The 72,089-nt window shown below is 42.3% G+C and overlaps 1 protein-coding gene and 1 pseudogene across 16 annotated transcripts; both read right to left on the reverse strand.

Annotated features, from left to right (window-relative positions):
* Positions 1 to 13,492: 13,492 nt before the first annotated feature.
* Positions 13,493 to 45,721, reverse strand: SRRM1 (serine and arginine repetitive matrix 1). 16 transcript variants are annotated; one of them, XM_027109687.1, is made up of 19 exons: positions 45,598 to 45,635; positions 42,902 to 42,991; positions 42,471 to 42,593; positions 42,052 to 42,181; positions 40,171 to 40,341; positions 39,406 to 39,521; positions 37,902 to 38,105; positions 37,245 to 37,439; positions 36,836 to 36,955; positions 34,138 to 34,412; positions 28,978 to 29,058; positions 28,385 to 28,471; positions 26,941 to 27,085; positions 26,531 to 26,572; positions 22,807 to 22,917; positions 20,089 to 20,553; positions 19,315 to 19,510; positions 17,509 to 17,718; positions 13,493 to 17,091 (listed from the first exon to the last, which is right to left on the reverse strand). In XM_027109687.1, exons 5-19 carry the CDS (start codon positions 40,324 to 40,326, stop codon positions 16,987 to 16,989), a joined length of 2,508 nt encoding a protein of 835 aa, XP_026965488.1. In that variant the 5' UTR covers positions 40,327 to 40,341; positions 42,052 to 42,181; positions 42,471 to 42,593; positions 42,902 to 42,991; positions 45,598 to 45,635; the 3' UTR covers positions 13,493 to 16,986. The 16 variants fall into 16 exon arrangements, with proteins under 16 accessions (XP_026965488.1, XP_026965485.1, XP_026965484.1 ...); XM_027109684.1 differs by lacking the exon at positions 42,052 to 42,181 and having other exon boundaries at positions 34,144 to 34,412; positions 37,902 to 38,015; positions 45,598 to 45,720; XM_027109683.1 differs by lacking the exon at positions 42,052 to 42,181 and having other exon boundaries at positions 28,385 to 28,468; positions 37,902 to 38,015; positions 45,598 to 45,720.
* Positions 45,722 to 66,639: 20,918 nt separating this feature from the next.
* On the reverse strand, positions 66,640 to 69,824 carry LOC113622032 (zinc transporter SLC39A7 pseudogene; annotated as a pseudogene).
* Positions 69,825 to 72,089: the final 2,265 nt, after the last annotated feature.

Here is a 72,089-nt window from a genome sequence, read left to right on the forward strand (position 1 = left end):
TCGTGTTGCAGGCTGGGCTGGGCTGGACCTGCCAGCGGGCCTGGCCCCAGCCCCATTCCTGGCTATTGGGCTCCCCAAGCAGCTGGCCTTCACCTGTCACTGCTTAGCAATCCCTATTTGGCCTGGGGGCTGCCCCACCCGCCCTCTGACTCACCCCCTGGGCCTTCCCCAAGCCTCTCCTTTGACCTTTGTGTGTGGTGGGATCCTGGAATACCAGGCGGGGTTCAAATACCAGGACCACCACTTTCTGTCTATGTGACCTCAGGCAAGCTTCTTATTCTCTGTGCCTCCGTGTCTCCCTCTGTAAAGTGGGTATAATAATAGCATCTTATGGGCTTCCCTGGTGGCGCAGTGGTTGAGAGTCCGCCTGCCGATGCAGGGGACACGGGTTCGTGCCCCGGTCCGGGAGGATCCCACATGCCGCGGAGCGGCTGGGCCCGTGAGCTATGGCCGCTGGGCCTGCGCGTCCGGAGCCTGTGCTCCGCAATGGGGAGGCCACAGCAGTGAGAGGCCCGCGTACCGCAAAAAACTTTGGCGGGGTGTCAATTAAATGTATTTATGGTTTAAGCCACTTTCAGTTGGCTTTTCTGTTACTTGAAGCCGACAGAATCCTGACTGATAGACTCTCCTGAGCCTCAGTTTTCTCATCTGTAAGATGGAGATGATCATTCCGAGCTCACAGAACTGTGAACGTTATAGGAGAGAACATGTGTGGGAAGTCCAGCAGCCTCTACAGAACAGGGGGCTCCCTCCTGTCTTCCTCTGCCCGGCCCAGGACCCGGTGCCCCTCACAAACGCGGCTGCCTCACTTCCTGCCGCTGTGCTGGCCGCAGGTCCCCTATGTGCCTCCCAGGCTTGACGGGGTGTCCCCTGCGGGCCCAGCACAATGGGAACCAACGTCAACCCCAGCCCCGCGATGAGTCAACTAAAGAGGGAACCAGGGCTGGTTCTCTTCCCAGGCGAGTGGCAGCTGGGAGAGGCAGCTAGACCTCGGGGCTGAGTCAGGCTCTGCCACAGCCTCGGTGTGTCGCCAGACAGTCCGCCACAGCCGTGCCTCTACGCCTCAGCTATTTTATCTGTAAACTGGGAATAACAATGGCGCCTGCTTCCCAGACGTGCTCTGATAAATTGAGCAGGTGTGGTCAGGTGCTTGGCGGCCACAGGAGCTCGAAAGTGGCAGCTCCCTTAGTCTTTGACTCCCCATGACAGCTTTCTGGTCCTTAAAAGCCTGCGACTCTGGGGATCACGTTATCTAGCTTTTTTTTCTTGCTTTTTTTCCCTTTTATTTATTTTTGGCTGCACTGGGTCTTCATTGCTGCTCGCGGGCTTCTCATTGTGGTGGCTTCTCTTGTTGTGGAGCACGGGCCAGCTTTTTTTTAAATAGTGCAACTTCTTCAGATAAAATCTTGTGCACAGGAACACTCATAGCAGGAACGTTCATTTGCGATAGCTAGAAACAACCCAAATGCCTGTGGACAGGTCCCTGGGTAAACAATGGTGGTGCATCCATCCATACAGCAGAACACCAGGCAGCGCTGGAAAGGGATGGACTATCGATACATGTAGCAACATAGATGGATCTCAAAGTAATTATGCTGAGTGAAAGAAGCCAGACAAAAAAGAGTACATACTGTATGAGTCCATTTACATAAAAAAATCTAGAAAATGCCAAATGGCGTGTGGTGACAGAAAGCAGGTCGGTGGCTCCTGGGTAACGGGGGAACTGAAAAGCGGCACGAGGAAACTTTTGAGGGTGGTGGATAAGTTCGCTCTCTTGATTGTAGATGGTTTCCCGAGTGTGCATATATGTGAAAACTTATCAAAGTGTACACTTTAAGTGCGCCAGTTTCTCGTGCATCAGCTCTGCCTCAGTAAAGCCTTAAAAGCAAAACAAAAGTCTCACGTGAAACCCCAATGCATAAAAGTTGAAAGTGAAGGACAGGGACTTCCCTGGTGGCACAGTGGTTAAGACTCCGTGCTCCCAATGCAGGGGGCCTGGGTTCGATCCCCGGCTAGGGAACTAGATCCCACATGCACGCCTCAACTAAGAGTTCATACATGTCACATCTAATGAGCCCACCTGCTGCAACTAAGGAGCCAGTGAGCTGCAACTAAGGATCCCATAAGGCACAACTAAAGAAGCCCGCCTCCTGCAACTAAGACCCGGTGCAATCAAATAAATAAATAATCTTTTTTTTTAAGTGAAGGACAGAGCAGCTCTGGGGGTGGGGTGAGGGCTGGAGTACCAGCTCATGCCCTTGGCCTCTCCCCACCACCCAGGAACACCTTCGGCTCGCTCAACCTGGAGCTGCAGGGTCCACTGGGTCTCCACTAAGCACATTTCAAAGAAACACGGACACTTCTGGGAGAGGGGAAGGGCCCTGTATGAAGTCATACAGTCTGAATGGAGTAGAACCAGGGGCAGAAGGCTGGATTCCCCCCTGGGTGGCCGAACTCTTTCCAACAGGCACTGGGAGTGGACTGAGTGTCCATCCATGGCCCCCAGGATGGCCCAGCAGCACAATCAGTAAACGGGTCCGAGATTCACCCTGTGTTCAACCGTATACTAGGCTCCGAGGGGAGCACAGAAGTAAGCAGACCCCAGCTTCTCATCCTTAAGGACCTCTCAGCCTAATTGGGAGCAAGAAAGACCTAGAATTCAGGGAGAATCAGAGACACAAAATTATAAAGATGGCTTGAGTGTGGAATCCCTGGGCTGGAGGACTGTGACCACCAACCAAGAGGGCAGCACGTGCGCGTTCCTCTGGCGGCCGGGGAAGAAGGGTGAGCGGTACTTTGTGACAGGCACAGCACAGGGCTCTTGCCTCGCCCCAGGGTGAGACTGCAGTATGCCGGTGCCCTTCGCTGATGTTCCTATTGCACAGGCGAGACACTGAGGCCCAGAGAGGGGATAGAACTAAACCAGAACCAGAGCCTGGGCGTCCCGACTCCAAATCCCAGTCTCCTTCCAAAGCTGCCCCTCGATAGGGTTGGGCGGGTGGCCATCACTGCTGGGGTCTGGAGTCTGCTGTTCCTCCTGGTAGGGTGGGCACTGGGGGCTGGGCCTTGGGTAGGACAGTGAGATCAGGGCAGGGTGAGGAGAGGATTACAGCCAGCCCATCGCAGCCTATCCCTGGCTGCGGCTGGGTCAGGCGATGACAGCTTTCCTCCCCACTGAGCCCTCTGGAATGCTTGGAACTCGGTGGTGACGGTCCGGAGTTTCTCTTGCCCTGGAGGGCCCTGGAGTGGAGGGAAGTTCTATATAAGAACTCAGAGCTTTGGCCTTTCCTCCTGCCCTGCCTCTTCCTTTCCAGGGGACTTTGTGTACACCAAGCATGGAAACAGCCACTCTGGGACACTTGGCCTACCCTGGTCAGCCTGCCTACTTCCTTTCCCAGCTCCTGATCCAGAATTAAGAAAAACAACGATCTGTAACATTTAGACAGTCCTGCAGTACGAAAGGCATGCTCTCATATACACGCCTTCACTGCAAATGTTTTTCCGCCCCTCCCGAGTTCTTACAATTCAGGTGAGAATCGTTATCCCCATTGTAAGGGTAAGGAAACTGAAGCTCAGGGCGCTGGGGGATTTGCCCTGGCCGCAGAACTGGTAAGTGTTCAGAGTTCATTCGAGATCCCAAGTCTCTGGGTCCCTAGCTTTGCCCCACCCTACTCCCACCCCTGTGCTCCTGTTAATACCAAGAGGGAATGTCGTGTGATGGAAAACACAGGCAGCCTCTGAGACATTCCAGTTTGAATCCCAGCTCCACTGCTTCCTTTTGCTTGCCTTTCCTTGGACAGTTACTTCACCCCTCTGGTTTTCATGGTCCTTTATCTGTAAAAGGGGGTAATAATAGTAACCACCCAGCAGGGTTGACGTGCGAATGAAACGAAATGCTCACACATGAAGTACTTGGCACACGGTGAGCAGAAAATACTCAATAAATGACAGGGGCTATTTTATCCCAGGCCCTGGAGGCGAGACCATGTCTGTCCTGAAGGTCTACCTGGCCCTGTCTCCTCGCTGGCTTCTGGGAGGATCAAATGAGATGGCAGATGGCAAAGGGCATAAAGTGTGTGCCTTTATCTCTGCTAAGATACGAATGACCACACAAGACCCAGATTGTCTGAATGAGGCTACTTTTCAAATTTCATGTCTCCTCTGGACAGAGGGAACTAAGAAAATCCTAAAGCATGTTCAGGCAAGTTAGTGTAAACTTCTTTCATAAGGGAGGGCACTGAGGCCCCCAGAGGAGCAGGGACCTGCTCACAGCCACACAGCAAGGCAGGGTGGAGGTGGACCCACAACCCTTCCCACTTGACCATGGGGTTGATTCCTCTGTCCTGCTCCTCCCAAAGGGGCCCGACCTGGAGAGACTTGGAGATTGTTGCCCAACGTTTAAGGGCAGGTCCAGGATGGAAAAGTCATGTCTTAGCAGGAGCCACCAGTGGAAAAATGAATGTGATGGGTCATGAATCAACAGAGCAGTGAGGTTTTCCCACATCTATCTTCACTTGTAGTCATGGAACCCTGGCATGTACCTTGTTTTAGGAAAAGGACTTCTCCTGAAGCCTGGGCCCAGCTCTCACCGCTGTACTTAAGAGGGTCACCGTCAGACAAGGCAGGTCTGGAGAATGAGATGAGGCACTTCCCGTGAGGCACCGGGGGTACTAACCCGGGCTCTTTGATTTGCATGAACCAGAAAACCCAGCTCAAACTGGCTTCAACAATAAGGGGAATAGGACTTCCTTGGTGGTGCAGTGGTTAAGAATCCGCCTGCCAATGCAGGGGACACGGGTTCGATCCCTGGGCCGGGAAGATCCCACATGCCACAGAGCAACTAAGCCCGTGAGCCACAACTACTGAGCCTGTGCTCTAGAGCCTGCGAGCCACAACTACTGAGCCCACGCACCCACAGCACGTACTCTGCAGCAAGAGAAACCACCACAGTGAGAAGCCCGCACACCGCAACAAAGAGTAGCCTCCGCTCGCCGCAACTAGAGAAAGCCCGCACGCAACAACGAGGACCCAATGCAGCTAAAAATAAATTAATTAATTAATAATAATTTTAAAAAAACAATAAGGGGAATGAACTAACTCATGCATCTAAATTTTCAGAGATGGATCCTCAGGTGTGAGCTTGGTCCAGCAGCTCAAGTGATATCACTATAGTGGTGGGTTAAAACCAGTCCATAATGAAAGGGAACCTTCCTACACTGTTGGCGGAATGTAAATTGGTGCAGCCACTAGGGAAAACAGTATTAAGTTTCCTTACAAACTAAAAATGGAGTTGCCATATGATCCAGCAATCCCACTCCTGGGCACATATCCAGACAAAACTCTAATTTGAAAAGATACATGCACCCCAATGTTCATAGCAGCCCTATTTACAATAGCCAAGACATGGAAGAAACTTAAATGTCCATCAACAGAGGAATGGATAAAGGAGATGTGGTGCATGTATACAGTGGAATACTACTCAGCCATAAAAAAGAATGAAATAAAGCCATTTGCAGCAGCGTGGATGGACCTAGAGATGATCATACTAAGTGAAGTAAGTCAGACAAAGACAAATACCATATGATATCACTTATACTTGGAATCTAAAATATGGCATATATGAACTTATTTATGAAACAGAAACAGACTCAGACATACAAAACAAACTTAGGGTTACCAAAGGGGAAAGGGGGTGGAGGAGGGATAAAGTAGGAGTTTGGGATTAGCAGATACAAACTACTGTATATAAAATAGGTAAACAAGGTCCTACTGTATAGCACAGAAAACTAGATTCAATGTCCTGTAATAAACCATAATGGAAAAGAATATGAAAAAGAATATGAAAAAGAATATGTATATATAAGTATAACTGAGTCACTTTACTGTATACCAGAAACAAATACAGCATTGTAAATCAACTATACTTCAATTTTTAAAAAAAGTATCCATTAAAAAATAAAAAAACAATCCACAAATACTTCAACACTCCCTTCAAACGAAGCCTAATTATTCTCCCTTCGAGTGTGGGCTGGACTCAGTGACTTGCTTCTGGAGGATAGAAAAAAGTGGAAATGAGAGCATGCAACTTCAGAGACTAGGTTCTAGAAGGCACTGTTTTTCCCGCCCCCAACTCTCCGGGGGAAGCCATCTGCCATGGAGAGGCCCACTTGGTGACAAACCGAGGCCTCCTCCCAACAATTATGTACATGAGCCATCTTGGAAGTGGGTCTTCCAGCCCCAGTCAAGCCTTCAGATGAATGCAGCCCCAGCCAACATCTTCCTATAAACTCAGGAGACCCTGAGCCAGAACCACCCATCTAGGCTCTCCAGATTCCCAACCACAAACCGTGTGGAATAAATGTTTCCTGGTGGTTTTTTTGTTTGTTTGTTTGTTTTTTGCAGTATGCAGGCCTCTCACTGTTGTGGCCTCTCCCGTTGCGGAGCACAGGCTCCGGACACGCCAGACCGGGGCACGAACCCGTGTCCCCTGCATCGGCAGGCGGACTCCCAACCACTGCGCCACCAGGGAAGCCCTTTTTTAAAAATATATTTATTTATTTTTGGCTGCGTTGGGTCTTCGTTGCTGCTCACAGGCTTTCTCTAGTTGTGGCAAGCAGGGGCTACTCTTCATTGCAGTGCACAGCCTTCTCATTGTGGTGGCTTCTTTTTGTTGTAGAGCACAGGCTCTAGGGGCATGGGCTTCAGTAGTTGCAGCACGTGGGCTCAGTAGTTGTGGCTTGAGGGCTCTAGAGTGCAGGCTCAGTAGTTGTGGCACACAGGCTTAGTTGCTCTGCTGCATGTGGGATCTTCCCAGACCAGGGATTGAACCCGTGTCCCCTATATTGGCAGGCAGATTCTAAACCGCTGTGCCACCAGGGAAGTCTCATGTTTGCTGTTTTAAGCTCTTAAATTTAGGGTGCTCTGTACACAACAACAGCAACATAAAAGCACAGACCAGGTTCTATCTCTCCATGAAGTCTCTTGGCCCTGCCTTCTGCTTTCCTCCATATATTGGCTTCATCCTCAAAAGGGATCCTCTTTTGGCATAAGAGCGGCTGCACCTCCAGCTCTCACATTCCCTCAACAGACTCTCCAGGGAACAGTATCCCTCCCAGTAGTTCTGCAGAAGCAAAAAGCAGCTCCTCCCCTCTAAAAGCCATGCCAACTTCTGACAAATCACCGGCTCTGGCTGAGGTAGTGTCCGTCTTTGTGACCGAGGATAAGGGAACGATGCATTCCTTGGTCTAAGCCATCAGAGCCCACCCTGGAGCTGGAGGTGCCACCACAACCCCCAGCCAATCACATGGGATTCCAATAGAGCCAAATATGGCTCTGATGGTGGAAGAGATGAGGAACAGTTGCTGGAAAGCCACATAATAGCCATGACATCATGGTAGTGGTGGTGGAATACTCAGGAACAGGAAATCTCCCACGGGCCTGAGCATCCTCCAGAGTGAAGTGATAACAGGGCTTAGAGGTTAAGGTGAGGCCTCTGCAATCAGGCAGCATCCGAATCCTGGATCTATACTCACCAGCTTATGTGACCTATCTGGGCCTTGGTTCCTTCATCCATAACATGGAGTTAGAATGCCCAGGAATGCAGGTGGAAGAATGAAATGAAGTGCAGTAAAGGCTCAATAAATAAGTCCTACTGTTCATTCAAATTCTTCACTGAGCACCCACTGTTGCTTGGCTGTCTCTTTCCCTGGCTAGACAAAGAGGCACCCAATGGAAGAGACCGTGGTCATGTCTTTGCCTTGGTAACCCCAGTGCTTGGCGCACAGTAGGCACACACATCTGCAGACCTGAATCATTTGGAAAAGGGAGCATATGTTCTTTTTGGCTCCAAGGGACAGGGCTAAGACCAAGGCCTGTGTGTGGAAGTCCTAGGGATCAGGATTCAATTTGCTCTAAAGGAGAACTTTCAGATAAAAGGAATAGAGATATCCATAGTTATAAAAGAAAATGAAAGGAATATTTATGGAAGACTTACTATGTGCCAGAAACGAGCCTAAGCCTGTTTCTGGTCCTGTTGTGTTTAATCCTCACAAGTCTATGAGGTAAATACTATCATTAACCCATTTCACAGGTGAAGAAACCGATGCAGAAGATGACTGAGTTTGTTCATTTACTCACTCATTTACCAAATGAGTGCCTTTCCTGTGTCAGGCCCTGAGGACTCACCCATCAACAAAGCAGACAAGTGTTTGAATCACCCGCTGAGCAAAGAGCAAAGCTGAGACATTAGAACCCAGCTGTGTTTGTCTTCAGAGCTCGAGTGCATGAGTATTACATGGATTCCTTCCAGAACAGGATCCTCATAAAGTGGTGAGTTTCCTGTCACTGAAGGTGTGCAAGTGAGAACTGGAGACAGCTAGGGGCCAGCTGTAAGGAATTCCAACTTGGGATGGACTGGATGAGCTGCAAGGGCCCCGTGGCCGTTCTTCAAGCTCTGGAGCCGTCCAGAGAGCCTCAGAGCACTGAATCGGGCCTCTCGCTGACGGGAAGAAAGATAAGGATGGAGGGAAAAAGAAAGAGGAAGAAAAAGGGGAAGCGGGAGGAGCGGACTAACTTCTAGGGCGTGAGCTCGCGCTGCGGGCACCCAGGGCCCGGGCGCCACCTAGTGGAAGAATGTGAGAAGCTGCTGGAACAGGAGAGAGACAAAATGAAGGAGCTGGCGGTAGGGACGTGGACAGAGAAATTGAGAGTGTGACAGATGAAGGTGTTCCTGCTTCAGCGTTCCAGACCCTCCTGTGCATAACATTGTATATAATGTAAGATATATGTACATTATAAAATATAATGTAAGCATTTTTTCCTCCACATTTTGACCTCTCTGGAATCACCATGCGTCTTCACAATGAACGGCGTGATATTTAATAGATGGTGGTGCATCCTCCTATTGCCAGCATCCAAGCTTTGATAAAACTTGGCCATAACTCTCACTGATGAAGCCTTCATGATGCTCCAGGCGTGAGCTAAGCCCTTGACAAACATTATCTTATTGAATCTATGCCCATTTTACACGAGAAGGAACTGAGGCTGGAGGTGAATCAAGATGGTAGAGTCAGAGGACGTGAAGCTCACCTCCCCACACAACCGCAGCAAACATACTGTACCTGTGGAACAATTCTCACAGAAAACCAACTGGAAACAGGCTGAGGGAGGCGAAGTCACTTGCTTAGCCTCACAGTGTGTCTGTGGCTGAGATGCTGCTGCAGAACATTGTTCCTGACCATTGTGGCGCTGCACTGCTCCCCTCTTTTATGTCCCTGAGCATATGGTTTTATCACTATTTGATTGTCCCTCTGCTCCTACCCCCCCATTCCCGGCCATGTGCCATGAACTCCACTGGATCAGGGTCTGCCTTCCATTCATCTCAATTTAATTCTCCTCAGAACCCTGTGAGGTGGGTGCCATTATTACCATTTTATCTGTAGGGTAAGAGTTTAAATAAATAGAAGCATCTAACATTTTTAAAATTATTTATTTATTTTTGGCTGAGTTGGGTCTTCGTTGCTGCACGCGGGCTTTCTCTAGTTGCAGCGAGCAGGGGCTACTCTTCATTGCAGTGTGCGGGCTTCTCCTTGCGGTGGCTTCTCTTGTTGCGGAGCATGGGCTCTAGGCACGCGGGCTTCAGTAGTTGTGGCATGCGGGCTCAGTAGTTGTGCCGCACGGGCTTAGTTGCTCCGCGGCATGTGGGATCTTCCCAGACCAGGGCTTGAACCCGTGTTCCCTGCTTTGGCAGGGAGATTCTTATCCACTGCACCAGCAGGGAAGCCCTAACATTAAAAAAAAAAAAAAGACTAAATAAGAAATATACAAAAGGGAGAACTGTAGCTGTTTTGATGTTGGCATGGGGTAATTCACTTTCTTTTATCTATTTTCCAAATTTCCTGGTTGTACAACAACGACATTTAAAATGTATTCTGCAATTTTAGTTCATGATCTGCCCAATGGAAACAAGAATATTAAACATTATGTATACATGGTTTGATCCTGATGTTTGTAGCTACATCAGTACTTCTAAATATATAGTGGGGGGAACCCAGTTTGTTCCATATATTAGAGGAGGGGAGCTCAGGGAAGGTTGAGCGTAGTCAGGTAGAGTACTTGACCTGAAGTAGGTGTCCTTGGTTATAGCTGGATGATGGGATTGCCAACAATTTTTCTCTTTTTTTTTTTTGGCCATGCCACATGGCTTGCAGGATGTTAGTTCCCAGACCAGGGATTGAACCTAGGCCCCCACAGTGAAAGCGCCGAGTTCTAACCACTGGACCGCCAGGGAATTCCCAATTTGTTTCTTTTTGTTTTCCAAATTCTTTAAAAGTGAATATGTATTTTTTTGAGTTAAAAACCATCATCGTAAATACGTCTCTAAGTCCAAAAAGGATTAGGACATTAGGAGACCAGAAAGGATATCCCAGGCAGAGAATAGCACGAGAAAAGCAAAGGAACAAACGTGGGAAATCACAGGGTACCTGGCGGCTGCTCTGCACATCCTGGCTGTCTGGATGGGTCCCGATGGTCGGTGGCGTGAGCGTCCTCCTCCAGGCAGGGCCCAGACCAGTCAGGCTTACCACTCCCCTCTGCTCATGTTGGCTATGTAAGCCAAAGCCTCCATGCTTAAATTGCTAGAAGGGTCTCTACCCGGTTATGCACTAGGGAAAGAACAGATGTGGGACTTTGGGGTTCACAAAGGCCACTTCTGCACATTGTTTCCTATTTTGGGGTTTTTCCTTCCACATCTCCAATATCCCGAGAGCTACTTCTACCCCTGCTTCAGAGGCACCTGGTTACTCTCAGTCTGTTTCCTTTCGCTACAGCAGAATTAAAGCTGGGTGCCCTCAATAGCCCCCTGGCTGAGGCAGTCTGAGGGGGTGGCATGGCACCTGGGGGAGCCGTGGCTTTACCTTGGGGCAGTCGGTTCCCATGACAAGGCCTAGGCTAGATGGGTGGTTTTCGCATGGTTTTTGGTTGCAGAACCTTTTATCAAAAAGAATCCAACAGGGAAGCTCAAAGTTTAAAAAAAGCAGAGCAAAGCCCTTGCAAAGCTTACCTGTATCATCTCTCAATCCCCCAACAAAGATCAGTACTACTAGTGGCCCCATCCTACAGAGAAAATCTGAATCATAATTCTCCCCACTTAGGACTCTGCAGGGCAGTTTACAAACTGGTAGACTAGGTGACCTGTAAGGTAACGGCTTTCCATTTTGTTGACTGTATCAATCACATTAGAATACATTTTACATGGTAACCCAGTTCACAAGCATACATATGCACACAAGCACACAGGCACACACACACCATGAAATAATACTTAACCTACTATGTGTGATTCACACTTAAATTTACGATTTCATTTTTTTATTTTAATGCTGGTTGCAACTCATTCAATTTTACAATTCACTGCCGAGTCTCAACCTGCAGTCTGCAAAACACTTCCTTAATGAAGTTTCAGATGAAGAGTTGATGACTGGCCTACCTGGTGAGAGGCATCCGTATACTCTGTGCACGTGGCACCACTCTTTAAGAATCAGCACATCAGCTTCTCCTCCCATGATACACCTGAAATAAAAGGCCATCTTGGCAAAAACCTCTTATGATGTGAAGGCCTGCCAACTTAACTATATATTGACAAATGTGGAAGATTTTTGCAAAGAAATACAGGAAAAACCTGTATTTCAGATCCTATCATCTTTCCTTTGAAAACGGATTTGCACGGAAGACCACTTAGGGGTACAGCAATAATTGAGTTCCTAAGAGCCAGAAGACAATGTTTGGTATGAGCTAAGATGGAACTTTCAAATGAAAAATACAGCAAATAAGCTTTCAAAAGGCAAAAACGTCTTACAGACTTTTGGAGCTGGTCTTTCAAAGGAAGGAGCAGAGTTGGGTCCTCAGGACATTAATGCCTTTCAAATTTCAACTTCCAAACTTCTTCAGAGTAATTTTTCAGAGTAACAAGCTCCATCCTTAATTTCAATGCCTTTTGAAGAACCACACATATTTGGGCAGATTTTCTACATTCGTCGTCTAACGTGATTCTGTTACAATACCAGACAGGTATATTGAGGAAAAACAGCGTTCTTTATCAGATGGTGGGAGAGACAATATCAACTAGACCCGCATGTACCTTAAGTAAGTCACACTCTCCCTTAGTCTCCTGATCCTCTTCACAAACGTGGGAACAAATTTTTGCTTGGCCATAGCCCCCCAGCCCCAGCCTCCAAAATGGGTATGAAAGTTCCACAGAGCACTTTACAAATGCATTATCAGCTCTACTCTGCAGAAACTCTGAGAGTCCTACAGCCACAATTTCAGAAATATTCTCATACACATACAAATGTGTTTAATGTGGCACTGAATACTATATATAAAATAGATAACTGATGGGGAACTACTGTGTAGTGCAGGGAACTCTACTCAGTGCTCTGCGGTGGCCTATATGGGAAGGAAATCTGGAAAAGAGTGGAGATATGTATTTGTGTGGCAGATTCGCTTTGCTGTGCACCTGGAACTGACACAACATTGTAAATCAATTATAGCCAATTAAAAAAAAATGGCATTGGGGCTTCCCTGGTGGCGCAGTGGGTGAGGGTCTGCCTGCCGATGCAGGGGACACGGGTTCGTGCCCCGGTGCGGGAAGATCCCACATGCCGCAGAGCGGTTAGGCCCGTGAGCCATGGCCGCTGAGCCTGCGCGTCCGGAGCCTGTGCTCTGCAACGGGAGAGGCCGCAACAGTGAGAGGCCCGCGTACCGCGCAAAAAAAAAAAAAAAAAAAGGCATTGAAGTCTGTCAGCACATGAAAAGATGCTCAACATCATTAGCCGTCAGGGAAATGCAAATCAAACCATAATGAGATACTAGTCCACACCCACTAGGATAGTTATTATCAACATGACAGATAACATGTGTTGGCAAGGGTGTGGAGAAATAATAACCCTCATACACTGCTAGTAAGAAGTTCGGATAGTGTAGCTGCTTTGGAAAATAGTCTAGCAGTTTCTTAAAAAGTTAAGTATGACCCAGCAATCCCACTCCCAGGTATATACACCCAAGAGAACATTTGTCCACATAAAAACTTGTATGCCGAATGTGCACAGCAGCTTTATTCATAAGAGCTGGAAAGTGGAAACAGCTCAAATGTGCAACTGATGTGGATAAACAAAATATGGCATATCCATATAAGGGAACACCACTCAGCAATTAAAAAAAAAAATGGAGTACCATGGATGAACCTTAAACACATATTAAATGATTGAAGCCAGACACAAAAGCCCACATACTGTATAATTCCAGTGAAATGTCCAGAATAAACAAATCTATAGACAGAAAGTAGTTGCCAGGAGCTGGGGCTGATGGGACTGTCAGTAGAATGGAAAGTGACTGCTAATGGGCAGTTTCTTTTTAGGGTGATCAAAATATTCTGGAATAGGTAGTCGTGATGGTTGCATAACCTTGTGAATATATTAAATACCACTGCACTGCACACTTTAAAATGGTGAATTTTATTAAAAAGAAAAAAAGAAAAAATTACATTAAATAGGGCTATGATTAATTAAAATCCTTTTTAGACATCCAAACTAAAATTTACCATAGTTACTAGAATGACCACATATTACGTTAGCTAAGAAAATGGGAACCTCTTTGTACTATCATTGCTTTATATGTATTAACTATCACACTTAACCCTTCAAAAACAACTCTGAAGTAGATTCCACCATTATTTAACTCGGAGAGAAGAAATGGCAGCACTTAGAGGCCAAATAACTTGACCAAGGTCACACTGTAGAAAGCTGTGCTAGAAACCCTGGTCTACCAAACTCTATGTTCTTGTCCACTCCAAATTCTTTGCATGTGTTTTACCCCCAGTGGGCAAATACTAGAGAGCAGCAATCACCATGTCTTCATTTTCTTTACCTCAAGCCCTAGTAGTGCCTTGCAAGTACAGAGGCAATGACGGTCAATTAAACTTATTTACTCATCGGTTCATCGAGCATTTGTCCTTCTACGATGTACCAGGCATTGGGGACACAGTCACATACAAGACCAAGTTCCTAAGGACCAAAAACATCATCTCAGGTGGTAATAATTGCTATAGATGAAAACAGAGGAGACGAAGTTGTTCTTCAGACAAGTGTCTGAAGAAAACAAAGTAAACATGTCAGATCCGGCAGTGAGGACAAAGGCCCCGAGAGAGGTTTAAAGGAAGGGCAAGGAGGTAGGTATGGCTTGAGCAGACTGAGGAGTAGAGATGAAGGTGCCAAACTAGGTGCTACTGGGTCTTGCAGGCCAGAGTAAGAAATTTGGATTTTACTCTGAAGCAGAAAAAAGGAGCTGAGGGTTTTGAGCGGTACTATCATGACAGGCTGCTGGGAACAGAATGGCCTTGTGTGCATGAGGATTGGAGGGTGGACAATGCTGCCACTGACAGTATCAACTCAATTTTGAGTAAATGAGAATGACAGGTACTGAATGGGACAGATAAATCAGAGGATATGTTCAATTCGGTATGCCTTTTAGACATCCAAATGAAGTTATTAACTAGGTAGCTCGATAGAGGTCTAGGTCAGGAAGTCTAGACGGGAAAGAACTTTGACACACAAAAAGACATTTAAGGGACTAGGGATTCAGTGTCCTTGGTGGCATTCCCTACAAACTCCATCACTTCACGTTTCAAAGGATCCACTAGAGATGAAAGAGCTACTGAGGTAGGAGGAAAACTAGCGCTGCATCTAGAAGGTAAACCAGTGTTGCCCCCTAGAACCCAAGAGAAGGAAGTGTGTCGACAAAGGAGTGAATGACTGAGTCAACTCCTGCCAAGAAGGCTAGTAAAGGATGGAGAATTGATCGCTCATTTTGGCAAAATGGAAGTTACTGCTAACCTTAACAAGCAGTTCAGTCAAGTGGAGGAATGAAAGCGTGTTGAATAAATGGGACAAGTGAATAAATGGATTGAATGAGTGAATGGCTAGATAGATTCCAAGTACCCCAGTGATGTTCATTGGTTTGTTCATACTGAAAGGGGTAAATCAGCTGCAACCATCTTAGAAACCGGATATCCTGGGGACTTCCCTGGCGGTCCAGTGGTTAAGACTCCACGTTTCCAATGCAGGGGGCACAGGTTCGATCCCTGGCTGGGGAACTAAGAACCCACATGCTCAGTGGCCAAAAAACAAACAAAAAACAAGCACAAACTGGAATATTCTGTGCATTTCCTACATCACAGAATTATAAAGTCAAAAGGAAGTCATGTGGAAGATCCCTGAAAGCTCTAAGTTGCCGCAGACACATGTAAGATTCTATCAAGGGTGGAGAGTCACTCTAGATACCTTAGTTCAGTCGCTACAAAAGCAGCTTCATTAATAAGCTTTTGCCTTGTTACAAATCACTCTAAAAACCCACCTGTAAAAATAACCCCTCTATGTCCATATCCTTTAGATAAAAAACTGCCCACTAAGTTTTCCTGAAATTAAGACATGTAGGCATTTTCCTTCTTTTTGCTTCAACTACCAGAAACTATAATCAAATTAACTGCCTATGTGACAACTTGCTAAGCTTAGATTCACTTGCCAAAAATTCCTTCTTTCTTATGAATGTTGTTGTTTTACCTTATACAATGTTATCAACTCCCAAGTTTCCTCAAATTATATTGCTCACACCACACCACACCACACACACACCCCCCCCAATAGAGGGAGGTTGCTCCAGTCATTTCTTAACCTTCGTTCGCTTCCTGGAATGTGCCAGGCTTCTTCTGTCTTGGGGTGTACAGATACTGTTTGCTCTGCCTGAAACTCTTCCCCTATGCCTGGCTGACTAGCCCATTATATGTGTTGCAATCTCACTGTGTGCTTTCCCTTCATGGCATTTATCACATTAATTACTAAAATAAAGATGGTAAAACAATTTCATCACCTCGTTTTTCCCTTGTCTAATCCTCACTCTGCCAAAGGTGCCAAGGGGGTAAAGGCACTGTAAGATTTCTAAGGTAGGTTTCCTGCCGTATTGAGATGGGTAAGTAAAAGTGAGTGGCCAACATTTTTAAATTTAGAAATTTATTGTTTAATCCACAAGCTTTATATAGCTTTAGTTTAAAAAAAACAAAAAAAAAAACCAACAAAAACAAAACAAAAACAGTGAAAACAAGACACTATTTCAAAGTCTGGGCCCTTCCAGCTTTCCAAATACAAGAGCTCTGAAAGTTGTATATACCAATCGATAGAACAAGACAAAATTATGAATGGAGCCATGACGTTTCATAAAACAAAATTTTATGTAACTGAAGGATCCTTCCTGGGACTAGTTAACTGCCTTTACAAAAAATAAAAATAAACAGAACAGAGTGAAATTCCAGTGTTCCAAATCAACTTGTTACACATCAATATAAACCCACAGTGTCCTGGCAAACAACATGCTTTCATTTTCTGTCTCATCCTAGAGCTCGAATCCTGATTCATTTCAGCAGAGACTCCACAGGCAACAGGAAAGATTGTGGCATTAAAATATTCATTTATACTTTTGTGGTAGTTCAACAGTGGTCTTATTTCTGGGAAAGCTTGCAAAAACCATACAAGGTTGGAAGCATCATAACTTAAATGGGTGCTAAGACTCAAATGAGAAAAAAGAAAGAAAAAGTAGAAAGAAAAACCTCTGGGAATAGACAGGGGCATTTAATGGAACCATAAGAATGCCAACAATATTTAAACCCCCTTTTTTAAAAAGGGGATTTTTTTTTTTTTTGGCTTAAAATATTTCACTCTAAATGAATTTATGTCAGCTGTCAATGAAAGAATGTCACTAATACACTGTGGACACCTTTTGCAATGTAAATCCATGCCCTTTTTTTTTTACATGGTGAACTTCAACCTAGCAATTATTACAACAAATGTTATAGTCTAAAGCTCAAACACATTTTTAGCAATTTTGAAACTGAATTGCGTACAAACCAAATAAAATTTACATCATAACAAACATTTCCACCTAGGACTGTGGGGACACTTGAGCCTTCCGCATTGATCTCAGGGCCTTTTCACGCAGGTGCTTTTCTAAGTCATCAAGGTTATCTTCAGCCTCACTTTCAGTCTCCTAAAAAAAAAAAATATATAAAAAAAAAAAAAACGCCAAAAAGGTCATATCGTTAAATCTTGAGACACCGGTGGGAGATGCTGAGTACAGAGAAAAAGAAAATTCTTGTGATGTGTGCACAACTCTATGAATACACAAAAAAACCATAAAATCACTATACTTTAAATGGGTTAAGCCTATGGTATATTTAATTATATTGAATTTCTTTTAAAAAATATACATTAAGCTTTTTGGATGCCATTCATATTCTTATCGTTAGCCTTAGCAAATTCCTGCTCTTGGTAGGTGGTCATAGAGAAACCGATCAGAAAAGAGTTAACAGCTGAGCATCCAATTATTAGAAAAAAATTACTTAGCTACTTCTCAATACCAAATGATTCAGCTATCTGTACACACTGTAAGAGTGTTCGTAAATACCTTCTTAGGCTCTGGCTCTGCCTCTGGTTCTTCCTGTGCTGACGCGGTTGTGGGAGCAGCAATGGCTGCAGGGGTCACAGGAGCTGCAGCAGCTGCAGCTACAGCCTTTTCCTTCTTGTGTTTTTTGTGCTTCTTGTGCTTCTTATCCTTTTTGTGTTTCTTGTCCTTCTTTTTCTTCTTTTTCTTTCCACCTCCTTCTGGGTCTGAATTCTAGAAATCCAGAAAACCCAAAACAATAAAATCAACCTGTCGAACTAAACATTTTATTTCTTCAAGGGAATAAGCAATTGGACTAATCTCAGGATTTCATACGGCTTCAGGGGGGAAAAAAGACCCAGGGCCAATCAACACTAAGAAAAGTACTCCTAAAAGATGGGAACCACCACTGAAAGCAAAGACTTCCAAGAGTTGAAACAGACCTTGAAGATAAATGATTTTTTAAAAATTTCCCCAACTAACTTCACATTAAACCAGGCCTCCCAACCACAAGCTATGAATCAGGTCTCCAAGACCGGCCTGAGTCAGGGTCTACCTCCATATGTAAGGAAAAGCACCATGTGCAACAGGAAGAAAAGTCTCTGAACTCAACTAGACCTGATTTGAATTCTGGTTCCTGAACCTATTAAACTAGTTGACCTCAAATTGCCTGACGTGTTCTGAGGCTTTTTTGTCAACCCAAAATGGGTATAACAATCCTTGATAAAGCTGTTACAAAAGTTAAATGGGAATATCTGTAAATCACCCACAATACCAGCCTAACATGTAGGCTTTTAATAGCTATTATCCTAAATACAAGCGTGTATGAATGCCACATCTCTAATCACTGTCTGATCTATCTCTAGAATGTGGGTACATTGTTCTCCACCACATATATTCCAAATTTAAGCAAAGAGTTGGCTCTGCTATAATTGCATCTAGTCTATAATTTTTAAATCTCACATTTCTAAGCAATTACTTAAAATTCCTCAATCCATTCAGTCTGCACAATAATTCAATCCTATTAAGATGGACATCCACCACTGATTTTATACAATACAGAAAGCTGCCATGATTAGATTAATGAATCACAAAGAAAACAGTTTAAGCTCTGATATTTTAATATCCCAATGATATTTAAGCTTGACAATGTAAAAACAAGAGTGTTATTCTTATCTATGTAGCTTGCCAAAGATCAGGCTATATGGGACAACAAAGTACTTTCCACTCCATCTAACATTTCACAAGTTGTGAGGTTCATTTTTTATTACAGAAATAATGTATTTACACTGTAGGAAAAAATAAGACCATTAACATGTAAAGAAGAAAAATTAAGATCACGCATCATTCTCCTTCTAACGTATAACCACCGTCGACATTTTGGTATGTTCTTGTGATAAAGTGTATTTTTTCTATATAAAAATGTAATCAGACTAATAGACATGATCTAAGATTGAAATTTTTATTGATTGTGACCATAACTATCCCAAAACCTGTCAAACACTAGAGAAAACAGCACAAACGCTAAACTATTTTTCTCCTAGATAACAGAATCAAGGGTAATTTTTTTCTTTCTGTTTTTCTAAATTGTCTACATAATCCAATCTTCACCATCAAGATAACAGTATTAGACATATCACAAATTAGTGGATGTCTAGAGTACTAAGCATGGACTGTGATGCAAACACCACCACTTAACTTGTGCCTCCTTTTGAAGTCCATCTGAACCACAGAAAGTAATGCTCCTCTGAACTACAAAAGACAAAAAATTATCTCCTTCCAAGTGACCACGTATAATTATAAAAGATGTCCAAAACAGGGCAGACATACCCTTGCCGGTGATGGGCTTGGTGTTGGGCTTTTAGCCTTTTTAACCGGTACCGCTGGTGACCAGTTGGTAGAGGGTGACTGAGACTGGACAGGGGATGGAGGTGCTGGGGGCTTTTTAGCTGCTGGCTCAGGAGATCCCGAGACAGATCGGGAAGATGAGACCCTCCTTACCGACTGAGGGCTTGGTGAGGCAGCTCTAGAAACAGAGGGAAAAAATAAAACATTTAATATCCAAAAGCACAGATCCTTCTTTCTTAAGAGAAAACAACCAACTACCATTATACAACCAGATAATGAACTTTAAGTATTTCACAGCACTTAGTCTGCTGGTTGATTATACTAACACTTATCAAATTTTTACCACCTAAGTCTCCTGGAGAGTAGTTCAAGCTCCACAATCCTCTATCCATTCTGTTAATGATTCTTCCTGTATGAAATTAGTAATGCCAGTTCCTATATTTAAGACTGCTTTTATCAGTCTTACATAGACATGCAAGAAATATCCTATGCATCACTTCAGAGCTAGGTTTGGAAACAGACTCAATAAGCCTGATATCCCTAAGAACCACGTAAAATCCTATGGCATGTAGCTTATACCATGAGGAACTATCCTGAAAACAGAAAGGATCTACGAATAGGACCTAGAATTTGCCTTAAAGTTTGTATTCACAACTATTCTTTTCTGTGATTTCTCAGTTGGGGGGTGGGGGGCTTCCAAGCATAAAGAGCTATGCAAGTTAGTGTTCCTAACGAAAAAGGATAAAATATTTTTACTTTTTTATCTTTTTGGGTTCCGGAGTCCTGGAGACTCTCCTAATGGGCCTAGAACTTGGAGATGGGGACAGCCTTCTTTGGGGTGATGACGATGCTCCTCTTCGAACAGCTGGAGGACTTGAGGAGGTCTGAGGAGCTCGAGGCCGTGGTGAGGGCGAATGCCGTTTGTTTGGTTGTGGTGACCGGGCCTCCCGGGTAGATCGGCTCGGGGAAGACCCTTTCCTATGCTTTGATGACAACGAAGGCGAACGTCTCTTGGTGACTGGGGAGCTTCTTTGTTTGGGAGGTGGCGAATGGGAGACCCGACGCTTTGGTGGTGGAGACGGTGATGGCCTTCGTTTAGGAGGGGGAGGGGGTGAAGCCGTTCTTCTCTTTGGAGGTGGAGAAGGAGAATATCTCCTCTGTATTGGAGGAGAGTATCTTCTTGGGGAAGGTGAGCGACGACGTGGGGGAGGAGAAGGAGTCCTAGGAAAAATAAACGGTCCAACAGAGTAGAAACAGAATGCAAAGAAAACTATGTACTTATACAGCACCACACAGAGAGAGAATATTCTAAGTGGAAATGTCATGTGTTTAAACTCATTTAAGGTAACAACAACAAAAAAATCACTTAGTAAATTCCTGTTTATCCTAGATGATTACAAATAGGTCATTGTGATTAATGGAGAAATTTAGTTTTCAGACTGAATTCAAATTTGTCAAAAGTCATTTAGCATGGGCTTCCCTGGTGGCGCAGTGGTTAGGAGTCCGCCTGCCGATGCAGGGGACATGGGTTCGTGCCCCGGTCTGGGAAGATCCCACATGCCGCAGAGCGGTTAGGCCCGTAAGCCATGGCCGCTGAGCCTGTGCGTCCGGAGCCTGTGCTCCGCAACAGGAGAGGCCACAACAGTGAGAGGCCTGCGTACCCCACACACACACACACACACGAAGTCATTTAGCACAATCCATATAAAATCAACTTAGTATTTTTTTAGAAGAGAACCTGGCATTGCTCTAAGGAAACTGAAAATCCATTATCACTATGCAGCAACTAGATAACTACATTAGCAAGACTCTGTTGACCGTGTTCAACTTGAACTCAGGAATTCTGTGCTTTAAAGAGCTCTCCTGTGTAGGGGGTACCCTCTCTAAACTGGTGTTTGGACTCTGAATTAATAATTAGCATTCACTTGCACAGCTTTAAAAGGCATCTCTACCCTGCCCCCACCAAGACAGACTTACATTTTTTGTGCGTCAAAATAGTATTCAATGGAAGTCTACTGCTAGGCAGAACGCATCCCTGTCAAAGTCTCAACTTGGCCTTCCTCTTAATGCTTAATCCCTACATAACCCTAACTTGCCTCTCAGGAATTAAACCTCAATAAAACATTTAGTTCCAATGGCCTGATTTTCTCCTGAAACATTCAGACCTTGAGCTCAAAATATTTTCCTGCCTAAAAATCAGCTTTGGGATAGGCCATACATTGGGCAACACCATAGAGTTTTCCATTTTGCCCTCATATTTAATAACTCTGAACCCCCATTTCCTCACCTGAAAAATGGGAATACCAAGCAAGATCATCTTGAGGAGACATGAAGTACATAAAACATCTACCACTTTACCTGCCACATAATGGCCATTCAGGAGTTGTAGCAGCAACTATACCGCTTGATAATGTGTTTGAGCAATGCTCTTAAAATTTTTTTCCCCCTAACTTTTATTTTGAAATCATTTTTGATTTACAGAAGAGTTGCAAAATTAGTGGAGACTTTCCACTTACCATCCCATATAACTACAGAAAAATTACCAAAACTATGAAATTAACCTTGGTATTAACTAAAATACTAATGTCACCCCAGTTTTCTCTACTAATGTCCTTTTTCTGTTCCAGGTTCCAAAAATCAGGATCCTACATTGCGTTTAGTCGTCACGTGTCCTTAGTTTCTGCCAATTTGTAACTGTTCCTCAGTCTCTCTCCCTCTCATGATTGACATTTTTTTGAAGAGTACTCATCAGTTACTTTGTAAAATGGCTTTCAATTTGGGTTTGTCTGACGGTCAACGCTCTGTGTCCAAAGATCCAGTATCCACAAATTCAACCAACCATGGATCGAAAATATTTGAAGAGAAAAAAAATTCAGAAAGTTCCAAAAAGCAAAACTTAACTCCCCACTATAAAGTTAATATTCTTTCCCTCTGTAATCACTAGTGATCCTGCCTTTTAATTTAACATCTTTATTGATATGTGGTTCACAAATCGTAAAATTCACCCATTTGAAGTGTGCATTTCAATTGTTTTAGTATACAGTTGACCCTTGAACATGGGTTTGAACTCCATGGGTCCATTTATATGTGGATTTTTTTTTTAATACTTATTGCAGTACTACACAATCTGCTGTTGGCTGAATCCGCAGATACGGAGGGCCAACTGTAAAGTTATACTCAGATTTTCAACTGCGTGGAGGGTCGGTGCCCCTAACTCCTCTCCTTGCTCAAGGGTCAACTATATTCACAGTGTTCAACCATCATGACTCCCCATTCCCATCCCACCCTAGGCACCATTTATCTAATAACTCTCTATCTCTACAGAGTCATGTGTTCTGGACTTTTCATGTAACTGGAATTGTATACTATGTGGTATTTTGTAAACAGCTGTGCATGCCACTCGAATAAAATATTTCAATCACAAAGATTCAAAGTTGCTCCCTTTAGCTCCCACTAGCCTACGTGATAAAGTACCTGCGTCGTGGTGGTGGTGTGGGAGACCTGCGTCGACGAGGCGGAGGAGCAGGAGAAGGAGAACGTCGCCTTCTGGCAGGCGGTGGGGAGGGGCTTCTCCTCCGTCTACCACTAAACCAAAGAAGAATTATAGTTGATTCAGAGTCAGTAACATTTATAACTAAGTGATCAAGATGATTTAGTTTCAATCATTGTCAACCCAAAGTGCAGCAGCTTTCACTCTATCCCTCAAAGCAGTGTTTTTCAAACTACAGTGTAGTTAGTCAAGACCCTGGGTGAGAACCAGGATTTAAAAAAAAAAAAAAAAAAGGCAAGAAAGAAAGGAAGAAAAGAAAAACAAAGTGCTTTAACTTGTGGTAAGAGTAAATTTTGTATTGTGAAATTTTTGTTTCTGTATATAAATATGCAGTCTGAGTCATGACATAAAACATTCTTAACATGACGCAAGGTGAAAAAAGTCTGAAAACACTGCCTTAGAGCATTGCTTTTTAACTAGAATGTACATCAGAAACAGCTTGGAAGCTTATTTGAAATTTGTGTTCACCAGGTTTGGGCTATGGTCTAGCCAGTATATGTTTAAAAAGGTTCTTCAAGTGATTTTTGATTCCTTGTTAGGAACAACTGTTCTAAAGCCTAGAAAAATACAATGTTCAAATACAGATATTTAAGGCCCGAAGTCTGGGTGTCACTGCTCCAAGTTCTTGATTTTTTAAAAAGTATGTTCCCACAGTTCAACAGTTGCAAACTATTAACTAAAAACACTACCCCAAAGACAAAGGACCAAGGCTGTCTGAGCACTAAAGCCACTGGGAGCAATGCGGTTAAAATATAGATAAGAATCACAGACCTTTATTCTGAGCAGTTAGGCATTTAACCAATTAACATAAAAAGCACACCTGAAAAATACAATTATAATCAACTGGACTAACTCATAGTAGTCTCCCAGCAGATATACTAAAATAAATACCAAGCCAGTTTGACATCTATTGGCCAAGTTTGTGTATACAAAGAAGTCAAATAATATACAATTAACCCTTAAACAATGTGGGGGGCTTGGGCTTCTGCGCTGGCAGATTCAATCAACCGAGGATCGTGCAGTACTATAATATGCATTTATTGTAAAAAAAAAAAAAAAAAAAAAACCATGTGCGTGTAAGTGGAGTCACACAATTCAAACACGTGTTGTTTAAGGGTCAACTGTAATTAGTTCTAAATTTCTTGCCCAGTACAGGATTGATGCTTCCTGTGAATCTGGAAGTATTTTCTAAAGTTTACTAGTCTTGATTCCCCATTAAAACTAAGGAGAGTTCATTAACAGAACAATGAAAATTCTGACATTCATTAGTAAATTTAATTTTTAATTTAAATTTACTTATGCCCTGTGGGGACTAAGACCTCACTCTGAACAGATTTAAAATATAAACTACAGGACAGATAAGCTTCAGATGAAACATAGACACCAAATTATTAATTACAAGAAAGAACAGTAAAGGAGAAGCCACTTTACTAGCAAGGCTAATCTGAGAATTACGGAACCTAGAGAAACAGGGTGGACTACTGTTTCAACAGGTAATGAAGATTTCAAACGGGAAAAGACATTTGGGTTTTGACTCAAAAAAGAAAAACAAAGGTTTACACTCATAAACTCTGAGGGTGAGATGATACAAAGCAGAACTCCCAATGTGTTATCAGTAGGTGTAATAGCAAGAGAGGCTATTACTGTTGATTATGTGATTTCTCTTTTAAAATATTCTCATAAAAAAAATTTAACTCAGATTAGAATCTATTATAATACACTAATGACCTAAGATATTTATTCTGTGCCTCAGTTTCATTTGTAAAATGAAAGGCTTGGAATAACTAAAAGGTCCCTTCCAGTGATGACCTTCAATGTCCTGTTTCCATGTGAGAAAAAGCCAAAAAGAGAATAAGAATAAAACCATAACCTAAAAAAAAAAAACAAAAAAAACCAAACAAACCAAACTAGCATACTTAAAGGAACTACAAGAAAAATTTGATAATCACTTATAACTGGAATCTTGACACCCGATGGCTCTATGACCTAAAGGCTACAGTTTCTTACCTGAGCTGATATGGCATACATATCAGGGGTTTAAAAGAAGAGGAAGAAGTAGAAGAAGAAGGCTAAACATTTTCTAGTTACTGTGAATACTAGTGCCAACTCAAGCCTTCAACTGTGTATAGAAATTGTTGAGTACAGAGGTCTCCCCCCACCCAAACTGCACGAGAACCAGTTTCAATAAGCCTTAAAACATGAAGTAGCCCTCAGCCCTCGAGTATGTAGGAATACAAAAGTCTTATAAGGACAAAGACAACTTGAGATCTCTGCAGTGACCTCTTCAGAATCACCTCACTTCACTAGTCAGGCTGGTAATGAAGACAAGAAATTATAGATGCAACAACTATCTTTTTATACTAAGTATGATCAATACACCATTCACTGTTAAGGAAAGAGTGTTCAATACCCAAAGACACATGTTTAGAAGCATGAAAAATGCTGCATTTTTCAATCTTTAAACTTTATATATGAAATATTCAAAGCCAGGCTGTATTTCCCTTCTTAAAAATAAATACTGAAGTGTGATCCCAAACAATTCTTTCTCCATCTCCAAATCCTAGAGACTTGATGGCAATCTCTAACATCATTATCCATAACCGGCGGGGGGGGGGGGGGGGGGGGGGGGCGGAATCTTACCACTAACCTGATTTTGTAAAGCAATTTTTTAGCTGCTGTACTAGCAATTTTACAGAAACCTGGAGTAATCACAGTTGGGAACAGAATACCTTTGTACCTAAATTTTTTTTAAGGTTTCTATTTTTTCTTGTCAAGTAAGTTACTTCCACAGCACAAACACACCGTTTTGCTCCATCATATACACTGCCAACTGGTTCCAAAGAACCTTTCCAAGAAAACACTCTTATTAATTAGTGAGACTACTTAAAACAACACAGCTTCAAAAACTGATCTATAAAAAGAACAATGTGAACATTTCAGGAAGGATAGTTAGAAATTTAGTGACAGCAAAGACCTCAGAAAGCAGAAGACTAGCAAAGACAGTACAATGTCATGGTGAAATGGTATAGTCAATGGCACAGGTCTAAGATCTGGTTTTGTCACTCTGTAACCCTAAGAAACTCACTTACTACTTCTGAGCCCCTGTTTTCTCACTTATGAGATATGCCTGAATTAGAGATTTCTATGTATCACCTGGCTCTAAAATATTATGGCCTTAGGGTCACAAAGACCCTGATGACCAAACAGGTTCCAAAAGGATATGCAACTTACCTTTCTACTGTAGGAAACACTGAACAGGGCCAAAGCCTCACAGTCATTTTTTAATCTTTTAAATGTTTCTCCCATGTTTTTCTTGCCTTCCCTATAGTCACCACAAAGCCTGTTCCCACTAAATCTAAGGAACTATTACTACTGTCCTATCTCTTGGAAAGACCTCAAAAAACAGAAGACTAACAAATACACTGTAAGTGCACAAAACTCTAAATCCAATGATGCTCTAAAATGAACACTGTGTATGTTTTTATCATTATTTTGATGTGTAAGAAAATATAATCAAACCAAAACAATTGAGGAACTTCTCCACAGTCATACCCTGTAAACGTCAGAATGGGATGTTACCTAAACAGTAAATTAAGTCACTCAAACTTTGACATGTAATCCTAATTTACAAAATAGCATCTAACCAACCTTTTAGTCACTGGCGATTGCCATCGCTTTCCCATCTGCATCCTGAGAGCAGTGGAAAAAAACAAATGTCAAGAATTCCATTCACCAAATTAATTACTTCAATGGAGTTAAGTATCACTAATGGAAATATATTTTTTTAGATATTCAAACATGGTCGGGAGTTAATGCTATGATTTAACTGGTCTATTCTAGTCATGCACACGTTTGACATACTGGTACAAAACTTACTAAGTTCTCATTAAATAGTAATGACCACGGAACAAAGAAAACCCAAATACCCCCCAAATCTGACCATCTCCTACTGTGAGTTCTTGAAAGCAAGGAGTTAAGCAAATTCTAAATAAGCCCACAGCCCATCCCTTAAGTTATGAAGTTTTATCACAACTACAGAACACCACTGAAGACATTACCGAGGGGAAGTCTCTTTCTGGCGCTTTCGAGGTGATGGAGAGGCACTCCGGGAAGGGGAATGTCTCCGCCGCCTGCCTACCTCACCATTCTTCACATGGGACCTTTTGGGTCGCTCATCTTCTGAGGAAGAGGAGGAGCCAGAATCTATAATTACACAATAAACAAAAATTTACATCAGGTCTATGCTTAAGAGTCTATCTACGTTTTTGGAATCTAAGCAGATGGAGTGTCCAAATTAGCAAATCAAGTCCACTAATATAAGCAAGCACATGTACAGCCATCAGTTCTGAAAAAAGGTAATATCGATATGTGCTTAATGACTTGAAAGTCAAGCATACATAAATATACGTTATTATATAATTACGTTATACAAATCATTTCCACAGAACAATCCAACAAGACAGTGTCCCTTATAAATCTAGTGATCTTCCAGATAACTAAGTAAAGCTTAAAAAGCATCTCAAGCATTATTTAATTCTTGTTACTCTATGTACTTTTAAGGCTACTGAAAGTCTTACTAGCATTTGAATAATTTACTTCATATCCCTATTATTGATCAAACAAACAAAATGTATGTGACATTTTCTACAGGCCTGGTAACAGTCAAGAACTGCAAAGAGAAACACTTCATTTGTACACGGTTTCCTTAACTTAAAATAACTAACAAGTCCCAAATACCAAAAAATATCCAAAACTTACATGCATTTTCAAACACTTCCATGATTAACCTCATCTTAAAGAGTTGCAAAAGCTGTATGGCTTTTAACTGACTTAATGTCACTGTGGGATGCTTTGGTTTCCATTTTTATAAATGAAAAGCAAAGGTAGTGCCTAGACTCAGTCACAAATACCAACTAAGCGAATAAAACCAGGATATCTGGTTTAAAAATCAGGTTTCTGCGTACGTACTTTTTAATTCAGAAGTTCCCCTCCTAATTACTATTTTACAGATATACTCACATAAGCACAAACACACAAAAAAACTAGAAATAACCTAAATGTCCAAATAGGCGAGTGTCTCAACAGATGACAGCATATTATCAAAATTTTAAAAATGCTGCAGCTGGTAAATAAATGAGGTAGATCCTTAAGAATTAACAGGGAAAGATGTCTAGCTATAGTAGGTTAAATAGGCAGGCAATATAATCTACAGTTTGAGCCTGTGGGATTTTTTTTTTTTAAACCACAGATACTTATACATGCACAGAAAATTTCTGAATAAAAGCTTTGGGGAGTAAGACAGGGTTGAGGAAAGAAATATACTTTTCCAATTTCTATTCCTGTTTTAACTATTGTACTAACACTTCCTCCTAACATATTTATACACAGGCACAAAAATATTTCTCCTAAGTATTGATACATTCACTACACTTTCGGATATTTTTATCTTAAGTATTTTTATTAGGATATGCAGAAAGAAAAAAATGTAACCAGTGTCCATACCAGAGGAAGACTGCTGGTTCTGTCGTCTGTATTGGCGTCTCTGCTGCACAGAATCTGCTGCAGCCATTTTGCCACCTTTATCTTCTTCTGAAAGATGGATGCATTTAGAAAGTGTTTCTTTAGTCATGCATACAGAAAATGTAACATATTTGAATTGGGAAATGGTCTCCTAAACCTTTATCTGGTTGGGTCAAGCAATACAGCTACTCTTTTTTAATAAAGGAGGAGCTTAAAATGCCAATTTAAATGCTAACTTAGACTATCTTCACTAAATGTAATAAAAATAAACTTATTTAGGCATTTGTGACAGTTCGGTCTGCATGCCAAGCACTTTATAAACATTATTTCAGTTAACAACCAAAGACCTAAAGGATGGTACTGTTATCTGCATTTCAGAGATGAAAAAAAAAAAAAAGTAGAGGCTCAGATAAATTATTAAAACAAACAAAAAGTAGTTAGTGGAGCTGGGGATTCAAACAGGCTGGTATGATTTCAAAGTCCTAGCTCTTAACCATTAAGCCATATCGTATAATTAATCTTTAACCAGAATCTAATTCAGCTTAAAAAAACCAAAACAAACAAAAAACACTTACCTGATTCAGATAACTCTACTTTTCTAGGCTTGGGTGCTGGTGAAGGGGACTCTCTTTTCTCAGTACCTTTATGTTTTGTCACTAAAAATAAGGGGAAGAAAAACCCCACTTACATACATACAAAAACAAAACAAAAAGCAACACATCTTCTTAACAGTACAAAAAGAAGTGTGACTATTCTCATAAATAATTTACTGACAATTAAAAAGTTCCTATAAGCCCCTGTTATCATTACCTGAAGCAGAAGCAAGAATTTGTAAATGTTTGGTGAAAAGCCTCAGAAAGTTCTACAATGATTTTCCAATTTTCAAACTTTCAGATTCTCCCAAGAGAAACTTTAAGAGAAATTGGGAGCTGCTGTTTCTGAGTAGAACAAGCTCTATGCTAATGCATAACATTCAGCTCAGTAAAGTAAACCTCTGTGTGCTACCCTGCAACCTAAAACACACACTCTTAACTACAAAGACCTCATTAACATAAGACCTTTTAAGCACCCCCTACAGGTTGGTCCAGAAAAGTAATGAAGATGATAAATGATAAATGATAAATGACATAAATTTTCAGAGAAAAGTATCTGGTCTGGAGAAGAGGAACAAATTAGTCATCTAAGAGGCTGAAGGCTTTTGATGTAGAGTATAACCTTCACAATAGCATGAGGGACTTAAACTACCTGTAAAACAGTAGACCTTCACAATGGTAAAAATATTAAATGCTAAGGCTAGAGGATCCTTTCCAAAGATTTAAAAAAATTAAAAAAATAAATAACCTCAACTGAAGTCATGCGGGTAATTGAAATGGACTAGGATCTGAACCCAAGACACTATTTCTATACCTATGGCACAGGCGTTAATTTCTAACAATTGCTATCTCTGTCCACATTATCCATCCCATTGCTTCAACTAATGTCAAAAGTATATACACATGGGCTTCCCTGGTGGTGCAGTGGTTGAGAGTCCGCCTGCCGATGCAGGGGACACGGGTTCGTGCCCCGGTCCAGGAGGATCCCACATGCCGCGGAGTGGCTGGGCCCGTGAGCCATGGCCGCTGAGCCTGCGCGTCCGGAGCCTGTGCTCCGCAACGGGAGAGGCCACAACAGTGAGAGGCCCGCGTACCACACACACACACAAAAAAGTATATACACAGATAATCATTAATCTTACCCTACATTAACCTGAAACATTATTTGAGACCATTCCTCTAAGAACTAGACTTGAAAACAATATGATCCCCTCAGTACCCTTACACCTGTTTCTGTTTAATTAACGCAATTAACATGGAATGTTTAACCTAGAATTTAGATACATTTCATTTAACAGATGCTCATTCAGAATACTGTAAAGACTTATCCTAAGGGGCAGTAATTTAGCAATCTAATCATTTTTGCTGAAGTAATCCAACTGAAGAATTTACCACTATACTTTTAAAATACCAGCATTTTATTAATTCTACCTAATAAGCCTTTTGGGCAAATCACTGGATTGGGTAAAAAATCCAGTGACTAGTTAATCTAGTGATTATCTAATTATCATGAAATATAGTAGCAAGACTGCATTTAAAACTTGTATTTTAGGGCTTCCCTGGTGGTGCAGTGCTTAAGAATCCACCTGCCAATGCAGGGGACACAGGTTCGAGCCCTGGTCCAGGAAGATCCCACATGCCACGGATCAACTAAGCCCGTGCGCCACAACTACTGAGCCTGTGCTCTAGAGCCTGTGAGCCAGAACTACTGAAGCCCGCACGCCTAGAGCCCATGGTCTGCAATGAGAAACCACCGCAATGAAGAGTAGCCCCTGCTCGCCGCCAACTAGAGAAAAGCCTGCGCACACCAACGAAGACCCAATGCAGCCAAAAAAAACCAACCAAACAAAAAAACTTGTATTTTAAGAAATTCAAAGACATGAAATAGAAATGCCTTTAAATTTTAAGGATTCAAAGCTATTTTGGGGGTCAGTACTTTTCATTTTTAAGTGTCAGTTAATCTTCAATTCTTGAAAAAATATTATAGGCATCTAGTCATAAACCCAAACGTCAAAGTACCACCTTAGAGAACTGGATGTTTGGATGCCGGAATGCATTTTCCTCTGAGAAACATTACAAATGTGGTTATGTTTGCTATATAGTGGTCAAATACCTATTTAGTAAATAATACAACTGAACTACAACATTACATTTTTTCCCCACAGAAACTTGTATTTGGAGTTTTATCCTGATCTAATCTCTCAATAATGGCTTGGGTACAAGTCTTAAGTCATTGTTGATATAATCAGCATTAAACAAGTATCCATTATATACCCCCTACTCTGGTTTAATAAGACTGACTGAATCATAGCATTATTAATATCATACATGTTTCATCAATGTTTGCTTATCTAGATAAAATTTTCACAACTTATTTTTATTAAAAATTTTATTTTTATGTTAATGTTGTTTATTTTTAGTATTTAAGGGGCAAAATCATTCTAAAATGACGTCTGAAATCTCCCAAGTCAATTGAAAAACCAGAATTTTAAATTTACTTCAATAGTCCTATTAATCATTAACCTTGCAGACTTGCTCAAAAGATCACTTGTAAAGATAAGTCACTCTGTGACCAGAATTAGTAAAATAATCCGTAAGTATCTACAGAGCACATTCATATGGTTATGCTGATCTAACTCAAAATTATTACCACCACCATATGTATAGATCCCCTGTAAACATACTTCATTAAATATTCCACTGATTTCAAAGCACTATTTTATGTACTAAGATAATGCCAATTTAACTATGACATGCCATCGATTACAAAATGCGTCCTGAGGACTCTTTCAGATGAGAATGTATATTATGCTCCAAATAATTTACCTCTAATTCTCCAAAATACTTTTCCTGCCTCCCTCCCACTCCATGCACCCACTATTAACAGCAGAACCTTAAAGCCCTGATTGATGCCTACCCCACGAAACACAAAAGAAAACTCTATCACACTTCAATGCTATCAATGCTTTTATTAGCAATGGAGACTGCAAGAAAGGAATTTCTGAAATCATACTACCCGGTACAGAAGCTGAAAAACTTTACCCTGCCTTCTATTTCCCTCCTTTAGCAATCAAAACAGGCATGTGGGGGTAGGAAAGTTGGGAAAGTGTACATTTCTGAACTGGGAATGAGAACCCAAATTCTAGTCCTGGATGGCTGACCTTGACCAATTCACTTAACCTGAGAACCTATGACAACCTCTGAAGTCTTTCCTAGCTCTGAAATTTCATCACAGAGGGTTGGGATTGTTTTACTATAAAAAGCTATTTATCTCCAAGTAGTTACAACCAATATTCAGCCTCAGTGGACAAAAGGCAGGCTCTCACTACACTACCCACAGTCAATCTCTTTGGCTGGGTTTTGTTTGGACATGGAAGACCTGTCCCATAAGCCACAGGAACGTTACTGGCCCTTTGTCTTCCACCTTGACTTCTCTCCTATGTACATATCCACTGTGACTTGTTTCCAGGAAAGCAGCAGCCCACTCTTCCCGACAACATATCAAGACACAAGAGGTTGGTATCTGTGCAGACCCTAACAAAGGTTAACAAGTAATTCTTAACAATCAACCTATTTAACAAGGATTCAGTCCTCTGCTCAGGTACTTTAATTACCCTTTGGCTGTGTGATGTAAACAGAAAAATCATAATCTGATGAGTTTTTGCAAAGTAACAGATGGGAACATTCAAACTATTATTTTACTAGAGAACTTTCTGGCTCCAGACAAAGGAAAGAAGTATTCAGAAGTGCAAAAACTTCACAGGAAAAGAAAAAATAGGTTAGGACAACAGGCATCAGATGTGGACACGGTGACTGGAAACTATTTTGAACAAAAAGTAATATGAGACATGATATTATGAAAATAAGTGATCGTAAGACAACCCTCCCATACTTGTGTCTGAACCTGTAAGACCTAAAGGTTTCTCTATTATTATCCAGTTGCCTAAGTCTAAAGAGCCAATTCAACAAAAATGACCACATAATATTTATGTTATCAGCAAATTAACCTGTTAAGGTTCAGAAAATAATTTGTACATTACTCTTTACAAATTACCATCATCTGTCAGTTCCCCCCTCACTCTGATAGCTTGTCTATACCTCACAGTAACAGATCAAAAAAGCAAAATTTGCCTTTCTAGAACTGCCACACTGCAAGGTTGTGGGGCCAGTGGGTGGTGGTAGGGTGGACACAAATGAAGCAGCAGGGTGCTGATTAGAAATCCTGCTCTCACCAACTTCATAAAAACATAGTCAAGATTTTGCCTGAAGTATCCCTGATTTCTTCATTTATAATCTGAAAATTTAAATGTGATCAGAGCAACCCCAGTATATATTAATCTACAGAATGCTCCTTAACATCCAATTACTATAACAGTTCTTTTAAGATCTCCCCTCCCCCACTACTCACTTATCACACTGTGTATATCATTCCAGTCCTAAGCACCAAAGGCCCAATTCAAATGGATACCATAGTTTTTCTCCGTGTATATTTAATGCTAAAGAAACAAACCCCAATGGACCACAACCTTCACTCAGACTAACATGGCATTCTACTTGCCTGGCAGGATCACAGATCATAAATTCCTCAGAAATCAATCTGCAGAATAAAGCAAGGACAATACTCAGAAGAACCCTGCCTAGGGCCTAAATTAAAAAAACAAATCAGCTTTTAGGAGGACACCACGTCCCTCCCTAGGAAGTACAATGTGGCCAAGAAAGAAATAAAACAGAATATGAAGTCCTCAAAAAAGATATCAAACAAAAAATCTGCAGAGTAAAAAAAAAAAAGTTAACCAGCGTCATAGTAATAAAAAGATCCCTTACCATGACAACACAAACTTCGGTAAGCTACCCCAACTCAAACAGCCCACGGCTGGTTAACAGTACACTTCACCTACTCAGTGCCAGAGGGTACTGCTAAAAACAAAACACTTTTACATGTAAACTCCATTTCAACAAACAACAAGAACTTAAAGCAGGAAAGAAAAGGTGAGCTTCTAAGCAAATTTATAAAAAACATGACATACAATTATTACCCAGCAACTTCATACTTTGAAGGGAGTAGGGGACAGCAACAACTGACTAGGTATTTTGTGGCCAAATGAAGAAAGAACATGTTGTTTTTATGTGCTTGATTTTTACCTTTACCTGAAGTTCTCCCTGGAGAGACAGAAACACGACTTTTCCTCGTACGGTTTGACTGCTGGGGTGTCGGGGAATGACGAGTTTTTGGTGGTGGAGTTGCTGGAGGTGATGGCCTGTGCCTTCGCCTCGGAGGACTTGCTGAAGGAGATAACCTACGAGTTTTTCGAGGGGGGCTGGATGTCCTCTTTGGAGGCTTCTTTGGCGGTGACCGGGAACGAGATGAAGAAGAGGACGAGCTACTCCCGGACAAGGATGCCGATGAACGCCTTCTTCTGTGGAATAAAGTACTCATGTTCATTAACTGCATACTTACAGAAAATGACCTTACAGGCATGTACAGTTTACACAACAATACAGCTATTTTTATCCAACTTTTGAGTTTATGTAGCTAAGCACACAAATGAGGTTTTTTTTTAATGTGAAACAAAACCATAACCTAGGACAGGAAACAGCTAGTTCTGAGACTAACTAAATAACTTATTCTGATAAATGCTTCTGAGTTGTCTTTCCAGTAGTTATAAAATATGTCAAGTGCTATAAGAGAATAACTAACCAGTCTCTTCCCTCCTTAGGAATAATATGAGTGTTTTGGAGTTTGCATACAAAATTTGGGTGGCAAAGTATTTTTTTCATTTAATAACACAATGTCATGCAACCTTTATGTTGCATTTTTTAAAAAAACGTGCAAGATTAGGAATTCATTTAGCTACATAAACTTAGAAGCAGGGGACTCTCGAATTCTGCGGCAAAATTTGTGGTAAGTTCTGTTGCAATTATGTGTACCTGCAGAATTCACCTTTGGCGGAAGAATTCCTGAGAACCTGAAAAAAAGAAACCCTACCTTAAGTGTGAGATAAAAACTGGCTGAAAGGGAATCTTACACAATCTGCAAATTATCTTGACTGTTAAATGGCTCAGTAAGCAATTAAAACAGGCTGCTTGCAAAACTCCAATATAAGAAGTAGCTGTTTCCACTGATCTTATGCTAGAAAGCACCAGTATTACTTTTTCTCCAAAGGAGAAACAATCAATTTTAGAAAAGTGTGATGCCTAAATTGACTGACCATTTACATCTTCAATCTCAGTTATCGGTAGTAACATCAATTCCGTAATTTTTAGTATTAGTTATAAAAAATGGTTCAATATACCTTGACAAGCCCTCCCCAAAGAAAAATATCTTGTTTGTTTTTGCTTTATTTTGGCCACACCACGTGGCTTGTGGGATCTCAGTTCCCCACCAGGGACAGAACCCGGGCCACAGCAATGAAAGCGCCAAATCCTAACCACTAGACCACCAAGGAATTCCCGAAAAGTATCTTTTTTAAAAATATGGGACCCTAGGGGCTTCCCTGGTGGCGCAGTGGTTGGGGGTCTGCCTGCCGATGCGGGGGACGCGGGTTCGTGCCCCGGTCCGGGAGGATCCCGCGTGTTGCGGAGCGGCTGGGCCCATGGGCCGTGGCAGCTCAGCCTGCGTGTCCGGAGCCTGTGCTCCACAGTGGGAAGGGCCGCGGCGGTGAGAGGCCCGCGTTCCGCAAAAAAAAAAAAAAGGGACTCTGAAAAACCTCAGACTGCAGAAACAAAATTACGGACCTTACTGCTTCCCCTCTTTTATTTCCAAGTTGATTTGGTTCCTTGAAAATACCTTATACACTCAAAACACAAAAAATTCTATCCTAAGTATAATCTGAAGCACAACCACTAGTTCCTTAAAAAAAACACGTGAAATGCATCATAAAGAACGCACAGGGGCTTCCCTGGTGGCGCAGTGGTTGAGAGTCCGCCTGCCAACGCAGGGGACACGGGTTCGTGCCCCGGTCCAGGAGGATCCCACATGCCGCGGAGCGGCTGGGCCCGTGAGCCACGGCCGCTAAGCCTGCGCGTCCGGAGCCTGTGCTCCGCAACGGGAGAGGCCACAACAGTGAGAGGCCCACGTACCGCAAAAAAAAAAAAAAGAACGCACAAAACTCTGCTACCAGTGCACCATGCCTCCACTTAGGGCAGGTGTAGCAACAGTCTTTTTGTTAAAAGTTATAGATCCTAACATTTTACCTTATGCTAATTTAAAAATGATTTTTAAAAAAGAACACTGGTATTGACAGTGACTTTTATGCCCAGTCTCTTCAAAAATAGATACCAAACTGCTAATAACGGTTAAATCTATGGAATGGGATTGTGGGTAGTTTTCAATTCATCTCATTTCTGTTTGAATTGTTTACAATAAGTACTCTTCTTTTATGTGAAAAAGACACATTAAGAAAGGTATAACGCAAATGGGTTATTTTAATACTGGTAAAGCACTTTACTGGCTCTGTAGCCATCTATATTCAGAAACTAGTGGTAATTAAAAGCCAAAGGGAGAAGGTGGCTAATTCCCTTACTTGACAGGATTTCTTGGTAGGGTCTGAAGTGGTAAACATTATTAACACAAATAACTGGTAAGATTAACACAAATTCACCAATAATTTGTTTTTTATTTTCCAACACTAGACTAGTGTTATCACTGCACAAATAACAGCATTACATCTCAAATGAGGTATCTCTTATTAAGACATTACCTATTATTACTCATGAGTTCTTTTTTTCCAGGGGAGCACTAATTCAAAGATTAGCCTAAAACAAACATGGTGTACTTTTGTACATCTGACAATTTCAAACTGAAGGAAACCAAAAAAACAAAAAATCCCAAAACTCTCACCGTCTCACTGGAGATCTACTCCTTCTGTGCCTTGGTGGAGGAGGCATTCGTCTCGGTGGAGTTCTTCTTCGAGGAGATGGCCGTCTTCTTGGGCTTGGCCGCCTTCTAGGTGAGTATGATCTGCCATAACAGAATTAGAATCTGAGTAAATCATGAGCAAGGAATGAATTCCTTAAAATAGTTTTCTCGACAGCTACATTTAAAAAATGGATTTCAAGGGACACAATTTTCTACTTGTGTAGAGATTTTTAATGGAACCTAGACAGTGTCCCTAAATTGTTGCTGGAAATCCAAAGCGTAACAGTTGTGCTAAATGTTTTCCACAGCTTTGATATAATTTACCTAATTCTACCTAGGAGAGTAGCACATAAAATCTAAGATCTATGCAGATCTTAAAGCCACTACTCACCTTGATCGGGATCTATGGCGCCTTCTCGGTCGAGTATGAGAAGGAGAGCGAGAACGTGTCCGGGATCTTGACTTGGAACGCGACCGAGATCTTGGTCGGGTCTTCTCCTTTTCCTTTTCCTTTTTGGAGTTTTTCTCCGGAGAAGGTTCTTTAGGCTCTGGTACTGGTTCAGGCTTGGGAACTTTCAGGATGTCACTGTGTGGGGGGAGAAAAAGCTTATTTTGTGCCTTTTCTATTCAGACTCCTAAGTCTTAATACAGTAATATAAAAAAGCTGTTTCTTTAAAAAGTTTTCAAAATCCATGAAGACATCTAGAAAGATATATACACATCAGTGAAATCCAGTGAACTAACAATTCTAATCACATACATTTTTTTAAAAGTGCAAAGCTGTCCATAATAGTGGGGGAAAAAAGGGCAAGTTACAGTATATAAAATATCTGAAGCAACACAACCAACAGATAGCAGTGGTCACCTTTGGGTCACCTTACTTATACTCCCCTATACAATCTGAATTTCTTTTCAACAAGCCAACTTTATAATTTAAAAAATCTACAAGTAAAACAAGTATTTTTTTTAACACACAGGTATCATATTTACGGTCACTTAGTAACAGCCTAAAATTGTGATATTTATAAATGAATTTTTATGTACTTGCCTAGTAGAAGTGGCCTCTTGTACTGAAGGTTCTTTTACTTTCACTGATGGCTCTGGGAGCTCTGGAGTTTTTTCCTTCTTCTCTGGAGCAGGGGAAGGACTCCGGCTCTTGGTTCTGTGACGGGGAGATCGAGAATGACTGCGCTTTCTCTCTCTCCTGACAGGGGAAGATCGTCTTCTAGGGGAAGGAGATCTGGATTTGCGTCTAGGATGAAAGCAATTTTTTTTCAGGTTTTTTGAATAACGTGGACTGGGGAAGATGGTCAAAAGGAGAAGTGAGATTAATCTTTTTAACTACACTATTATTGTTTATATCTGAGAAGTTCCTTATGGAAATAAGATATCCTATCACACTTACTTAATAGGGAAAGGGCCAAGACAAAACCAGAAAAACAAGCAAATGAAGGATAACAACATTCTCCAGTATACCAGTTATAACAGAGGAACACATTGACGTAGGACTCTAGATTTAGGTTCTCAATCATTCCCAGAGATGAGAAGACCAAAGAACAACTTTTCAGAGGAAGCAGATGCATAAAAGGAAGGAAATATATAATAATAAGTCAAACCTTAAAAAAAACAGAGTTTAGGTGCAGACAGATCCCACCAGAGTTCATCAGGTAGAGTCTAGGTATTCCAGAAAAAATGACTAGTGCAATTAAAGCAAAATGTTCTTCAGAAGAGGATAAATACATCAAACTTGCGTAAGATAGCTTTTTTGGAAGAGAAGCTCCCTTTCCATTTCAATAATAGTTTCCCTAACCTGAAGTAAAACAGTAGACCTGGTTCATCAACAAACAGTTATCATTATGATTTGTGCATAACTCTAGAAATACTGCTTCCCTCATAAGCAGCTTTTAATATCAAGTATATAAATAAAGGGGACAAAAATATTACCTCCTCTCTTTACTAATTCCAGCACATTTATGGAGAAATTAGCAGAACCCTAAAAATGAAAAGCCTAATGGAATTCTCACCACTCACCACAAATATAAAGCTGAACTGTGGAGCTGAAAATGGGAACCTAACCACAGTCTCAATGGAAGGAAGAAGAAAGCAAATATCTGTTTTGGGTTCAGCACAACCATCTAAGAAACGCAGAACAGGGAATTAGGTAAGTACAATAGGAAGGGCTAGTGGGTACAGATTTCTAATTAAAAAAATAAAGAAAAAAAAATCGGAGTAAATTAAAATAATAACTCAAAATAATTTAAACTAAAGCAATATGAAAGATAAGTCTAGATTTTGATTTAGGAATTAGGGGGTTGACTAATTCACCAAGATTTTAGAGATAATTATTATAGTCAAAAGATGATCTCTCTCAAAAAAAAGATGAAATATTTTAGTCCAGAGTCAAGCCATAGCTCACCATGAAAACTGTATGATGGAAGAAATTCTCTAAATAGTGCTGTTAGCTTCCTTTTTAACTGTGTAACTTTCTGGACACAAAATACTTTAATACCTAACGTACTCATAAAATATTAGGTATGCAGATTGTACTGTACCTTCTTGGGCTTCGAGACCGCTCCCTCTTTTCTCTGCTGCTTTCTTTTTCTTCCTTATCCCTCTTATCCTTGTCTTCATCTTGCTTTTTCATAGATGCCAACTTTTCTTGTTCAATCTGTAAAGATCAGGTTTTCAAAGTAAACAGTTGAACATTTGAGATCAACAAGCAAATTGAAGACTACACCTGATAAACACCAATGTTAAATATAACTGTCATTTCATCAGCCCCTGGTTTTCAGCAAGACTGTTCTTTCTTCATCCATACTACACACTTTAAGATTGGTACTGAATACTTGCTGAAAATTAATCCCTAACAGATGAACTAAAAAAAAAAGTGGCTGTTTTCAAGCTTACTTTAAAAAAAAAAATCACATTTATCTTTTGTGATTTAACATGTATTGCCTATATGAAGAGCTTGTGCTTACCTTTTACACTGTTATTAAAGTTCAATTTTCTTTTAAGCTAGATGTACTATACATACATACATATATATACATACATATATATATATATATTTTTGTTTGTTTGTTTGTTTTAATTAAATCTACCAAATCATTGGACTCTGGAACAATGACATTCTAAACTCTCTGTTTGGGTAGCGGGGTGAGAGTGGGAGAAGTAAAGAACCAAAACTGAACGTTCAAATATATCACAGCAAAGGAAAACATACTTATCCTAGCTGGGACATGTAAAATTTACAGCGTCTCAGCAGTCTGGATACTACTCTCTCAAATCAAACATTACGAAAAAGAAAAGGCCATTACCTGTCTCTGTTTTATTTCTTCTTTCTTCAGTTCTAGGAAAGCAGAAGGGATTCCAGCGATGTTTTCTTGTGCACTTAAGAGCAGGGGCCACAGTTCTCCCATAAATTCTCTAGCATTTTTTCCATTCAAAAACCCAGTCAGGTTGATTTGCATCATTTTGGAGTCTGGATTCTGCAAAAAGACATGACAGGAAGAGAAACAGGTTACTTCAAAACAAACCAACTGACCAACCTAAAACTCATTTAAATTAGTATTTTTTAAGTCTATCATAGGGGCTTAGATACATATATATTCTTTACTATTTTAAAAATAGCTTTCCCTAGTAGTTTTTCAGCAATATAATCTCTAGCACAGATTACCAAATTCTCTCTCACTCTACCAAAAGCCATCAGAGAGCCTGTTAATCCTTTGTGGATTTCGTAAGTATTTTTAGACTATGGCTGTTAGTGGGCCTTACATTTATTAACTTTAAAAACCATCACGGAACATCCACAAATTCTTGCATTTACTAATAAGGAAAGTGTTTGCTTGCCTGGAAATTTTCCCTCAATGAGAAATGGAAAAGTACATAAACTGTTCACTTCTCTCTAACACTGTAGATAGCTTTCTATAAAATATCTACTGTCCAGTTATGAAAACTAACAAGTTATGCATGCACTCTAACTTTTGAAGACTAAGCTGAAAGCCTGACTTCTACATAAGGAAAATCTATTATAACAATGCCTTGAATTCTCAACTGTCCACAAAGAGCTAAGAGGTCAAGATTTCTCAAAAATAACTGGATTTTTAAATGCTAAATCTGTTGGTCAAGCAACAAGGTCCATATAACAAGCACAGCTCAATAGCACAAAGCAAGTACAGATTCCAGGTGTCTTCAGTTTCTTCTTGGAACCTTGGGGGTTTGGAATCGCCAAGTCCCCTGTAGAGAAAGATGTTCCCTTGGCTTGCTTCCGACTCCCTACTGCAACTCAACCACCTTGAGTTTAATGTTATATCATTTATCTAAATTGCAAAAGACGAACAAGCAATAATGAGTACACAACCACAAAAAAAGAAAAGATTGTTTAAAAAAGTTCTAAACTTTAATCTCATGCTCACTACAAGGGGAATACTACCAGATACTTAGGTTTTTAAAATGCACTAAAATACAAATTAGTAAAGCATTTCTCTAATAAATTCTATCTTTAATCATCATTTAAAAAACGTTTTCCCATATTCCTGGTTTTCTAAATAAAATGTATACATTTAAAAGGAAGCACTTTCTTAAAATTAAATAGTATTTGAAAGTATTCAAAATAAAACGTAATTACCAAATTGTATCTTAAAAATAGAAATACCTTATCAGTTGAAATGCCAACTGTTCTGTCAAAACACAAGGGCGAACTCTTTGGGAAAAGGATTAATGTAAAAGTAAATTCACATTGGTATATTTGCCAAAAGGTTATACGGTGCATCTTACTGTCCTTTGGGTTGTCGTGGCAAAATAGCAAACTATTTTATAATAAAACTGTTTTTAAACATCAATTCTATCGTCATCTCATATTATCTCACGTATGAAGAAAGGAACAATTACATTTACTGGCTCTAATAACACTGTCAATTTATTTCAGTCTGAAGTTTAACTACAATGTAAACAAAAAATTCTGTGCCTAAGATGTAAGTGATGACTAGCTGACATGCAGCTACAACTAAAAACTTTAGTTCCTTGATTATTTTAAAAACAATATCCAATCAAATCAGAATTGCCCCTCATGCTTCACATAAAAGTCCATCTCATAATAGTATTTTTAAAGAGCAGTGTATAGATTTACCCATTGCTCTTTCCTGTTTGTATTTTTTTTTGTTGTTGTTGTTGATGTTCGGCCACTTTACACAACTCACCTCCAAACACACACTGCATCATCAAGGGAGTTGGGTCAGAGCGACATTGGGACACTCACTCTGCTGTGACCTAATAAGGTGATGGTGCTATACTTCAGACGCAAGGAATAACTTCCATTTTGGTTCAGGCCTTTTAAATCATAAATCACATTATCATTAGAAAATTGCTGTCAAAGTAACTTAACATGTAACAGCAAAATTACAAACAATAAGTTTGATTTTTCACCTGTGTAGCTTTCAAAACTATGTACCTTCACTAAACTTCCAGCCTTAATAGTTGTTTACAAAGTGAATTCTTTTCACAACAAACATTGTAAAATAACCCTCCTATATTTGTACTCCATAGAAAAATTCAGTTTCCATAGATTCACAAAATTATGTCACATATTCAGAAATAAGAGCCATTTGTATATTATTACCTTCACTTCCAGCTGGTTGAATATAAACTCAATCACAACATCATCTTCAAACCCAAGGATTTCCGTTACTCGTTTTGTTATCCAAGGCTTTATAACCTCCAAATTTACTTTGCTCATGTCCACCTGATAAAACATGCAGGCAGTTATTATTGAGTACAACTTCACAACCCTAAAAGAAAGCTCACATAAGAATTTTGTCTAATGAAGTTCCTTTTAGCTTATGAAATTCTTTTGTTTAGCATGGTACAATTTAGCTCATCCTTATTTGTTTGCCCTAGTCTCTGTGTGTGTGTTGTTGTGGCTAAAAGATGGAAAATGTTTAATTATAAATGTTTTCCTTAGTATTCATGTTACAGTCCATCTCCAAAACAACCAAAATGTTTGAATCAACTGTGCTATAAAGGTGTAGAACAGTTTATCCAAAAGAATACCTTTTTTTCTAGGCATTCTGCGAATTTCAGCTGCTTCAGTAGCTTCTTCTGTTTGTTGCTGAACCGATTATCCTGTTCTGCACTTGTTCCCTGCAGGAAGAGAAACACATTTCAATTAAGAGCTCAAAGTTAAATTCCTGCTTTTTATCAGCTAATGATGGCTATGACCTTTACAGCTGAAAGAGTAATCAAGTAAACAGAAACACCATCGCTAATATTCATAGGTACAAAATGTATACTCTTTTCACAACAGAGTTAACATTTTGAAAACTTGACTATTTAAAATTTACAAAACATGTGCTCACTGTAACAAGTCAAACAACATGCAGACTACAGCATAAACCTAACATCTCCTCCACAACCAAGTTAAGTTTGAGGTGTATCTTTTTCACCTCTTTCTATGCTAATAGACATTTAAGGGTTTTAAATGAAATACAGAAAATGCTAACACATACTTTTAAACAAGACCATTAAGTTTCATCCTCTTCTGAAAGCCAGTAGCATGCTTGCAAAATTATTGTGGCAATGAATATAAACAGGGGGAAAAGGAGAAAGAACAGCCTGAGACTATGTTGCTAGTTTTCACAACTTTCAGAACTTGGAATGCAGGAGAAATATAGGTTTACCTTAATAAACTCAATTTCTGTAAAGAAACTGGAAAAATGAGAGCTTACAAATACTACATTAGGACATCAAGTAATCACTAGTCTGAGTTTTGTCATTCCCACTAGCCCAATTAAATACGGAAATAGCTGGGTGTGATATGAAATCTACTGATTGGTTCACGGATTTGGCCACTGTCCCTTGGAAAGTGGTCAAGAAAATTCTTTTAGGAAGGTAAAGAACCTGTATTAGAATCCCAGCTCTGCCACTACTTAAGCCATATGACCTCAAAGTTACTTAACCTCTCTAGGAATGTTTCCTTACTTGCTAAAAACTGCCTTGCAGGGCTGTGTACATCAGAAATGATACACATATGGTAACTGGCATGTGGCAGAAGTCCAGCAAATGAAAGCTACTATTTCTACCTTAACTGAAAAATTCAGTTTACTACCTGAATGACAGTGTACTAAAAGGATAACTGCCCTAATATCTTTTAACTCAGAGCTTAAATCCAATCCAATCAACTCCTCTAGGGAACTGTAGGCAGTATATAAACACTGCACCCTTTTCTTCCAGATTTTTACCAACACTAAAAGCAAACCTCGTTTTTAAATTTGTCAGCCATCTTGCTCTTTTTCTTTTGGAATTCCTTTCCATAGGAAATAAAAAATCAAAAGAATAGGCTATGTTTCAAAATATTCCATTCAGACTATAAGAAATACTGAGTATTTACTACAAAATACTTTGATAGAAATTACAAAATGGAGAGTTCATCTGCAGTGTGAAAATTTGATAAACTCAATTGAAACTATCATTACATAAATAACCATAGTACTGTTTGCATAACCTAAGAACAGTCAAATAACTGTCTGCGTTAAGTCAAATGCCTGTAATAACACTCAAAACTTTAATGAAAACCTAGTTAGCACATTTAAAGTCAACTGAAAAGGAATTTCAATGCTGGTTTTGGAGTGTCTAGAGCTATCTTTACTAAAGTCCCGGTCTTCCCCTCTTCTAACTTTTCCTTTAAGAACACACATACAAACTGCATATTATATACTCAGAGAATGGAAAGAGCCAACTTACATGACATATAAATTTTGACTTAGACCAACTGGTCTCTATACGGTCCGTTCTGCATTAAAAAGAATTTGCAGACTCTAGTCCTATTAGTGTCACTTGCCCACCCATCTAGATCTCGACTGGGTGCTCATTCCCTACAGGAGTGAAAAAGGGGACGAACAGGCTCCAGCACGCGCCCAATAAAGCACGGGCCCTCAGGGGCAACTACAACGAAAAAACGTCCCCGTCTGCAAGTGAGGCAACTTTCCTCCAGCGGACTTTCAAAAGAGTAAAACAAATGGGGAGGGTGAGGGGTGAGGGACGGTGAGCGGGAAGAAGAGTTGATCCACCCCATTCCCCCGCCTCCATATACGCACATACTTTCTGTTGCACCCTCTGCCCCGAGAGTCTCAGATTCAAACGTTCTAACCACAAATTATCGGCGTTACCCTCCCTGAAGGGATATCAAATTGGGCGGGAGCTCCCGCGAACTCTGACCCCGAGCCTTCGCGAAGGCGTAGACCAGGAAGGGGGGGGGGTCGGCGCCCGCTTTCTCAAGAAAAGCGGCTTAACGCTCCTTCCGGTCCACGCTCTCCTGGGGCGGTACCCCCAAACCCGTCCTCCCCAGGACCCTGCAGCCGCCGGTCACCTCAGGGTTTCCCTCCGGCCTCCCCCCAGGGACTTCCTCCTCGCGGGTCCGCTAGGCCCCAGGACCCGGCGACGCGCACGGCTCGGCCCGCAGGCCCCGCCAAGCAGGCGGGCGGGCGGCGAGGTACCGCTTCGGGCCATTCCCGCCGCCATTTTCCGGCGACCGTCGCCGCCGCGTAGTGGGGGACGATTCCGGAGGAGGAGACTGCGCAGGGGCGCACCGGTCCCCGCCGTAGGGCAGAGGGGAGCGTCCGTTGGCACCAAGGATCCTTAGGATCTTCGAAGCTTCCGCTCGCTGGCTACCCCGTCCCGAGCTCAGGCCTCCTTTCGGGCCTTACCGATAAGCCCCTCACCTCACCCCAGATCCCCGCGTTCCCACTTACGCGGAAGAATCCCGCGTCCATCTTGCTGCCTCGCTCGGAGATCGCTCCCTATCCCAAGATGCACCGCGCCGCCGCGACGGAGGGCGGGACCGGCAGGGAAAGCCGAGCGCCGGGACGCAGAGCGCGCCGCTCCACCCGACCCACCAGCCGACACGAGGCCGCGCCTGCTCAGTGTGGCGAGCGCCCGGCACGCGTGCGCACGCGCGTTCAAGTAGGCGGGCTGCTACCAGGCTCAGAACCTCCCCAGTGGCCAGTCCGGGAGGAAAGCCTCGCGATCGCAACCAATGAGGGGGGGGCGGCGGGGGGGAGACAGAGAGATAGAGACAGAGAGAGGACAGAGAGAGAGCGAGAGAGACACAGAGAGAGAGAGAGAGAGAGAGAGAAAGAGAGAGAGAGAGAGAGAGAGAGAGAGAGAGAGTGTGTCGTCGGGTCGCCCCGCCCTGCGAATCCTTTTGTGGAGCTCAATCGGCCTTGTTCCCGGAGCGTGAATTGACTCATCCTTCCACCCGTAGTGGCGGAGGCCTCCCGCCCTGGGGGACCCATGGAGCGATTGAAGAGAAAAGCTGTTACCTCAGAGTGACGCTAGTGGGGCCGCCCGTGTCGTTATGAAAGTTGTGACTGTGTTGTTTTTACGAGTTTGCCAGTTACGGAGATCGGCCCTGAAGTAGCCGAGCTATGCAGTATGAGTGAAATCTGCATTCTGGCCCTGCTCTCGGCTTTCCGTCCCGTCTCCGCACAACTCCTTAGCTTTGGGGGGAAGCTGGAACTGTGGTTTAGATGAATTTCGGTTTCGGCTGCCGTGTCCCCACGCTAGCGGGCAGGAAGCTGAGGAGAAACGTGGCCCCCGGACAGAGCCTGACGGAGAAGCGGCCTGCCTCCAGGCCTCGGGGCCCTCGGAGCCCTCGGCCTCCGCCTCGGTGGCCCAGCTCTGCCTCCCCAGCGCCCTGCTCCGGCAGCGAGGGCTCCGGCATCGGATGCCTTCTGCCAGACTTGCCCTAAGCGCTCTCTTTTTCTCTGAGAGGGAGCATGTGACCGTTCTCTGACCATCTTTTGTAAAATACCCCCCACCACACACGCACACGCAAGCACTCTGGCCTCCCTTTCCTGCTTTTTGTTCATAGCGCTCATCTTGAAACTATGTGTTTACACTTGTGGAATACCAACTGCCTCCTAACAACGTCATAGATTTCCAGCTCAGGTCTCTCTCCCGAGCTTCAAACATGTATCGGCAGCGTCCTCCTGGACGTTTCCACTTGGATAGACGGCTCCTGGTTCCTCCTCCTGTCTCCCGAACACCCTCCACCCCGCCAAAAACCGACCCGCTCCTCCCAAAGTCTTTCCTGCCTCGGTTGATGGCAGTATCTTTCCTTTTCTTTAAGACACAAGCCTTGGTTTCGTTCTTGACTCCTCTTCCTCTTATATCCCGGTTCCAAACTGTCAAGAACCCGTTCTGCTATCATCCCGCTTCAAAGCACTGTCATCTTCGGCCTGAACTTCTGCCCTGGGCTCCTAACTGGTCTCCCTGCTTCTGCCCTTGCCACTCAGCATCTATTCTAAATGCAGCAGAGTGATCCCGTTAGAAAACCTTAGGCGTATCATTCTTAAGCTCAAAACCTCCCTATTAATAGTGCCTTATTTTTCTCAGAGCAAAAGTGGAATCCGACCTGATGCTCCCCTATTTCTTCTTTGATCTCATCTAGTACCCTAACACTGGTCACTGCTTGAACTTCTTAAGCTAGCTCCTGCCTCAAGACCTTTGTAGTGGTAACTTTTGCTCTTTCCCCCAGATAGCTACTTGCAAATTTCAAGGTTTTACTCAAGTATCACTTACTCAATGAGGCTACCCTGACTGCCCCATTGGAAATTGCTCACATACTCTCTCTACATCCCTGATGTCTCTCTCTCTCTCTCTCTCTCTTTTTTTTTTTTTTGGCTGCGTTGGGTCTTAGTTGTGGCACACACCATCTTTTTGTTGTGGCTCGGGGGCTCTTCCTTGCGGTGCGTGGGCTTCTCTCTCGTTGCGTTGAGCAGGCTCCAGAGCGCATGGGCTCTGTAGTTGCCGCACACGGGCCTAGTTGCCCCATGGCACGTGGGATCTTAGTTCCCTGACCAGGGATTAAACCCGCGTCCCCTGCATTGGAATGCAGATTCTAAACCATTGGACCACCAAGGAAGTCCCCCACTGATGTCGCTTAATCTACTGTTTTTCCCCATAGCATTTATCACCTTCTAGTATTTGTTTACCTATTTTTAATGTGTTTATTATCTGTTCCCCACACTAGAATGTAGGCTCCATAAAGTCAGGGCGTCTGTCTTTTTTGTACACTGATATGGCCCTAGCACCTAGAACAGTGTCTGGCACATAGTACAGGCTCAAATAAATTTTGCTGAATGAACAAAAGCTTTGCCAGAGGGTCGAAGATGGGGAAGTAACTGGTTTCCACATAACAAGCCAGTTAACCAGATGGGACTATGAAATCACAATGCACATCTTATTACTATTCTCGATGATTCTGATTAGTCATTCTGTTTTATCCTTCCTTCACTGTTTCTGTTCTTTTGCTGCCAATCTTGTAAATGCTGGTTTTCTTTCTGGTTCTGTCATTGACTCTTTTGTCATTTCCCTCAAAAAAGGTGACCTATCCGTCCTCTCTTGGTTTCAATTACCTTTTTGTCTCTCAAACCTGTATATATCAGGCACAGGTCTGCCCCAGACCTATATTTTCAACTTCCTGCTGACATTCGCTTGGATGTCTGTAGGCACCTCCAACTGAATTCATCTACCCGTCTCACCCTCTCTTTTCCCATTCTCAATGAGTGAGCACACATTTCTCCTTGTCATCGTTCTTCTCTTCACACTCTATAACCATCACATCTTGCCTTTTCACCTCAGTCAACTTCTTCCTAGCCCCGTTGCCTCTTGAATTCAGGCAATTGGGATTATTGTCTGGATCACTGCACTGACCTATTAACCATTTTCCCTGCCTTCAGGGTTGATGTCTCCATCCTATATCCAGAGTGATTTTCCAAGATGATAATCTTGATTCTTTCACTCCCTTGTTTAAAACTCATCGGTGGCTTCTCAGTTGTCCTCCAGATAAAGCCCAAACTAGTTACTGTGACTTACAAAGTCCTTTATGATTTGTCTACTGCTCCCTTCTCCAGACTCATCTCCTGAGTTAATCTGCTCCCTCTCCCCGTGTCTCACTTCTTCTTTTTTTTTTTTTTTTTTGCTTTAAGCTTTAATTAAATATCACCTATTTCTGTGATAGCAACATCTATGTAAATAACATGAGGCCAATAAAATTGCATAGGATTCTGAAAGTCAGACTAGTCTCTATCTCCCTAGTATTGTCACAACACTAAGAAGCCAAAAGGAGAAGAAACATAGTAACAGGAGCAATTTGTTTTGTACATCTCACATGGTACAGTTTGTAATAGGTTTATGGAAAAGTCACGTTGCCCTTCTTTTTTTTTTTTTTTTTTTGCCATATGCGGGCCTCTCACTGTTGTGGCCTCTCCCATTGAGGAGCACAGGCTCCAGACGCGCAGGCTCAGCGGCCATGGCTCATGGGCCCCCAGGCGCTCCGCGGCACGTGGGATCCTCCCGGACCGGGGCACGAACCCGTGTCCCCTGCATTGGCAGGCGGACTCTCAACCACTGCACCACCAGGGAAGCCCGCCCTTCTTTTTTTTGACATTTGTTTTCTTTTATCAACATAGATGTCGGTTGCTTTTTTTTTTATACAGCAGGTTCTTATTAGTCATCAATTTTATACACATCAGTATATACATGTCAATCCCGATCGCCCAATTCATCACACCACCATCCCCACCCCCACAGCATGTCTCACTTCTAAACTGCAGCCACACTGAACTACAGACACTAGTCTAATGATGAACAGGTGAGGTTTCAAAAGTCAGTTTTTTGTCTGTACGTTGGTAAGCCAAAAGAGACTAAGAAGTGACTCAAATGTCACATCCTCAGGTGAGACTTTCCTGAGCAGCCTTCCAGAAAACAGCAGAACCCTTGCCACCACCCATCCTACCTTGCTTTATTTTTTCTTCATAGTACCTGACATTGTTATCTATTTTGTTTACATGCTTACTGTCTTTGCCCTCTTAAAAAAAAAGCTCTATGAGGGCAAAAATCTTGGCCGTCTTGTTCACCACCAAAGCCTTAGTGTCTGAACAGTATCTAGCACATTCTTGGAGGTCCATAGATATTTGTTGAATGAATGTATGAGTGAGAGTCTAAGGCTCAGTCACCAAAAGCATTTCTACCAATGAGTGAGTCTGGTCTTTGAAATATAACCATTGATTCTATAAGGAAAAGTTCACATTGAAAAATCTGCTGTGGCAGAGAAGGCTCCTCCCTAGAGGTGCAGTGGAGAACTACAATACTTGGCAGTGAAGGTATTTGCAGACACCATCTCCTGTAAACTCTGATTCTGTGCAGATCAAAATGGGCCTTAAAGCCAAGAAGCCATCCCCAGGGTGGCTCTTTGCTATACCTGGTCTTTAAGTCCTCAAACTGACCTTCAAAAAGCTAATAGGCATCCAGCCTTGCTGCTGATCCTCTAGGCATAGGCTCCATTTCCTCTACTGCTTTTCCTCATTGCTTGTTGATTGCTGTTAATGGTATAGGGGTTTCATTTGTTGCCTATTGTCCCTGTCCTCTAGACTCACTCCTACTGAAAATACATTCACCGCTGTGCTCAAAGACACTTTCCAGAGTAAAATGTATCAGCTTTTATCCATCAGTCATTTTTATCTCAGTTATGAGATTATTTTAGTCTATAGCTTGTTTGGTAAATTTGTTTCATTTTGAGATTGATGAAGAAATGTTTTGGGAATAAAGGAAAATAAAAGCTTAGTTGAATTTATCAATAATAGATCAAGCTGTCAAACTATAAGAAGATTTCTGTTTGTGTTTGCATATATAAATATCTAACATAAAAGACATAGAAATAGCAACCTGGGGTTTTCTGAACCTCACACTTTCCTAGACTAATAGCAAGGCTCACTAGATGGCGATCTACCCTTTCAGGATAATATACCTCTTTGGCCAGGACTTGTTTCTAGAAATAAGTAAACTATCACAAAGACGTATGGTTTGATTTATTGTTTTTTTTTTTTTTTTTTTTTAAAGGCAGACTGCCACGTGCAGCGCCTCATTTGGATGTGTCTGGAGTCTTGGAAGCTTGACTACCCTACGTTCTCCTACAAATGGACCTTGAGAGCTTGTTTGGAGGTTCTAGCAGGGGAGCGCAGCTACTCGTATACCCTTGACCGAAGAACGGTCCTCCTCTATCGGGGAAGGTCGTCCTCTTCGACCGAGCGCGCAGCTTCGGGAGGGACGCACATGGAGCGGTGAGGGAGGAAGGGGACACCCGCCTAGCCAGCCAGATCAGCCGAATCAACCCTGGTGATCAATGGGGTGACAGATGTCGCAGCCAGATCGCCCTCACATCCTGATTTATTGTTTTTTACTGAGCCCTTACTCTGTGCTCAGCATGGTATTCTTAGATATAGTAAGAGATACAAAGGAAGTTTAAGACAGTCCTCAGAGAACTTATAGCCAGAAAGATAACAGCAACAGGCAAAGAAGAAAACTGTAACTGTCTGCTTTCTAGCCCTTAGAAGCTCCCCCACAGATACTATGTTCAGACCTTGTGTCGGCACATTTTTGAAAGAAGGGCTTGAAGAACAACAGAAGTGTCCGTCAGATGGGAAATAGGAGCCATAATTAGGAGAATTCTCTTTCCCATCTATGCTTTCTTGTGTTTCGATGACAGTATCTTTCTTTTATGTAGGGCCTCGAAATAATAGCTCTTGCCCTTTTGTGGGGCATACTATGTCAGGCTTCACGTTAATGCTTTAAACGCCTTAGATAATTCAGTCCTCGCAATAATACCTAGTAGGTTGTTATGGGCTGAATTTTGTCCTCCCAAAATTCAATGTTAGAGTCCTAACCCCAGGTACCTCATAATGTGATTGTATTTGGAGATAGGGTCTTTAAAGAGATAATTAAGTTAAAATGAGGTCATTAGGTGGGCCTTAATCCAATACCATTGGTGCCCTTATAAGAGGAAATTAGGACACAGACACATATAGAAAGAAGAACATGTGGCCATCTACAAGCCAAGGAGAGAGGTTTCAGAAGGAACCAACCCTGCCAACACCTTGATCTCAGACTTCTAGCCTCCAGAATTCAAGAAAAAAAATGTCTGTTGTTTAAATCAACCAGCCTGTGTTACTTTGTTGGAGCAGCCCTCACAAGCTAATGCAGAGGTATTATTTCCATTCTAGAGATGAGTAAAGTGAGACTGAGGAAGGAGAAGTTAGTTGTCGAAAATCACACAGCCAGCATATAACAGAACTCAAGTTCAGGGTTTGGTTTATCACTGAGGGCTGAGACCACAACATTACAAACGACTTGACACTGAGGGAGGGAATGTAGACAGACCTTATCCTACCGGTCAGTGAGTAAGCAAACAAGCCTCCTCAGTCTGGTCAGTGAATGCCTCCCAGTCTCACCCAGGTGAGAGGAAGGGAAAGCCAGAGAGGCCTGGCTCAACTTCCTTCACCTTTGGGCTCAGAACTCTTCTGGCAGTGGTGGCCATAAGTGGTCAGTGATGCAAATCATTCTTGACTTCATTTAAAATGAGCCACTACTCCTGTCATTCTAAGAGGTCTTTCTTTTTTCTCTTTATCCCCCATACCCAAATTCCCTAGCTGGGCAGGGTCCTTATCACATTGTCTTGTAAATGTAGGGCTGGCTAGAAGACAGACACAGGGAAGTCAGCAAATATAAATTTGGATCACACACCTTCCCTTTCGGCCTTGGGGAATGCCTGAGGGGTTGTGGTCCAGTGACCCATGGGCAATGGATAAAGACATTTAGGCCAGGTGTAGAGTGTATGAATTATGACTTGACCCACTGCTTACATCCCAAGGAGGGTCACCGTGTCATCAACAAATCAGGATTGTCTAACTTAAACGAACCTACAACCAGATGAGTGGGGGTGGTAGAGCCAGCACGTGCACTAATCATATCTAGACACCTACTCCCACAGTAGGAGTGCCTGTCATTCCTCCACTCTCCTAAGGTCCAGGCAGCAGCTGGAAAAAGGCTGAGGAGCTTCCATACCTGCAAGGCAACTCATGGACCATCACAGGCACCCAATATAGGTTGAGATGCTATGGGCTTCAACCTCATGCCAAAGAAGTATGTGTAAATGTAAAGTGAATTAATAGAAATGTTAGTCTAGAATAGGTAGATTAGACATTTTATATTGGAAAGTCTTTTGTTATATTAAATAATCCTATAATAAAAAATATAAAATTTTTAAAAGGCTACCTCTGGTTTGTTTCTATTTCTTATATAAAGCCAACTAAGTGAATACAAAACAATTCACTGCACAGACACTCTGTGGTTTGACACCCTAGAGTTGTTCTTTCCTAGAGGCTTAATTTTTATTTCCTGAACATTTAAGAGACACACCTGGACTGTTCTTCCTGCTTCACCCCAAGCTCCTCAAGATGGTGAATCTGGGCAGCCTGATTAAAAAAATGTAGATTCCTGGGCCTCACCCCCAGAGTTGCGATCTCTGTGGAAGGCAGGAATCTGCATTTTGAATAAACATCCCCAGGAAATTCTGATAGGGAATCTTACTTTGGGAAACACCGTTTTGATTTTTCACTAAGAAGACCCTGAGAGCTGATTCTTAAAGCCAGAATCCTCTGCTTTAGATTCTCAGGATAATTTATGTCCCATTACCAGTTTTCCCCTGGTAAATCTTTGCAGAGCTCCACAAGGATAGGCCAGTGCTTATTATATCCTCCAGAGGCTCCTTCTACATATAGTCCAACCTTCACCCTCCCACAGCTTTCTCTTCTTGTGGAGTAAACATAATTTCTCCAGGGTGGCTCTGGAGGGACTGTGGAGCCATCAAAACCCCCTGTCTCAAACCTCAGAGAAGACTGGGGGCCTCTGACCCAGATAATGGACCCCTCACAGTTGCAGACCACTGCCAAATACCCCCTTTCAGTTGCGACTGGAAAACTGTGTCTACCTCTTGGTGAGTATAGAGCCAAAAGACACAACAAAGCCAAAGATCAGAAGAAAGGATTTATTACTTGCAGCAAGTAAGGAGAACACACTGGGGATCTTTCCTAAAGCAGCATCTCCCAGAACAGTAAAGTTGGGGAAGTTTTAAGCTGAGGGTACATGCATATTTATGAAGGGGCTTGGACAGTTGACAGAGTCCAAACTTTAGTTGATTGAAGTCACCAGGGTCAGTAAAGGTCAACATCATTGTCCCTTAGTTTCCGGTTGATCTGGTGGTTGAGTGCTTCAGGCTAACCTTTACCACTGAAAGATAACTGGGAGTCTTCACAACTGATATGTTATCTTTGCTATTGTTACTTCTCTTGCCTGATAGCAGGTAATGTTTCTGCATTCTTCTGTTCCCTTAAAATCATTAATTACTGAGACCTGTTCAAGGGCAAGCATTGTAGCCAGGATTAGATCACAAATGGCTTAAGCCAAAACTGGCTTCTCTTGGGCTTCCCTGGTGGCGCAGTGGTTGAGAGTCCGCCTGCCGATGCAGGGGACACGGGTTCGTGCCCCGGTCTGGGAAGATCCCACGTGCCGCGGAGCGGCTGGGCCCGTGAGCCATGGCCGCTGAGCCTGCGCATCCGCAGCCTGTGCTCCGCAACGGGAGAGGCCACAACAGTGAGAGGCCCGCGTACCGCAAAAAAAAAAAAAAAAAAAAAGGCTTCTCTTATGTCAAGAAAGCCATGCTTCGTTCTGTTTCTCCAGGGAGCCCCTACCCTATCTGCTCACATAACCAAAGCCCCTCAAAGTTTGGGGCAATCTGCTGTTGGTCCCTGACAAGGACCATTGCTAGCTGTGGGAAATGCAAGGGATGAACTGTAGGAATAAAGTGGTCCCCAATTTGACCTGCCACAAGCCCAAGCTGCCTCTGGATTTTCCTGATAAGGAGGGGTTAGCTGCTACTCTTCAGGACCTAGTTTATCAGGGTCTGGTCTTCTACTAAAGTTTGGGGCATCACTATTGTAAGGCCAACTGGCCCGAGGCAGGGGAACACAATCAGATTCACAGGTTGCATCAGACCGAAATTCTCTGGACCACCCAGTTCCAGAAACTGCCCTGGAGACATTCCGGACCACCCAGTTCCAGGAACTGACCTGGGGACTTTGAACCCAGCCCAGCCTTCCCGCCTTTCGAGGGGTGGGACTAACGGTCCCCCAGGATACCCGAAAAGACCACCAAATAAGGAATACCCTGCGCCCTCCCAGATTCACCACACCCCTTTCCCTTCTTCCCCTATAAAGTCTTGCCCAACCCTCGCCCGGGTGCGACTTCTCTGGCCCCATTCTCTCGGACCAGTGAACCTCGCCCGGGAGCGCTCCCTAATAAAGCTCACTTGAAGCTTTCCTCTGTTTCGCGGTGCCGTTTGTTAAGATCCGACCTTACAACTATCAGCTCTCTAAGAACGGGTGTCTCAAGTCTGAGCTCCACTTGACAGTCTTGTTTCTGGGAATATTACCCCCAAATTGGGTTTGCCTCTTGGTGGGTGTCAAGCCAATAGACACAACCAAGCCAAAGATTGGGAGAAGGAGGGATTTATTATTACTTGCAGCAAGTAAGGAGAACACCGGGGATCTTGCAAAAAGCAGTGGCTCCCGAAACAGCAAAATTGGGGAAGTTTTTTGTTTGTTTGTTTTTTAATAGGTGAACCAGATATTTGCATGTTTGATCACATAAAGAAAATATCCATATAGTTAAAAAATGTTATCAGTTGTATAGTATAGATGCCATATAACAAATGTCTACGGGGTTCATCTGAAATTCTTTAACACTACGGACAGAATATAAACCCAAGTTAGGGTGAAAGCTACTCTTTCCGCAAGCACTTATGCACATCTTTTAAGATCGTCTAGGACAAGTTTGTAACAATGATAATAATACCAAGAATAACGATGATGGTGATAACAGCTCACATTTATTGAGTTTTTAGCATATGTCAGAGCTGTTCTAAGTATTTTACATGAATTTATTTAATCCTTACACCAACGTTATGAAGTTAGAACCGTTACCTTCAAAACTGGGGAAGTTTTAAGCTAAGGTTATATTCATATTCATGAGGGGGCTTGAGCAGAGGAGAACTCAGCATAGAATTGGGGCAAAGGTTAACAGAGTCCAAGCTTTAGTTGATTAAAGTCAGGAGGATCAACATCACCCATCCTCCATGTGGGTGGGGACCTTACTTCCTGCAGAACTCAAAGATATATTATTATATATAAGATCATTAATTACTGAGACCTGTTCAAGGGCAAGCATTGCAGCCAGGCTTAGATCACAAAATGGCTTAGGCCAAAATGGGTTCTCTTAGGTTGAGAAAGCCATTCCTGGTTCTCTTTCTCCAGGGACCCCCTAACCTAATCTGCTTACAAACGTTGCCTTGAAGTTCAGGGTTATTTCTCCAGGATATCTGAACCTCTAGAAATATTCTACCACATTGATAGATAGTCCTCTGTGATCACTCTGGTGTGAACTGAAGGCAGATCACTTTCCCCCCTGCCCCCCCATGGACATTTGTGAATCCAAACGTGTATTGTGTCTGCCATAAACTTCTGACTTATGATGCCATCTTCCTGGGAAAGGGAAGTGTTTGAAGCTTTGATTCACAAAAATTGGGTGGGAAAGAAGGGTTGAGTCCTATTTAGATCTCTTGGGTTGTTATGAAGGTTGCTAAAGAAAATTGGGTTTTATAGATAATTTAGTTAATAGCATATGTTCCAAGGGAAAAGGCTTTTTAGTGGGCCAAATAAAAAAATTTGCTCCAGGGACTTCCCAGTGGTTAAGACTCTGTGGTTCCAATGCAGGGGGTGAAGTTCCATCACTGGTTGAGGAATAAGATCCTACATGGCCAAAAGATTAAAAAAAAAAATTACTCCATTATGGAAAAAAGAAAATGGATAGACAATCATTGTTTGATCAGATAAAGAAAAAAGGATTTCTAGACTCTTGGTAGAAGATGCTCAGACTCTGAGATAGAAGTCAGTTGGGTAGGTGAGTAGCTAGTTTCCAGAATAAGTCTTAATCCCATTAAAATTCATCAGAAACTTGTTTTAAACATTTTATCAGAAATTTTGCTTTTGTTTCTCCTAGAGGAAAGCTGTGAATTAGATCCCACAGAAGCATTTTTCCCTAGATCAAGTTTGGGACAATTTATCTTTTACTATGATTAAATAAGTTTATATTTCTAAAATGTTTAACATAGTCCTTGGTATATACAAAACTTTAGAAGTCTTTGAGAGAGAGAAGAGGAAGAGAAAGAGAGAAGAAAAGAAGAAAGAGAAAGTTATTAGAAGCTACATATCTCTCTTTTTAAGCCTTAGCGCTTAACTCTTGTTAAGAAAAACTTCAAAATTTGGAAATAGGCTAAAAGGAATTATTGCATTTCTTTTTAATATTCGGGGGTATTGCCTAGCAGGTCCTATCAGTGATTATCCAGTTCTTTAGAGGAGTGTACTTTCATTTCATTTATTATTTACTATTGATTAAAACATGTAAAAACTCTGAAAGCCTAGATGTTAATTTGTAGAAGACTGAGAGCAATGCAAATGCTTTTTGTCCAATGGCAATATAAAAAAAATTTTACCAGAAAAGATAGCCACAAAGATTATGGTTTTATTGCCCTTTGGGCATTAATTTGTTTTCCCTTTTTTTCCTGATTTTCAGTCTTTCCTTCTCTCTGTTGAGATGATATCCATTGATCTGTTTTTTTTGTTTTGTTTTGTTTTGTTTTTTCCCCTGGCCACACCACACAGCGTGCAGGATTTCAGTTCCCCGACCAGGGATTGAACCCAGGCCACAGCTCTGAAAGCCCGGAATCCTAACCACTAGGCCACCATGGAACTCCCATCCATTGATCTGTTTCTAAGTTCACTGATCATTTCCTTGGTTGTATCCAACCTAATGTTGATCACATCCAAAGTGTTTTTGATTGTGGATACTGTATTTTCAGTTTTTCCATTCTTTCTTCCTTTTTTTTTTTTATTATAGTTTCCAAATCTCTCCTGAAATTTCCTATGTCTTCAGTCACTATGTAGATCTTCTCCTGTAGACTCTAACAAATTTATCAATTTTATCTCAAATTCTTTGTCTGCCAGCTCCAATGTCTGGGTCATTTGTGGGTATCTTTATACTGAATGATCTTTCTCTTTATTACAGGTCACAGTTTCCTGTTTTGTTGAATGTCTAATAATTTTATTATGTATTTGACATTGTGGATGATATGTCATAGAAACTGTATTCTGTTATCTTCCTCTGAAGAATGTTGTTTTATTCTAGCAGGCAGTTAAATTACAGACAGATCACTTTGACCATGCTTTGTTAGGCAGGTACATTTCAGGAATTGGGGTCTCACAAAGAAAGGAGAGAAATAATAGGGCAAAAATAAGTTTTTGAAGAAATACTAGCCAAAAATTTGGTTTAAAAAACAGTACCCAAAGATCCAGGTAGCTCAACAAAACTTAAGGAGGATAAAGTCAAAGAAAACCACACCTAGGCACATCATTATCAAATTGTTGAAAATCAAAAATAAAGAGAAAATATTTAAAGCAGCAAGAGAAAATAGTTGCATTGCAAATAGGGGAGCAAAAATAGTTGCATTGCAAATAGGGGAGCAATGGTAAGAATGACAACTGATTTCTTATTGGATTGGAAGCTAGCAGATGTTGGAACTACATCTTTAAAGGGCTCGAGAAAAAAGAAAAGTCAACCTAGAATTCTATATCTAGTAAAAATATTTTTCAAAACTGAGGGTGAAATCAAGATGTTTTCTGATAAATCAAAGCTGAACCGATTTTTCACCAGCAGACACTCACCACAAGAAATTCTAAAGGAAATTAAGTAGGTTGAAAAGGAGTGATAACAATTGGAAATTTAGATCTATAGAAAGGAAGGAAGGGGGGCTGAGTTCCCTCCCTGTTGGTTGTTTGGCCTGGGGTGACTCAGCACCGGAACCCACAGGGTCCTTGGTGGAGCTGGTGGTGGACTCCAGGAGGGCTCAGGCCAGGGAGTGCTTCCCAGAACTTCTGCTGTCAGTGTCCTTGTCCCTGCAGTGAGCCACAGCTGACCCCTGCCTCTGCAGGAGACCCTCCAACACTAGCAGGTGATAAGAATGGAGGTGAGCCTGATGATGCTGAACTGGTAAGGCTCAGTAAGAGGCTGGTGGAGAATGAGGTGCTCAAGGCTGTCCAGCAGTATCTGGAAGAAACACAGAACAAAAACAAGCCAGGGGATGGGAGCTCTGTGAAAACTGAAGAGGCTGATAAGAATGGCACTGACAGTGGCAATAACAGGAAATGAGACCTGAAGGCAGGCAGGCCCCCGCCGTGAGACGCATCCGTGAGAAGCATCCCTGCTCCTTCTGCCCAGTCAATGGGCTAATCTGCATTGTGCTGTTTAAGTGTGTGTCTCTTGTCCAATCTGTGGAGATTGCCTAATGCTTTCATGATTGATGTGTTTGCATTCCTGAAACACAACAGAAGAAAAATGGAGTGCTGGGACTATCAGAGGAAATTAATTTATGAAGGAAGAATGGCACTGGTTTCAGTTGCCCTCAGCCGGGGCTGTGGGAGAGAGGAGTTTGTGTTATGCCTCGTGGACTCAAATTAAAGGCCATGGAAGGGGCCTTGCTGTAAATGGAATACTGCCATTTATATTGCTTAGCAAGGCATTTGACTACTTTATCTGAGGCCAAAACATACACAGAGCTAACGAGTGCTACGATTAAAATGATCACTGTTGAAATTTTTATCCATATAGTTAGTCCGTAATGTTTCATGTTTGTCCTATGTGAGCTGTTGCTATGCAGTGATCTTGTTTCATGTAAATGATATATTTTTGGTGAAATGCAACCTTTTCTATACATGTGGGCAGCATTTAAAGGTTTCTTTTTAACTCTCTTTTGATAAGTCGGTGTGCCATATTGAATGTTTTTCATTGGCATTTGCACATAAAATGTATCATATAATTTTTTTCCCATAGGCCAGAAAGCTTTTGGAATCCAGGACTTAATTAATGAAGCTTTGTGCGAGAGAGGATGGGTCTGCAGTCCAAAGTGAAACAGATAAAGGAACTTTTATTAAAGCCTGAGACTCAGGCCAAAATTAGGAAGGAGCTTTTTGAAGGAAGTTTCATTAACAACAGTTATGAAGGAAATGATGTTGATTTCAGCGCAATTTTGGCTTAAGCTCTACATGGCTATTGTGGTACCAGAGTTTATGAAGTCTTTTCAGCTCATTAAATAGCTCTTTGGTAAATATCGAAGAAGTGTTCTGATGGAGTCTGCACAACAGCAAACCAACACTGGTAAGGAATTAACAATTTCTTACCAAAGAAAACTGATTCTGCACTGTTATTTTTAAGCTGAATTTGTGTTTTAGAATGTTTATCTCTATTATATCGAAATTCATTTTATAGAAAGGACTTCTTGATTAGCCATTGTGAGATGTTCGTTGGTTCTTTGCAAATAAAATATACAGACCGTGGAAAATCATTTACAGACCAAAAAAACCAGTATTTTAAGGGTAACTTGTCTCCTGTTGACATGATTTTTGTTGTTGTTAAATCAAAAGAAGCCTTGTTCACATGTATCTATGCCTAGTGTTACTTTTAATGAGACTTTGAATGTTTATTGATCACCAGTACTTGAATGAACATTTTTAAATGTAATTATTGCAATCACTGGTTAAGAATGTTTTATAATGTCCATATGTGTTATTTTTCAATGATCAAAATGTAATTTGCTTTTTCATTTCTTAATGAATGTTTGGGATTTTTATTTTCTACTTTTCAGAAGATAAGCCCCAGGTCTTACTGTATCCCTCACGATCTGAATTTGTTTGCACTGGTTCATTTCTAAAGAAAATTCTTGAAAAATTTCCCTCTCATATGATAATCACTGGTAACAGCTTTTCTATAGTCAGTGTAAAATTACTGCTACTAAGAGATCATGATGGAGGGTGAAATTATTAGAGATCAAATATGTAATCATTTCAAAGATAAAATCCAGTTTACTCATGGATTTTAGCTATTTTTTCACTGGGTAAATTATGCTACATTTATTTATAAATGAGTTTATGCATTTTCATGCCTCCTAATAAATGTATTTTTTTCCTGTAAAAAAAAAAAAAAGGAGAGGAAGGAAGGAAGAACAATGGGAATGGTAAATAAGTGGATGAATATTTAAAAATACAACTTTTTGTTCTTTTCTTAAATTTCTTGAATGTCAATTGACTTCAAGGCAAAACTAATAACAGTGTAAGTTGGGATTTTTTTTTAACACATGTAGACATAAAATATGTGGCAACGACACAAAGGACAGTAGGGGTGTAAGTGGAATTATACCATTGTAAAGATGTCAGTTTTCTCCAAACAGATTTATTTTTATTGTCCATTACCCAATAAAAATCCAAACAGAAGTTTTGAGGAAATTGCAAGCTGATTCCGTTATTTTTATGAAGACAAATGTCCAAAAATAACCACTGCTAAAGAGCAGTTTAAGGTGGGAGGACTTGACCTCCCGTATTAGTTAAGAAAATGCAGTATCTTAAGTGAAGTAAGTCAGAAAGAGAAAGACAAATACCATATGATATCACTTATATGTGGAAACTAAAATATGACACAAATGAACTAATCTATGAAACAGAAACAGACTCACAGACATAGCGAACAGACTTGTGGTTGCCAAGGGGGAAGGGGCATGGGAGAGGGATGGATTGGGAGTTTGGGATTAGCAAATGCAAACTATTATATACAGGATGGATAAACAATGAGGTCCTACTGTATAGCACAGGAAACTATATTCAATATACTGTAATAATCCATAATGGAAAAGAATGTAAAAAAGAATATATATATATGTATAACTGAATCACTTTTCTGTACAGCAGAAATTAACACATTGTAAATCAACTATACTTCAATAAAAGAAATTTAGAAAAAACAACAAAAAAACCAACAACATAAAAGCAAACATATTGACAAACTCACCAAAGAAAACAATAGCATAGAAAAAGCCCCACATGTATATGAAAATTTGACATAAGACAGAGGCAGCTTTGTAGATATTAGAGAAAGGATGAGTGACACCGAGGCAACTGGTTATGCATATAGAAAAAATGAAATTGGATTCATACTTCACCCTACACATAAAAGTTCATTCCTAATGATTAAAAACTTTCATGTGAAAGGCAAAACTTAAAAAAAAAAAAAGCTTCAAGAGCATATCTTTAAGGCCTAAGGATAGGAAAGATTTCCTTAAACAAGATACAAAAAACCTGCTAACTATAAGATAAAAATAGGAATAAATTTGACTACATTAAGTAAAAAGTGTTTGTTCATCAAAAGATACCACAAAGATGGGACTCCTCTGGCAGTCCAGTGGTTAAGACTCTGCACTCCCCATACAGGGGGCATGGGTCTGATCCTTGGTCAGGGAACTAAGATCCCACATGCCACATGGTGTGGCCTAAAAAAAAAAAAAGATATCATGAAGGGAGTCAAAAGACAAGTTGTAAACTGGCAAACTGGGAGAAGATATTTGCAACAAAATTATTGAAACTGAGAAAAGATTAACATCTAGAGTAGATACTGTTACAAACTACCATAAACAAGAAAAAGACACACAACCCAACGCAAAGATGGGCAAAGACTTGAGCCAGCATTTCACAGAACTTATCAACATATGACAAGATGCTCAACCTCTCTAGAAATCTAGGAAATGCAAATTAAGATCACAAGGTACCAGTTTACATCTACTAGACTACTCAAAATTATGAAGTCTAGTGATACAAAGTGTTGAAGATATGGATTAAACAGAACTCTCATGTACTGCTGGTGGAAGAGGAAATTTTACAAACACTTTAGAAAATAAGTTGGCATTATTGAATAAAATTAAAGATGTGCAAACCTTATGACCCAGCATTTCTACTCCAAACAATTGTATGCATGTACCAAGAGATATGTATAAAATATTCATAGCAATATCCTTTCTACTGGCAAAAACTTGGAGGTAAACCTAAATGTCTGTCATCAGGATAATGGGTAGATTGTAACATGTTTCCAAAGTGGAATATCATGCAGAAAGAAACAGAATTATGTACAGCTACATGCAACAAAATAGATGAAACAGAAATATAAAGTTGACTGAAAAAAAAAAGAAGTTGCAGAAGACTATGCACACTATAAGCTCATTTATGAAAAGCTGAAAAAAAACTAGCAAAACTAAACAATGTATTATTTTAGGGAAGCACACATTTATGACAAATTTATTTTTAAAATGAGGAACATTCAGGAAAATGGTTCCCTGGTGCGGGGTGGGTGAGAATAGAGAATATGATAGGGAAAGAACACAGAGGTAGATTATTAAACAGCACTGGTAATGCTGCAACTCGAGTTGAGTTAGAGTGGTTCAGAGCCATTTTTTAAAATGTTACATATTTTATTTGGTATTTTACAAATACAACACAATGTGGGGGAGAAAAACTCCTGGCAATATGGTTAGATCATTGAACTCAATAGCTGGGATGCAAAAGACAATGGACTCATATTTCCAAAGTGCTGAAGGCAAAGAACTTTGACACTAGAATTTTATCTCTGGTTATACTGTCATTTATTTATTTATTTTTAAAATAAATTTATTTATTTTATTTATTTATTTTTGGCTGTGTGGGGTCTTTGTTGCTGCACACAGGCTTCCTCTAGTTGTGGTGAGCGGGGCTACTCTTCATTGCAGTGTGCGGGCTTCTCATTGTGGTGGCTTCTCTCGTTGTGGAGCAGGGGCTCTAGGCGCGCGGGCTTCAGTAGTTGTGGCATGTGGGCTCAGCTGTTGTGGCTCGCGGGCTCTAGAGTGCAGGCTCAGTAATTGTGGCACATGGGCTTAGTTGTTCCGCGGCATGTGAGATCTTCCCGGACCAGGGCTCGAACCCGTGTCCCCTGTATTGGCAGGTGGATTCTTAACCACCTGCCACCATTGGCAGGTGGATTCTTAACCACTGTGCCAACCCGTGTCCCCTGTATTGGCAGGTGGATTCTTAACCACTTATGCCACTGTGCCATACTGTCATTTAAATACTCGAGGAAAATAAATATTTATTCAAGGTCTCAGAAATGTTGCCATGTAAAGACCTTCTCTGAAATCCCTCCTGAAGTAAGCATAAAGCAAGAAGAGAACTGAATCCAGGAGAAAGCAATGAGATATGGGGAATAAAGGAGAATAAATGAATTAATAAATTTTATTAGTGTCTAAATAGTGATTTCTCCCCTTCCCTCCCTCTCCCCCCTCAAGAAAAACAAAAAAACAAACAACAACAACAAAAGAACCCAAAGGTTGCAAACATCAGAACTAAACTCTATGTGCTCTTACCTGGTAATCAGAGAAATGCAAATGAAAAGAACAATTAGATAATATTTTATATCTGTAATAATGCCAAACATTAGAAACGCAAGGTACTTCAAAGGGCCAGGAAGGATATGGAGGAAACAGGATTTTCCACAAATTGTTGATGGGGGTAGGCATATATTATGTGTGCTTTCTCCCTGGCAGGACTTTTGGCTGTACTTAGTTGAATTAAGCATATCTATGTTTGTCCTGTGACTCACCAATTCTACTCCTGAGTATACATACCATCCCACTCTCTCCACTCCCCACCCCCAAAATACCAAAAAGGTCTTTCACACAGGTTCATAAGGTGTAAGTTGCAGAAAGTTTATTTCATGCTGTGTATATAGCTGGAGCTGCAGGCAAACCGTGTGTCCCCCGTCAAGGAGGCAGATGAGAAAATGTGGCATTTGATGGCACACTAGGCAGTGGTCAGAAATAACGAACTGGATTTACATTCAGCAGTACGGTTCGATCTTAAATATGTTTAGTGAGAAAGTAAGAAGCAGAATATCTACACGATATTTATGTAAATTTATGTACATTCAAAACATTTATTCTTAAATGAACACTGTATATTTTTCAAGACACTTTCATTCACCCCATCATGTATTCAATAGTATTTTTTTTAATACTGGTTGTCTGTCAGGCACCACTCTTGACGTTGGGAATATAGCAGCACACTAAGCAAAATTGTGTTTTTTATGGAACTTATATTCTACTAGAAGAAGAGAGATGACAAGGAAAAATAAATGAGGAACACAGGATGGAGATTGCGGGTGGAGGAGATGTGCTATTTTATACAGGGCGGCTGTGGAAGTCCTCTCTGATAGGGAGACCTGGGGGCAGAAGCCTGCTTTAAGAGGAACAAGACTGGTTATGTGAGGGAAGAGAACTCCGGGCAAAGAGAACAGTATGTGCAAAGGTCCTGAGGTGGGAGAATGTTTGGCATGTTTTAGGACATTAAGGAGGCCAGTGCATGGCCCGAGTAGAGTGAGAGAGGGAGTTACGGGAAGTGAGAGATGTAGTGGGCGAGGTCACACAGGGCCTTGCAGGCTGTGGTAAGTGCTGAGGATTTTGCTTGGAACGAAATGAGAATCCATCAGACGCTTTTTAGCAGAGGAGTGAAAACATCTGGCTTATTTTTACAGGATCACCATGGTTATTGTGCAGAGGCAAGACTAGAGGCTGGGAGAGCAGTGAGGAGGGATTACAGTGATCCAGGACACGGTGCTGGTAATTTAGAATAGGGTGGTAGGAGAGATGTGAAAGGCAAATCTTTAGAGAAAAAAGAAAAGCTGCCAGAGAGTATCTTCAAGAACTAGGGATGGGAAATATTTCAAACAAGGTATTTTCATAAGTGTTAACCATAAAAGAAACAAATTACATTTGTTCCTCAAAAGATACCACCAGGGCTTCCCTGGTGGCCCAGTGGTTGAGAGTCCGCCTGCCAATGCAGGGGACGCGGGTTCGTGCCCCGGTCCGGGAAGATCCCACATGCCGCGGAGCGGCTGGGCCCGTGAGCCATGGCCGCTGAGCCTGCGCGTCCGGAGCCTGTGCTCCGCAACGGGAGAGGCCACGACAGTGAGAGGCCCATGTACCGCAAAAAAAATGATACCACCAAAAGTAAAAAGACAAGTTGCAAACTCGGAGAACAGAGAGAGTTTCAAAAAGAGCGGACAATTTATTAATAAATGGGTGTGAGGGAACAGGAGGAACCTGAGATGTTGCTGAGGGTTCACTGGGAGGGAAAGACTGGGGAAGAGTAAGTTTAGGTGGAAAAAACAGGAGTTTGGTTTGGTTTATGTTTGGGATGCCCATTAGACATCCGAGTGGAGGTATTGAGGAGTCTTTTGGCCATTTATCTAGAATAGAATTCAGGGGAAAGGTCTGAGGGTACACTTTTGGGAGTTGCAGTAGATAGAAGGTATTTAAATCATGGGGTTAGATGAAGTCACGTAGAGACCATAACAGCAAGAGAGCCTGAGAGCAAGCCCCGAGACACTCCATTATTTAGCAGGAGGGAAGGTGGTGCGGAGCCAGCAAAGAGGCCGAAAAGGAATGGCCGCTGAGGTTGGAAGAGAACCAAGAGAACGTGGGGTTCTGGAGGCCAAGCGGGGAACCATTTCCAGAAGGAAGGAGCAATAGGCTGTGCCCAATTCTGCTGATAAGCTGATAAAATGAGCGAGGAGGACTGAGTTTTGGCAAAGATAATTTAATGCAATGATGGGGTTGAAAGCCTCACTACTAGAGAGAGCTTTAGAGAGACCAGGAAAAGAAGTGGGTAAGGCAAGCAGAGACAGCCCTTTTTTTTTTTTTTTTTTTTTTTTTTTTTTTTTTGGTGGGGCTGAAGATACAAGGACTCTCGATTCAAACAGTAATATAGGGCTTCCCTGGTGGCGCAGTGGTTGGGAGTCCGCCTGCCGACGCAGGGGACACGGGTTCATGCCCCGGTCCGGGAAGATCTCGCATGCCGCGGAGCGGCGGGGCCCGTGAGCCATGGCCGCTGAGCCTGCATGTCCGGAGCCTGTGCTCCGCAACAGGAGAGGCCACGACAGTGAGAGGCCCGTGTACCGCAAAACAACAAAAAAAAACACCCCCAAAAACCCCAGTAATATAAAAAGAATAGAGACACACACACAAATCAGGCCATGAGATTAGCAGCTAATCCCCCTCCTCCCTGTCACTCCTGGATCCGGTTACGTGATTGAAGTTTAACTGATGTTTATCCTCACCTCCTCCTGCTTCCCCCTCTGTCCAGGGCTCTGGTCTTCGCTGGAGCTTCCACCAGCAGGTGGGAGAAGGGAGGCAGACCTTGGAGAAGCCTGTGTGTGGCAGCTTGGTCCTCCGAGAACAGGTGGGGTGGGGACATGGGGTGGGCTGCCGTCCGCTCTCTCACTTCCAGCCTTCTTCGTGGCCCCAGGCAGCCCTCCAACCCAACAACGTGGCCAGCCCGTGCCTGATGACACCGTCCCTCTGGCCTCTCAATTTCGCCTCTACAGCCCCTGTGAGACTGCCAAACCCTGATGGTCCTCGTGCCAAAGCCTCCACTTCCCTCAGATACAGCTCTTTCCCTTAGCAGAGCTCCCTGGCCAGGGCGTCCAACCTCCACAGACCCCTGACCTGGAGGAGTTAGAGGCTAGAAGTTTGGGGCAGGGGTGGGGGCAGTTTATCCCACCTGTCACTCGAGTGGACCATCATCACCATATGACAACCTGCCCCAGCATCTCCAGGAAGGGACTGCAGTGGTGACACCTCCCTCAACAGCTCAGGCCACGCGGACATGGACGTAGTTGCTCTGTAGATAAAGCAGTGAGCGGCAGAGCCCAGCCAGGACCCGCCCCGCCTGCACTTCACTGCCCACGCCCCTCTTTGAGTTAGGAGCGTAAGGCTGCACACACCAGCGCCCCTATTGCCAGACTGGACCAACAAGGCATAGTCCCCGACTTCTTGGGGCACTTCTTGCAGTGGGACAGTCACTGTGGTCAGGATCTCCAGCCCCCGACCCCCCGAAATGAAGCACCATGGCCAGACCAGCCGTGAGGTTGGTGCCGGTCGGCAGCCAGATTCAGCTACCCCAATACATGCAGGTCTGAACCTGATTTTTCCCCTTCAGAATTCTGAGGTCTCCTGGGCCCATCTTTGCGCCCCATGCTCCCTCCTCTCCTCCTCTGAGACCCCTCCCCCCCACTTCCTTTTCTTCTTCCTCTGAGCTCTGCTTCTCCTTCAGAGGATGCTCCTGTCTTCCACATCAGTGACTTCCATGTGTGACCCAGAGCACGTGCTTATCCTCCCACCTCGACTCACAGAGAGAGGCGATAGTTCCACCGAGGACCCACCATCTCGCAGACAGGACAGGGCCCTCCCATTGTGCTCCAGACAGTGGTAAGAATGAGGTTCCAGGGCAGGGGGCATGAGGTTGAGGCAGACATCTCCCAGGAGCCCACCCCAAGCAAAACTGAGTAAAATCTGGAGTGGAAAGCAGTGTCAGGGGACCTGGACTCCTCAGGGATAAGGAAGTGGAAGAAAAATGGAGCTGCAGAGATCGGCACTGTGGCCCCAGTGCATAGGCTGTGCTCATGGTCACGTCCACGTCCTCTGTGGGAGAGGCTGTCATGGCAGTGGCCATGGCTATGGCCATGGGGCAAATCCTCCATGCTCGTGACCGGGAGTGTGCCCACGCCAGATGCTCTTGTGAGTGTGGCCATGGGCACAGGCGTGACTGTCCTTGGTAGAAATCCACACCTGGGTGCCTGCGGCTGTGACCACAGAAGTTCTCATGCAGGCCTCCATGACCCTCATGTCTGGTCACCAGAAGCCCCAAGGCCACCCAGGTGAGCAGTCCCACAGCCACCCAGTGCGGGTCCCTGGGCCTCAGGCCACCAAGCTTACCAGAGGGACAGAGACAGTGACTCCACTTGACCTTCAGCTCTATACCTGTGTGGGGTCAGCTTTATTCCACTCATGCCCTCTGTCCACTTCTATGGTCGCTCCTCCATTCCATTCTGTCCCCACCCTCATTGTTCCCAAGACTCTTCCTAAGAGTATGCCGCAGACAGCACTTTTGAAGAATTTTGCTATCAGGGAAAGCAGAGAGGTGGCCCAGTGCCTGAAGGGGCCCGAGTGGTCAATGGAAAGTTTTTGCTTGTTATTTTTAATGAGATAAATTAAATAAATGAAAGGGAGTGTCTATGGTGGAGATGAAAAGTAGGAGTGGCGATTCAGGGTGAAGTGGAAAACGTAAAATAAGAAGGGGCTCACTTGGTCAGAGATGACAGCGCCATGAACTTGGAGAGAATGGTGGAGGGGCCAGGCAGGGAGGAGAAGCAAACACACAGAACAAAACAAAACAAACACCACCCTCTTCTCCCCTCCTTTATTATGCAGAGCAAACTGCCCAATTCACAGATTCTTCCAGTCAAGGTTGTGAATACTGAGACATAAAAGTTTTGTATCTTTTTTACTCCATATGCCTCCTAAGACAAGAACTGGAAAGCTAGAAAGGATGCCTAAATTGGTTGTTGTATTTCTCTGAGATCAATTAAGGCACTGCAGCATCTTTAAGAACATCTGGGGGCCCAGGTAACATTCATTCAAGCAATTGAGTTGAGGCAGGAAGGGACCCTCTCTGCTACTATCTGGGCTGTGATCAGGTAGAGGGTTTCATGTCACTGGAGACCTGAAGGTCATTCTTGTTTTTACCTGCTTCTCCCAAACGTGGGCAGACAGTCAAGAGTCCAGGACAGTAGTATCTGCTGAACCACAGTAGTTCGCCTCTTTGCCAGGAAATTTTCTGTATGGGGAATGGGTGTCCTGGGACAAAGGGCTACAGAGCTGATACAATGCCCCCCTGTGTGTTCCCATCCAGTGGGCCGGAGAGGATTCCTGGAGACATTTTTGTTGGGTTACTGCACACCCACAAATAGCTACTTAAAAAAAGGAAAAGAACAAAACTTCACAATTAGAGGGCTATTTACAAAAGGCATTTAAAAATTAACAGACACACAGATGTTCCTGTTACTTTTTGCAATAGACTTGAAACTGTTCTCCCAGCCTCCAGTCTCTCCCACACCAATCCATTCTGCACATTATAGCAAGATTCATCTCCTTAAAGCACAGATCTGATCTGGTCACTTCCACACTCCAGCACCTTCTGTGGCTCCCCATTGCCCTTTATTTATTTATTTAGATGGCTGTGTTGGGTCTTTGTTGCTGTACGTGGGCTTTCTCTAGTTGTGGCGAGTGGGGTCTACTCTTCGTTGCGATGCACAAGCTTCTCACTGCAGTGGCTTCTCTTGTTACGGACCATGGGCTCTAGGTGCACGGGCTCAGTAGTTGTGGCACACTGGCTTCGTTGCTCTGTGGCATGTGGGGTCTTCCCGGACCAGGGATCGAACCCGTGTCCCCTGCATCGGCAGGCGGACTCTCAACCACTGCGCCACCAGGGAAGCCCAAAGCTGTTAGTTTTTAAAAAGGCAAGCCGCAAGCTGACAGAGGACTTATATCCAGAATACATATAAAACTCTGACCAGTCAGTAATGAAAAAGGAAAGAAGCAAATACAAAAAATGGACAGACAAATGGAAAGATAACTTCATAAAAGATGAACCCTAATGAAATTGAAATGGCCAATGAACATATGAAAAAGCGATCAGTTCCATTAATCATGAGGGAATACAAATTAAAACCATAATGAGCACCCACTGCACACACATCAGAATGAGTGAAATGGAAGATTCTGAACATATCCTAGTGTTAGTAAAAGATGGGAAGCAGGTGGTTAATAAAAGATGGGGAGGACTTCCTTAGTGGCACAGTGGTTGAGAGTCTGCCTGCCGATGCAGGGGACGCCGGTTCGTGCCCCAGTCCGGGAAGATCCCACATGCCACGGAGCGGCTGGGCCCGTGAGCCATGGCCGCTGAGCCTGCGCGTCCGGAGCCTGTGCTCTGCAACGGGAGAGGCCACAACAGTGAGAGGCCCGCGTACTGCCAAAAAAAAAAAAAAAAAAAAAAAAAATCCTACCCATTCTTCCAGGTTCTTTTTAAATACTCCCTCATTAACATTCACAAAGTCACAAAGTCTCTGGGATAAGAGTAATTGGTGGCGACTTTACTTCCTCTATGATTTCACAGCACTTTGGGATCCTGTGATCACTTGCCTGGAAGCATGTGCATGGAAAGAGCAAGAGCTTTGGGGACCTGGGTTCTAGTGCCAGCCACTTCCCATGTGGGTGGCCACGAGCAAGTCCCCCACAGCCATATAGTACTTAGCTACAAGCAACAGGAAGTGACCCTTGATTTCAACAGAAAAGGGAATCAGGTAGTTGCTAGAATTCCTGGAAGGCTAGAACCAGGCTCACAGATATGATGCCAGGTGTGATGCTTAAAATCCTACTACAGAACTAGTTTGGTACAGATACCATGGCTGATGTTGTCAGGCACAGCTCACGTAGTCAACTCCAATGGGCACTGGGTCTGGACTCAAGAATGCCCCTGCCACTGCCGCTAGAATCCCTGATGTGGCTGCCTCTTGAAGTGGAGGGTGCCAACACACCTGCCACCAGAGCAGATCCTGCAGTTCCTATCCCTTGAGGTTGCCAACTTCTGGATTCAAAGTCTGCGGCACAGGTGTCTGATTGGCAAAGCCTAGGTCATGTGACCTCCCCCTAGCTCCAAGAGACTCCGAGAAAATGAGTGTCTGGCCTTTCCAGTTTTTATAGCAGGAGGTGGTCTTGTCTCTTAAAGTAGAGGACTTCCCAAACACAGGAATGGTCACTGCTGGGGCTCAGAGTAGCCTGCCCAAGATACGCCATGATGGCATATTGATTATTTTGAATTAAAGTTACTTGAGAAACAGCTAGTAGAAAAAAAATGATATTAAAGAAAACCTCTCTGACCCCCCTGTTTCTCCCTGATAGTGGGAAATAAATCTCCCATGTGAAGGTATCCTCCTTATACCAGGAGGATAGAAAGCATCCTTCTCACCAGAGTTAGGGAATTCAAGGCTGAGAAATCTGTATAAAGAAACATTGTTACTTCTTCATTCATCTGCTACACCAAGCACGAGCCCCTTTGTTCCATTGAATCTTCACAAATAATTGCTTCTTTGTCTAAAAATGATATTGCATAAACAGCCTGCTTTGGTCACTTCAGGGGTCCCATTTCTATGAGACCTCCATGCATATAAATTTATTTTTTTTCTCCTGTTAATCTGTCTTTTATATATATATATATATATATATATATATATATATATATATTTTTTTTTTTTTTGGCGGCACGTGGGCCTCTCACTGTTGTGGCCTCTCCCGTTGTGGAGCACAGGCTCCGGACACGCAGGCTCAGCGGCCATGGCTCACGGGCCCAGCCGCTCCATGGCATGTGGGTTCTTCCCAGACCGGGGCACGAACCCGTGTCCCCTGCATCGGCAGGCGGACTCTCAACCACTGCGCCACCAGGGAAGCCCTGTCTTATGTATATTTAATAATTAGACCAGTCAAATGAACTCA

Source organism: Aethalodelphis obliquidens, unplaced genomic scaffold (genome assembly GCF_003676395.1).
Source record: "Aethalodelphis obliquidens isolate GAN/ISIS:26980383/991018 unplaced genomic scaffold, ASM367639v1 scaffold9, whole genome shotgun sequence".
Taxonomy (NCBI): Eukaryota; Metazoa; Chordata; class Mammalia; order Artiodactyla; family Delphinidae; genus Aethalodelphis; species Aethalodelphis obliquidens.

Coding starts and splice junctions, on each gene's coding strand:
- SRRM1 (XM_027109672.1), bottom strand. CDS start 45,618: ATGGACGCGGGATTCTTCCGC. Junction 40,342..42,470: donor TCAACCAGCTGGAAGTGAAG/GTAATAATATAC, acceptor GTCTTTTTGCAG/AATCCAGACTCCAAAATGAT. Junction 17,719..19,314: donor CAAGCCCATCACCGGCAAGG/GTATGTCTGCCC, acceptor CTGGATTTCTAG/AATTCAGACCCAGAAGGAGG.